The sequence below is a fragment of the Protopterus annectens genome, chromosome 10.part0, assembly GCF_019279795.1.
Source record: "Protopterus annectens isolate FY-2018-M chromosome 10.part0, PAN1.0, whole genome shotgun sequence".
Taxonomy (NCBI): domain Eukaryota; kingdom Metazoa; phylum Chordata; order Ceratodontiformes; family Protopteridae; genus Protopterus; species Protopterus annectens.
In genome coordinates, this window is record NC_056744.1 from 1734769809 (window position 1) to 1734841897 (window position 72089).

Sequence of the window (72089 nt, forward strand, 5' to 3'; positions counted from 1 at the left end):
CCTGTTTTCAAAGCTTTACCAAAAATTCACAAGGACCCCAAGACAGCACTGTTGAGACCTACAGTGTCTGGTAGGAGGTGGGTAACAGAGAACATCTCCATTTGGGTAGAATATATTTTGAGATCTACTTTGCAGAAATTCCCCAGGATTTTAAAAGACATGGCTGGGTACCTGCATTCCTTGGGTGCTTATATGCAAGTACATAATGGGTTCACATATATGTTTGTTACCCTAGACGTAAAAAATCTTTTTACTGTTATTGATAACCAATATGGGATCATGGCTGTACGTGAACTTATGAGTGGTAAAATTGGGTATAATATAGATGAGAACATCCGACTTTGTACTTTATTAAGACTTGTCCTTGAGAATAATGTTTTTTTGAGCCATGGGCAATATTACCAACAGAAACAAGGCATAGCAATGGGAACACCCTGTGCGAACTCATACGCCAACTTTGTTTTGATGTATTGGGAAGATACTGTAATATTTGATGGTGTTCATGAATGGAAAGACAAGCTGGGATTTTACAGCAGATTTGCTGATGATGTGCTTTTTTTCTGTGGAAACATACCCCATCTGAGTTGACATCCTTTGTTGTTTCGTACTTGGAATCCACCACAGAATTTTTTACATTTTCCATCAGTTATTCCTTTACTGAGATTGAATATCTTGATGTATATATAAAACAGAAAGGGGAAGGTGGTATAGAAGCATCTTTGTATAGAAAGCCTTGCTGGGCTAATAATATGCTAAGGTTTGCCAGTATGCACCCTAAACATGTTTTTAATAATATAGTAAAGGGACAAATCTGCAGGATTTCCAGATTTTGCACTAATGTGTATTCTTTCCTTCATGAGTTACATTTTCTTGAAAACAATCTACGTAAAAGGGGTTACACTAAAAAAGTGTTGGATAAAGAAATGAGACAAAACAGATATTATAGAAGAAATAGTGAAAAACCTTGGTTCCTTAGAGGGAGGGAACACGCGGATGTGAGAAGGGGAATTAATAACAGGAGTATTACAGGTGTGCAGTTGAACCTCACTTATAGTAGTGATATGGGTGGGATATTTCAGATCATTAGAAATAATTGGAGAATTCTGATGATTGATGAGAAGATAGCCAGCATTGTAGGGACACGATCTAGGTTCACTTTTAAAAGGAATACAAATCTGAAAGACATTTTATGTCTTGAACCTTTTTTAACTACTAATAAGAAATTTAGTAGTGTAAAAAAGGGTACATAAGCCTGTCATCATTGTAAAGATTGCACACACATTATGAAGGAAAATCGATTTGGCCATCCAAGAACTAATAAGTCATATTCTTTGAATATGCAGACTGTAATACACTAAATGTTGTTTATATTTCTGTCAACAATGTAAAGCGTATTATGTTGGAAAAACTAACTATAGATTAAAGGACAGGATTTTGAAACACCTGTCTGGTATAAGGTTGAACAATGAACGTAATGCTTAGTATAAACACACAATTTTGCATGAGGGGCATGTATTTTTGTTCATGGTGATACAGATAGTTACTAAGAGTAGCAGGATAGGAGACTTAAAAAATGAGACTGAGTACATGGAAATGCAATGGATTCTTAGACTGGGAGCTGACAAAGCCCCGGGATTGAATAGAAGTGGTCTCTTTAAAACCGGCTTTAATGAAAAGGAGGGCTCAGTACTGGATCTGATTGGTTACATTTTATATAAAAAATGTGTGTGTGCTTGACTGATATATCATCTGATGTAGGGTTACACCTGAAAGCGTTTATGATGCAGTTTTATATTTTTCTTTTGTTTTAATAAAGCTGAACTAGTTTTTATATTCAGCCTGGTGGTTACTGCCCTATAACTGTCTGTTTTCTACATTACATATAAGGACCACTTGAGTCACTTTTCAGCTATAGCCTCAAAACAAGATTTGTACCATGAGAATGGAGGACTGCAATGGTTATTTGGTCAACTCTTAGGGTTGTCTTATCAATGGAGTAATTAGTTTATCCCATTCCACAAGGGTGGACCATTAACTAACCACTGCAAACTACAGAGCTATTAGTCTAACTAGAAGTATTCAGCAAAGACATGGGTGACCTTCAGACACTGGTCCCCAACCAGCTTGGCTTTGTCAAGGGAAGACCATGCCTACCAAACCTGGTAGACTTCTTTGAGAAGGTTACCAAGGCAATGGATGAGGGGAAAATGGTGCATACCACCCACCTGATCCTCACTAAGGCATTCAATGTAATACCCCACTTGGATATAGTTGACCAACTCATGAAACTAGGCATAAATCCCTGCATAACTAAATTCATTGCAAGCTGATCACAGACAGGACCCAGGAAGTAAGGACTGGTGATACTACCTCCATCAAGAGACCAGTCACCAGAGGGGTGTCTCAGTGACCTATGCAGGGGCTGCTCCTACTAGGCATAGACTCATAGGTTCATAGGTATGTACTAAGCTAATGGCCCTGGAGCCTTTACAAGCCTAGCCCATAGGATTACCCTAGCATCGTGCCACCCGACATTAGTTCCCAGTGCCTTTGTCGAGTACAATCACTGGAGTGATCCCCAGGGTGAATTTTCTATTTCTCATTCACTCATCAAGATTTCTCTTGAAGAAGGCCAGTGAGGTGCTCTGTTTGACATGTATGCAAAGTCCATTCCATAGCATGGGCAGTCTCTGGGTTATGAACCTCTCCTTTCAGCATGTTCTGTTGATGGTTGTAACGAGGTTGAGGTCTCTGGAGAGTGTGGCATGGAGGAATTGGGATTTATTTAGATGTAGCATTTCTAACAGAGGTGGGTCAGACATGGCTTTGTAAGTAATGTGGAGATCGCCTCTAAGTAGGTGATATGAGACAGAGAATAGTTGGAGTTTTTTGAGTCTGTCCCTATACAACAAGTGTTTAAGGCCAAGGATCCTCATTGTGAGGTACTTTTGTGGCCTCTCCAGTTGTTGCAGGTGTCCAGTGAGGTACATACCAAATGGGGCATTGTACTTGATGATTAGCCTAATTAGGGAAGAGTAGAGGGAGACAATGACCTCTTTCTTCCTGGATGCAAAACCCTTAGTAATGAGATGTGCCACATAGGAGGACTTTCTGACAACAGTGGCAATATGGTGGTCAAAAGAGAGGTTGCTGTCAACCTGTGTTCCCAGATTGCTTATAATGCCTTATGTGTTCAGTGGACTACCATCGATGTGGTAATTCATACGAACAGGGTTTTTCCCAAAGGGGATGACAGCACATTATTTGTCATTGAGCTTAAGTCCATGTTTCTGACACCAGTTGTTGGTCTCATTAAGGCCTTTCTGTAGGATGTCAACATCACTTGGGAAGTTAATAATAGCTCCCAACTTGCAATCATCTGTAAACTTTGTCAGCCAGAGTCCCTTCATGTTGGCCTGGACTTCAGAGAAGTAGATACCAAACAGGAGAAAACCCAGGACCGATCCCTGTGGGACTCTACTCATGACTGGTTGGCAGTCTGACTTGGAGTCAGTTACTTTCACACTGTATGTTCTATATGTGAGCCAGTTTGCAATCCACCTAGTGATACAGGTGTTGATGCCTAGCTTAGTGAGTTTTTCTATGATCCCTGAGTGGGGAATTGTATCAAAGGCCTTGTTAAGATCAAGGTAGGCTGTATGAACCACCTTGCCTTCATCCACAGCTCTGGTGTCTGACTCAAAGAAGTCGACCAAGTTGAGTAGGCATGATCTATCCTTCCCAAAACCAAACTGTGTGGGATCCAGAGTTTGGAGATTCCCTATATCCTTGTTTATTAGGTCCATGATGATGCATTCCATAGCTTTGTATATCAGACCCATCAGGCTAATGGGGTGATAGTTCCCAGGGTCTGTAGTCACTCCTCCTTTGTGGAGAGGGATGACTGCAGCAGTGTGCAATTTGGTAGGTACAAAGCCTGAGGTGAGGCTGTGATTAAATAGGGCACACAGATGAGGTGCCAGTTCACTCTGTAGTTCATGTAGAACACAGCCATGGATATTGTCAAGTACCATTGTGCAGTAGCTCAGAGCAAATCTGGGTATTGCCATGGAGATTCTTTACATAAGGGTAGAAAATTGTGTGGCTGTCTTTACTATGTGCTGCAATTCTGTTTTCATAGCTAGCTTCAGAGGATTTGATGAGGGATCTCAACGTTTTGTTGAGGCTGATAAGGGAGTTTTTCCAGTCTTGGGATTTCACCTTATTCCGCATCAGTTTCCTCTTTCTGTTGTATAGTTTGTTTATGGCAGGAGACCACCAGAACCAGACTGGCTTCCTTTTTTTGGAGGAGAGCATCTTGGTCCTATTGGGTATGGCAAGATCCATGCATTTGTGTACATGTTTGTACAGTGCATTGGTGTATGATTCAGTGGTCATGCAACTATTCTCCATATTTATGGGTGGAGTGAAGTTTGCCACCTCTGTTTTTAGGAGCCCAAAGTTAGCTTTGAAGAAGGTTTTCATTGTGGTTACCTTTACGGGGGGGGGGGGGGGTCTGGATTTCCTAGATGATTAGCTTGTGGTCAGACCTAACCAGGGAGGAGTTGGCTATTGGTGTAGAGCAACGGTCTTCCATGTTAGTAATGACCAGATCAAGGATCTTTCTACCTCTAGTGGGGGTAAGAACAAGCTGATCCAGGGCATTAGAATTAATGAATTCCATGAAACACTGGGCAAGTGTATTGGTACATGAGTAGTTTTCCCATTAATGGAAAGGTAGTTGAAGTTGCCCAGTATGAGAGTGTAAGGTTGGACCCTAATATTCTCCAGGGTGCTTAGGAATATGCAGATGGAGTCTTGGGACATGGTTGGGGACCTATAGCAGGCTATGACCTGAATCGCTGTCTTACCCAATGTTAGCTGCACCTGAAGTATCTCTGATGTGTTATATTGGGCTACCAGTCTAGAGGTGGGCAAATTCTTTATGGATATGGACACACCACTGCCTTTGGAGCTTTGGTCCAAGTTCTGGGACTGAAAGGTGTGGAATGAGTTATAGCCTGGTAGTGCAGGGGTGCTTTCTGCTGCCTTGAACCAGGTCTCTGTTACAGCACAAATGTCGATGTTCTCCATTTTAAGGAGTGCTTTGAGCAAGTGCATTTTGAGAGTTAGACTTCTAGCACTGAGCAGCATAACCCTCAGATTGCATTTGTTTGTAGCTGTTATGGTGGTAATTTGGTGTTTGGAACACTGCCTAAAATAAGGCATTATAGAGGTGGCAAGAGCCTTGGCCAGTATCCAGAAGCCCAGGGTATGACAGATGCAGGCCATCTCTGGCAAAACATTGAGTTCTGTCAGTCATGACATCCCAGGCCGACAGATACTGGATCCCCTTAGAATGACACCAGAAACGTAGCCACTTGTTGAAATCAATCATTTTCTGTTTGTACTGTGGTATCATTCTGGGGATTGTAGAATGCTACTCACGGCAAGGGTCATACCTGGCTGGGTTATATAATCAGAGATCTCCTCCATGTCTCTTTTCATGTAGACCAGGGAGGCACATCTCAGGTCATTCACACCCACATGTACAATGACAGAGTCATATTTGTACTTGTTGTTGATGGACCTGAGTAAGTGCGTTATGTGATGGATACTGGCACCTGACAGGCAGCTGACTGCTACTTTCTCCTTATTCAACCTAGTGAGTTGGACATCAGTGTGCCTCACTATTGAGTCACCTATGATTAGTGTGTTGGGAATGCCTGTTTTGCCTTAGGGGCTTTGGTTGAGTGGCACACTTTTTAGGAGAGTTAGGCGTCTCATGATTAGTGTTAGGTTGTGGTGGTTGAGTCAGTTTCTGCCTTGGAGGTCTCTGCTGTTTGGGTAGATTTTTATTGAGAGCCTCAAAGAAGGTGGATGTGTGTTTTGTGTTTTTATGTGAAGGCAGTGCTGGTGTGTGTACTGGAGGGCTATGTGTTCCATGTGGTGTGGTGCAAGTGTTGACCTTCTCCTCTTGACCAGATATTCCAGTCTTGGTTGAAGAGTGCTTGGCTTCCAATTTGGATATATAAGTGCATCTCTCACAAGTCTGAGTGTTGGGAGGTTAGAGGTGTGGATTGACAGTGTACATGAGGCAGTTGCTACATTGCCTCAGGATGCCCAAGTTCACCAGGTTAATAAGAGAAAATACAAGGAACTGACCTTTAGACATGCCTAGAGGGTGGGCATTAATAATAAGTACTTCTTAGAGGTAAAAGGTAATGTCAATGACCTTTTGAGGAACAAGTTCACAGATGACTGCAAACTGGGAGCTATCAAAGATTCCCCCCAATAATGCAAGGATCTTACAAGATGGTCCAACACAGACAAATGATTAGTGCCAAAGCCACCGACTAAACCTCAATTACAAAAAAATGCATTATAGTGCCTTTTGGGGAAAAACACCCAGGCTAATTAAGACATCCCTAAGAGCTGACTCAATAGTTCATAGTTTCATAGGAGGTTAATAGGCTAGTTGCCCTACAGCCTTTACAAGCCTAGCCATGTTAAACCAAAGTATCCCCATTTGTTGTTTTTGAGTAGATTGCAGGACAAATTTATGAACAGAGTGGGTCTGTGATCAACACTGGCAACCCCTGTTCATGAGTAAAGTTATTTAGATGCCCTTGGGTCAAAACTAAGTCATGGTAACTCTATGGGTATCCCCAAAGGGTTCTTGTGGAATATCAATGACTAAATTGCCAGGCCTTTTTCCTGCACACATACTGATGCTGAGCAGTTGTGCCACAACCAGGTTTCAAACTTAGTTCTACTAGCTGGTAATCCTGCACCTTAACCTCTGTGCTGTCAGTCTGAGTGAGGGATCTGGGAACATATGTAGACAGTAATCTGGGCTTTGACCAACATGTGTCCAAGGTAGTAAGAAAATACTTCTACGTGCTAAACTTATTAGTGAAGGCACGGCATCCAGGTCCAAGGAAGTCATAGTGCAACTTTATTTGTCCCTTGTCTGGCCCGTCAGTGAGTATAATGCCTCCTTCTGCATGTAGCTGACCAGACATATGCAACAGCTGGAACACTCACAAAGGTTCCTTACCAGGAAAATACAAAGTATGAACACATTTTCCAATATGGATCAGCTTAAAACCCTGTCTCTGTATTCTGTCTCCTACAGGTTACTGAGAGACAGTTTATGCCTCGCATACTAGGTATCCTCGGATTCAGCTCTGATGGACGTTTTGAACATCTACAAAACAGACAGCATCAGGACTAATAAATCTAAGGATTTAAATGTTACTTGTGAGATAAAGAAGACATGTTGGTGACACAAATATCTGTCTCAGAGTATATCCATGTTCTGGAATGGCTTCCTCATCCACGTAAATCAGAGTCCATCCTTAACACTATTTAAGTCTAACCTTGACCAAAGGATGGGAAATTTATTCAGAGTCTTTTCCCCCATGTATGTGATAGACAGAGGAAAACAGTGATGCCCAAACTAACATACCCCCCACAATACTGCTAGAAACTTCCCAACTAACTTACCCCTTCATAATAAATGCCTATGATACATAGGGACACAACTGAGTTGGATTGCACATCTAGGCTTCTAAATGACCTGGTAGATGTTAGCCTTGTATAAAACTATGAAAATAAGACTGATTCAGTGTTTGCTGCACTTTTCCGTGCTTTAGAAAATATACAGCATGTGTGTGTGTGTGTGTGTGTGTGTGTGTGTGTGTGTGTGTGTGTGTGTGTGTGTGTGTGTGTGTGTGTGTGTGTGTGTGTGTGTGTGTATTTGTGCATCTTTTTTTTTTTTGTGAAATTGGATATATTTACTAGAGTCATGTGCTAAGAATGAATGTGATAAACTGTGGCACAGAAGTGGTTTGAATCTATTCAGTGCCAACCAAATTTATGAGAAAAAGGTGACACACACTGTATGATAACAAGATTCTACCTGACCCCAGAAGGATGTTTACATGAGTCATACTATTGGAATCCAACAGATTAATATAAAAGAAAGAAAGTGCATACAAGTCTAACTCCATAATCATGCGACCTAGTCCCAAGAGTAAAAAAAGACAATGTTCACTTCTGTCCTGTGTATGAACTTTCAACAACCACTCACTGATTAGGCTGCACACAGGGCAACTTAAGTGCTAAGTCTTAGACCTAGCACCCTAGGACCCCTTCTTTCCTAACATGGAATGCTAAACCCTTTGTAACTATTGCAGAGAGTAGAACCAGAATAAAGTACATGCATTAGCAAAGTATGGATTACAGATGTTCACAATAGTTGGTACTTTACCACTCAAGATGTTATTTTGTGTTACTGGACTCACATAGATTTCTCCTTGAGAGTTCAGAAATCAAAAGTGAAATTTCTTTTTATCCAAGATTAATTTTTTGCTTAAGCTGTACTTCTTTTTATTGATCTATATGTGCAGTTTAATCTTTTTTATCGACCAGATATTTCTAGCTTTTAAATGTTTGCCACTTATGTGTTTTAGCTTTTATAAGCTTTTACAGTGTTGTATTATATAAAGACAGTTCTATACACCCCTTTGTTTCCCATTGCATACTTGGTTTTAGCCTTTGCTACATATGAAGGGCAGTTTTCTGAAAAGTCAGCCATGCTTCATTTCAGCAATGCCGAGCAAAGCTCAGTCCATTTAATATCTATGTTCAGTTTAACTATTTTAATTCCAAAATGTTGTAGTTCTGTAGTACATTTTTTGGGGTGTGTGGTCTTTCCAGATATATGGTGATATCTGTTCCTGCATGATCTGAGTTTCTTTGTAGTTCTTTGCAAGATATGCCAGAAAATTGTGCAGTAGCAATGAACAAACACAGACAAAGGGTACTCTGATTTGGTAGGAAAAGAGCGTGGTTGTATGAAGTTTTTCTCTGTCATTCAGTCTGTGGTTTCTATTTCTAAATATGCTAAGAGCACATTTTATTATAACACTGTATCTGCACGTAACATAAATCACCCACCACAACTATTGGATTGTATTTTTTAATGTGTGTTGATTACCTAGAAAGTATATATACATTTATAAATGTAGTAATTCTGGTACCAGACCGCAAATCTGGAAAGTTTAGGGAAAGCTTAAGTGTTTAAGGACCAAAATTTATATTTCTTGATTTCCACTAATTAAGTGGGCCATAACAGAGCTGAGAAAATATACAAATGTTCCAACTCTAGTTACACCTGATTGAAGACAGTCAAACTTAATACATAGGCAATATGATATCAAAGGAATGTCATGCTTCCATGATGCCAAATATATTACAGTGATTTATATACACAATTGCTTTATTTATATACGTTCTTGTTTAGATTTATTTGTTCATTGTTATAGTAAATCATTATGATAATGTCAGATTTCGCATGTTTGGACTCTTTGTAACATTTAGGAATGTGACCTCCAAAAATAGTTTGTTTGCCTACCTAGTTTGTCAGAGAGGGTATCAACTCTTTCATAACTATGAAGTCTGTCAAGGGAGGAAAAATTATTCTCAGGCTGTTTTTTCTTCTACTGATGTAACGTCTTAATCCTAATGTCTGAGCAGAAACATTGAAGACAGTAATTGAAACATCTTCCCTTTGAAAAATGATCAGTCTCAAGAGGGGAATAATTTTACATCTCACATCTTCCCAAATTTCCATGTACTTTTGTGATATAGATCATGAACACCAGCATGGATAATGATGGATTTATATATTCTATGTGATATAAGGATTATAACCCATGTGGGTGCGATATCTTCAAACTTTAACCATCCAGCACAGAAAAAGGCTATTTTTTCTCCATTGATAGCAGTCATGGGCCTTGTACTATGTTTTATAAAAGAAATGGACAGCACTAGTATACACAGTTACAGAGCAAGGCATTTGCTATCATTCCAGTGTCTAATCTTTTTTAATTGGTTGAATGATGGCTATCTTACAAACATACATCTCAAACTCTCAGGGCAAGAAATCTGCACAAAGCCAAAAATAATGAGGACACAAAAGCTCCAAAATAGGGACAGAATTTAAAAATTGCTCCAATAAGCGTAGATAGTTGCTAGATTATCAGGCTTTGAATTGTTATGTATTTTATGATGAATATGGAGTCTGAAACTCAAATATCTGTCATTATTTAGTATGTTCTAGTGAGTTCAAACCTCAATATTTTGCCAGAAAACTACAAATTTTATGAGAAACAGACCAACAATATAAATTAAAAAACTGGACATTCTGCAAAAATCTGGACAGTTGAGAGGTATGCAAAGCTGCATGCTTTAACTTTGTATGTCTGCTCTGATTTAACACAGTATTCTCCTACTCATCTGTTTATATATATCTAGATCTTTTTTATACTCTCTCCTTATTTGAAATCTCACTGTGATACATTGTAGCTCTGTTTCACTGTGATACATTGTAGCTCTGTTACAAGTGTATGTATGTATATAGTATCTTTAGAGTAACATCTCTAACTACCCGGTCCCTATTTTTGACCTGTAAATGTGAGATAATGGTATAGAAGGCATGAACATTCACAATAAGTATGGGATAAACCTGTTAATAAGTTGATCTAACATAATGTAGAAACAGTTTGGATGTCAGCAATGTGTATGCGCTATACAAAGTCATTGCCTGTATTACGTCATGTTGTGGTACCATACTATGTTTAAGATCATCTGGGCAATAATTCGTGTAGAAATATCTTTACTTAGTATGGAGGAATGGAGGAAATTTCTTCATAGACTAAACAGTTTTCAATTAGTTTTTTCTAGGCTGGCTTCACAAATGAAGTTGTAAAACAGAACTTTTTAATCAGAATTTTTTTTCTGCAGAAGAGTAGACTCTCTTGATATTGATCAATTTCTTTTCTCAGATTACTTCTTTAGGACTTTTTTAGGACTGTCAATCTTCTGCATAACTGCAATAACAACAAATCATAGATTGTGCATCACAGAGTTTCCCCATATATGTTATGGTAAATGCATCAGAATTTACCTAGTTTTAAGCAAGTATGAGTATTGGTTTAACTATGCCCTTATTTTACAGTTACAACATTGAGTGTCATGCTTCACTTTATTTATCTGAGGACTTGTACAGAAATGTGATTAACAGTGAGAAGATAAGCCAGTCTTACACTTACTGAATACTTTAATTAACCAGGTACTTGGAAGTAAAGAGTATATAAGTAAATATCGCTAAATCTAGGTCTGCCCTTCCCCTTCAAAGCAGTCAGTCACTACAGATGCCTTAGACACTGCTTGGGGAGTAGTTTCACTAGGGGTAAAAGTGTGTGGGATACAAAGGACAGAAACAAGCAAATAAATAAAAAAATCTGATGCATGCACAGATCAAGTCACTTAACACTCTGAATAACCGTTGGTACCCAGGGCCTCTTCAAGTTATTAAACACAATATTAAAGTCATGGGGGACATAAACAAACAAGGAGGGGCCAGGTTTTACCCCCTTTGCAAACTAACCATGTAAGCTTGGGATATAGCTTCACAGCACAGTCTCACTCTGCAGGCATCATTCATTCTGTCAGAGCAAAACTGTTTGACAGACAAGTCCAGCAGTACAAGGGCAGACCATTACAAATGGAAATTAAATCAGGTGATGCTCCAATATTTGATCTATCTGTAGGGAGTTCCTAAAGTATACCCATTTGCCTCCTCTCTGAACAATAAGCTGGCAAGATTCTGCTCCAGGATTCCATTAAAGAAGGTATAGAAGACAGATGTGTTTTTCTTTCCTACAACAGGAATGTTCTTGTATGATTTTCAACCCTCTCCACTGATAAGCAGAGTACTTTTGAAGATTCAGAAGGAATCAAGATCATTTTCATGACTCCCTTATGGCCCACGCAACAGCATTTCTTCCTTCTTTATGAAATGGCCAAGGCAATTACCACAAGCTTCTTCACAGAATAGATCTGCTCATGCAAAATCAGGGGTGTTTGATACACTCTGACCCAAAGCAAATTCAAATAACTACCTGGATTATAGAGTCTTAATTACATTTAGATGCCAGTTGCTGAGGACACGCAGCAAGTACTAACAGAGGCAAGAAAGCCTGCTACTAGAACATCATATATTAGTAAATGGAAAATGTTTTCTAGTTGATGTCAGCAATATAATTAGCATCTATTCAGGACTAGTTTTTCTTTGGTTTTACAATATTTGTGTGAGTTGCTATCCTGTGTCCTTTCTTAGTCATCCATCAAGTTCCATTTCATAGGTTCATAGGTTCAAAGGTTGGTACTAGGCTATCAGCCCTAAGGCCTATGCAAGCCTAGCCATAAATATTCCCTGTAAATTTTTTCCCACAATATTTACTTCTCTGGGCCCCTGTCTAGCAGGGCGACTGACATGATCCCCGGGGTGAATTTCCTATCTCCCATCCAATCATCAAGGTTCCTTTTGAAGAGGGCCAATGAGGCGCTCTGCTTGACATGTATGGGCAGTCTATTCCAGAGTATGGGGAGTCTCTGGGTCAGGAACCTATCCTTCCAGCATGTTTTGTTCATTGTGATGATAAGGTTTAGATCCCTGGAGTGTGTGGCTCTGAGGGATTGGGATTTCTTTAAGTGGAGCATGTTCAACAGCTGAGGATTTGACATGGCCTTGTATGTTAAGCAGAGATCGCCTCTGAGTAGACGATATGCCACAGAGTATAGCTGGAGTTTTTTTAGACGGTCAGCATATGGCATTTGCTTTAGGCCTGTAATTCTTTTAGTGAGGTATTTCTGTGGCCTTTCCAGCTGTTGCAGATGTCTTGTGAGGTACATACCAAATGGGGCAGTATACTCTATAATGAGTCTAATGAGGGATGAGTGCAGTGGGACAATGACCTCCTTTTTTCTGGATGAAAAACCCTTAGTGATGAGGTGTGCAACATAGAAGGATTTCCTGACTGTTGTGGCGATGTGGTTATCGAAAGTGAGACCACTGCTCACTTGTGTCCCTAAGTCTCTCATCACACTTTCGATGTTTAGTGTCTTGCCATCTATGTGGTAGTTCATGGGTACATGTTTTTTTCCAAAGGGGATAACTATACATTTCTTGGCATTAAGCTTGAGCCCATGGCTCTGGAACCAGGCATCTGTTTCTGTAAGGCCCTTTTGTAGAATATCCACATCATTTGGGGATTCAATAATGGCTCCCAGTTTGCAGTCATCTGCAAACTTTGTTAGCCAGAGTCCCTTAGTGTTGGCCTGCACTTCAGAGAAGTAGATGCCAAACAAGAGTGGTCTCAGGACTGAACCCTAAGGTACTCCACTTGTCACTTGTCTGGAGCTGGATTTGGAGTCAGATACTTTTATAGTGTGGGTTCTGTCAGTAAGCCAGTTGGCAACCCATCGAGTGATGTAGGGATTTATGCCCAGCTTAGTAAGTTTATCTATGATTCCAGAGTGGGGGATGGTGTCGAAGGCCTTGGCGAGGTCCAGATAGGCTGTGTAGACTGCATTACCCTCATCCACAGCTCTGGAGACCGATTCGAAGAAGTCTATCAGATTCAGGAGACAAAGTCGGCCCTTCACAAACACAAACTGGGTGGGGTCCAGTGTTTGAAGGTTGCCAATGTCTTTGTTTATAAGTTCCATGATAATGCGTTCCATGCCATTGCAGATCAGGCTTGTCAGACTGATGGGATGATAGTTCCCGGGATCCAAGGTGGATCCTCCCTTGTGGAGTGGGAGAACTGTAGCTGTGTGCCACTCAGTGGGCATGAAGCCTGAGGTGAGGCTATGATTAAACATGACACTTAGGTGGGGTGCCAGTTCATTTTGTAGTTCATGTAGTACACAGCCTGGGATGTCATCTGGTCCCATGGATGCTGTATTCTTAGCTTTGGAGAGTGCTGTTTCTACCTGTGTGGCTGTGATTATCAGAATTTGGCAATCTTTTGGTATTGAGATGGGCCCTTTAGGGGTTGAGAGGGGGGTGAAGTTGGCACTAAATCGATCTGCCATGATATTGGCAATATCCTTGGGATCAGTATATTTAATGCCATTCTGTTGTAGCTCAGAGCAGATCTGAGCATTGCCATTTAGATTCTTGACATAACAATAGAATGGCTTGTGGTTGTCTTTGGAATCTTTGGCAATTTTATTTTCGTAACTAGCTTTTGAGGATTTTATGAGGGATCTCAGCTTCTTACTGAGGCTAGTGAGGGATTTTTTGCATCGTGGGATTTTCCTCTTTTCTGCAACAGTTTCTTCCTTGTGTTGTATAGTTTGTTTATAGCAGGGGACCACCAGATTGGCTTCAATTTTTGGAGAAGTGCATCTTGGTTCTATTTGGGATGGCACGATTCATGCACAAGTGGATGTGCTCGTATTGTCATCCATTTCAGCATGTCTATCCATGCATTCTCTTATTTAAATACATTTTCATGTCAAAATATTTTAAAAGGAATTTTACATAGGAAATCTCCAAGTAAACTAGTGGACCCTCACTGGGTTTTAAATTTTGTGTTAGAGAAGGAAACATTTGCTCCATTTGAACTAGTTAATCTGTCTGAGTTGAGGTTCTTCACATGGAAAACTGTTTTATTGATTGCACCTTTGCAAGAAGAGTAGTTGAGTTTGAAGTTCTTATGGTGATTTAACCTATTTCATTTTCCACAGAGACATGATTTTCTTTCAGGACTAATACTTGTCATGCCTAAAGCAGTATCCAAGTTTACTTTAAGTCAAACTATCCGACTTCACATTTTTGTTCCTGAACTTCATGTATTATCCTGACAGAACTAAATCATTCAAATATTCAGATTAGTTGTTCCTTTATTGTGAAAGAAGAAGGGGTAACCGTTGCCAAAATAGGCTATTTCCTTTTGTTACTTTACAACAGAAAAACTGTTACAGGCAGGGGGAGGCCCACAATGCCAGTGCATTTGACTTATCTATGGCTTTTTGGAAATGTTTGTATTCTAGAAGAACAAACTTAGTCCTCTGTACATACATTTACAAGGCATTACAAGCATGTTTCATTGTCTAAGTCTAGATCATGGTTTGCTAGGACCATTTTCTAAGGGCTTATGGACCCATTTCCTTCCACTCCCCAAATGAAGTAAGCTACTGTAACCTAATCTTATAGCTATGGTTACTGCAGCAGTGATCACTGCGATGAACATAGTACAGCTGTTTTAAGTAAGCTTACCATAATGGTAGATATTCAAATGACCACTGCTGCAGTAGCCACTCCTATCCCTCCATCTCCCTTATTTTTTGTGTTGTTGATGCCATGGTGTGGACACTTTTTCCCCCTTATTTTGTGTGTTGTTTATGCCATGGTGTGGACACTTTTCCCCCCTTATTTTTTGTGTTGTTTATGCCATGGTGTGGACACATTTTCCCCCTTATTTTTTGTGTTGTTTATGCCATGGTGTGGACACTTTTCCCCCTTATTTTTTGTGTTGTTTATGCCATGGTGTGGACACTTTTTCCCTCTTATTTTTTGTGTTGTTTATGCCATGGTGTGGACACTTTTTCCCCCTTATTTTTTGTGTTGTTTATGTCATGGTGTGGACACTTTTTCCCCTTTATTTTTTGTGTTGTTTATGCCATGGTGTGGACACTTTTTCCCTCTTATTTTTTGTGTTGTTTATGCCATGGTGTGGAAACTTTTTCCCCCTTATTTTTTGTGTTGTTTATGCCATGGTGTGGACACTTTTCCCCCCTTATTTTTGTGTTGTTTATGCCATGGTGTGGACACTTTTTCCCCCTTATTTTTTGTGTTGTTTATGCCATGGTGTGGACACTTTTTCCCCCTTATTTTTTGTGTTGTTTATGCCATGGTGTGGACACTTTTTCCCCCTTAATTTTTGTGTTGTTTATGCCATGGTGTGGACACTTTCCTTTTTATTTTTTGTGTTGTTTATGCCATGGTGTGGGCACTATTTCCCCCTTATTTTTTGTGTTGTTTATGCCATAGTGTGAACACTTCCCCCCTTATTTTTTGTGTTGTTTATGCCATGGTGTGGACACTTTCCCCCACTTATTTTTTGTGTTGTTTATGCCATGGTGTGGACACTTCCCCCCCTTATTTTTTCTGTTGTTTATGCCATGGTGTGGACACTTTTCCCTCCTTATTTTTTTGTGTTGTTTATGCCATGGTGTGGGCATTCCCCCCTTATTTTTTGTGTTGTTTATAACATGGTGTGGACACTTTCTCCCCCTTATTTTTTGTGTTGTTTATGCCATGGTGTGGACACTTTCCCCCCTTATTTTTGGTGTTGTTTATGCCATGGTGTGGACACTTTTCCCCGCTTAATTTTTGTGTTGTTTATGCCATAGTGTGGACACTTTTCCCCCTTTATTTTTTGTGTTGTTTATGCTATGGTGTGGACATTTTCCCTGCCTTATTTTTTGTGTTGTTTATGCCATGGTGTGGACAATTCCCCCCCCTTATTTTTTGTGTTGTTTATGCCATGGTGTGGACACTTTCCCCCCCTTATTTTTTCTGTTGTTTATGCCATGGTGTGGACACGTTCCCCCCTTATTTTTTGTGTTGTTTATGCCATGGTGTGGACACTTTCCCCTCCATATTTTTTGTGTTGTTTATGCCATGTTGTGGACACATTTTCCCCTTATTTTTTGTGTTGTTTATGCCATGGTGTGGACACTTTTCCCCCTTATTTTTTGTGTTGTTTATGCCATGGTGTGGACACTTTTTCCCCCTTATTTTTTGTGTTGTTTATGCCATGGTGTGGACACTTTTTCCCCCTTATTTTTGTGTTGTTTATGCCATGGTGTGGACACTTTTCCCCCCTTATTTTTTGTGTTGTTTATGCCATGGTGTGGACACTTTTTCCCCTTATTTTTGTGTTGTTTATGCCATGGTGTGGACACTTTTCCCCCTTATTTTTTGTGTTGTTTATGCCATGGTGTGGACACTTTTCCCCTTATTTTTTGTGTTGTTTATGCCATGGTGTGGACACTTTTCCCCCTTATTTTTTGTGTTGTTTATGCCATGGTGTGGACACTTTTCCCCCTTACTTTTTGTGTTGTTTATGCCATGGTGTGGACACTTTTCCCTTATTTTTGTGTTGTTTATGCCATGGTGTGGACACTTTTCCCCTTATTTTTGTGTTGTTTATGCCATGGTGTGGACACTTTTCCCCTTATTTTTGTGTTGTTTATGCCATGGTGTGGACACTTTTCCCCTTATTTTTGTGTTGTTTATGCCATGGTGTGGACACTTTTCCCCCTTATTTTTGTGTTGTTTATGCCATGGTGTGGACACTTTCCCCTTATTTTTGTGTTGTTTATGCCATGGTGTGGACACTTTCCCCTTATTTTTGTGTTGTTTATGCCATGGTGTGGACACTTTTCCCCTTATTTTTGTGTTGTTTATGCCATGGTGTGGACACTTTTCCCCCTTATTTTGTGTTGTTTATGCCATGGTGTGGACACTTTTCCCCCTTATTTTTGTGTTGTTTATGCCATGGTGTGGACACTTTTCCCCTTATTTTTGTGTTGTTTATGCCATGGTGTGGACACTTTCCCCTTATTTTTGTGTTGTTTATGCCATGGTGTGGACACTTTTTCCCTTATTTTTTGTGTTGTTTATGCCATGGTGTGGACACTTTTCCCTTATTTTTGTGTTGTTTATGCCATGGTGTGGACACTTTTCCCTTATTTTTGTGTTGTTTATGCCATGGTGTGGACACTTTTCCCCTTATTTTTGTGTTGTTTATGCCATGGTGTGGACACTTTTCCCCTTATTTTTGTGTTGTTTATGCCATGGTGTGGACACTTTTCCCCCTTATTTTTTGTGTTGTTTATGCCATGGTGTGGACACTTTTCCCCGCCTTATTTTTTGTGTTGTTTATGCCATGGTGTGGACATTTTTTCCCCTTATTTTTTGTGTTGTTTATACCATGGTGTCGACACTTTTTCCCCCTTATTTTTTGTGTTGTTTATGCCATGGTGTGGACACTTTTCCCTGCCTTAATTTTTGTGTTGTTTATGCCATGGTGTGGACACTTTCCCCCCCTAATATTTTGAGTTGTTTATGCCATGGTGTGGACACTTTTTCCGCATTATTTTTTGTGTTGTTTATGTCATGGTGTGGACACTTTTCCCCCTTATATTTGTGTTGTTTATGCCATGGTGTGGACACTTTTTCCCCCTTATTTTTTGTGTTGTTTATGCCATGGTGTGGACACTTTTTCCCCCTTATTTTTTGTGTTGTTTATGCCATGGTGTGGACACTTTTTCCCCCTTATTTTTTGTGTTGTTTATGCCATGGTGTGGACACTTTTTCCCCCTTATTTTTGTGTTGTTTATGCCATGGTGTGGACACTTTCCCAGCCTTATTTTTTGTGTTGTTTATGCCATGGTGTGGACACTTTCCCCCCCTTATTTTTTGTGTTGTTTATGCCATGGTGTGGACACTTTTTCTCCCTTATTTTTGTGTTGTTTATGCCATGGTGTGGACACTTTCCCCCCTTATTTTTGTGTTGTTTATGCCATGGTGTGGACACTTTTCCCCCTTATTTTTTGTGTTGTTTATGCCATGGTGTGGACACTTTTCCCCGCCTTATTTTTTGTGTTGTTTATGCCATGGTGTGGACACTTTTTCCCCCTTATTTTTTGTGTTTATGCCATGGTGTGGACACTTTTTTTTTGTGTTGTTTATGCCATGGTGTGGACACTTCCCCCCACTTATTTTTTGTGTTGTTTATGCCATGGTGTGGACACTTTCCCCTTATTTTTGTGTTGTTTATGCCATGGTGTGGACACTTTTTGCCATGGTGTGGACCTTATTTTTGTGTTGTTTATGCCATGGTGTGGACACTTTTCCCCCTTATTTTTTGTGTTGTTTATGCCATGGTGTGGACACTTTCCCCTTATTTTTTGTGTTGTTTATGCCTTGGTGTGGATACTTTTTCCCCCATTTTTTTTTGTGTTGTTTATGCCATGGTGTGGACACTTTTTCCCCTTTATTTTTGTGTTGTTTATGCCATGGTGTGGACACTTTTTCCCCTTATTTTTGTGTTGTTTATGCCATGGTGTGGACACTTTTCCCCCTTATTTTTTGTGTTGTTTATGCCATGGTGTGGACACTTTTCCCCCCTTATTTTTGTGTTGTTTATGCCATGGTTTGGACACTTTTTACCCCTTATTTTTTCTGTTGTTTATGCCATGGTGTGGACACTCCCCCCCCCTTATTTTTTGTATTGTTTATACCATGGTGTGGACACTTTTTCCCCCTTATTTTTGTGTTGTTTATGTCATGGTGTGGACACTTTTCCCCCTTATATTTGTGTTGTTTATGCCATGGTGTGGACACTTTTCCCCCTTATTTTTTGTGTTGTTTATGCCATGGTGCCCTTATTTTTTGTGTTGTTTATGCGATGGTGTGGACACTTTTCCCCCCTTATTTTTTGTGTTGTTTATGCCATGGTGTGGACACTTTTTCCCCCTTATTTTTGTGTTGTTTATGCCATGGTGTGGACACTTTTCCCCCTTTTTTTGTGTTGTTTATGCCATGGTGTGGACACTTTTCCCCCTTTTTTTGTGTTGTTTATGCCATGGTTTGGACACTTTTTCCCCCTTAATTTTTGTGTTGTTTATGCCATGGTGTGGACACTTTCCCCCCTTATTTTTGTGTTGTTTATGCCATGGTGTGGACACTTTTTCCCCCTTATTTTTTGTGTTGTTTATGCCATGGTGTGGACACTTTCCCCCATTTATTTTTTGTGCTGTTTATGCCATGGTGTGGACACTTTTCCCCCCTTATTTTTTGTGTTGTTTATGCCATGGTGTGGACACTTTTTCCCCCTTATTTTTGTGTTGTTTATGCCATGGTGTGGACACTTTTCCCCCCTTATTTTTTGTGTTGTTAATGCCACGGTGTGGACACTTTTTCCCCCATTATTTTTTGTGTTGTTTATGCCATGGTGTGGACACTTCCCCCCCTTATTTTTTGTGTTGTTTATGCCATGGTGTGGACACTTTTTCTCCCTTATTTTTGTGTTGTTCATGCTATGGTGTGGACACTTTTCCCCCTTATTTTTTGTGTTGTTTATGCCATGGTGTGGACACTTTTTCCCCCTTATTTTTTGTGTTGTTTATGCCATGGTGTGGACACTTTTTCCCCCTTATTTTTTGTGTTGTTTATGCCATGGTTTGGACACTTTTTTATTTTTGTTCCTAGCATTGCCCTTTCAAGGCTCAGCCTCCCTTCTCCCTCTACATAAAAGATCTGAAGATCTTGGAGCCCAAACCAATCCCTGACTGACAGTTTAGTTGCATGAAAGGCTCCCTGAAGCTCCCCAGTTGTTAAATCTTTGACAGGATATAACCCATATAGTTACCATATAATTAAGGCTACTGCAGCAAATCATTTGAACATCTACATTTACGTTAAGTTTACTTACATAACTGTGCTTTCCTTACACTCGAATGTCTATTCTGATGAAAAAGATCACACAATATATTTTATTACTGAACACTTCAGACAGATGCCGTGATGATGAAAAATAAGAATATTGACATTAAATGTATATCTTTGCTATAATAGTAACGTTTTTGTAGAGATGTCACATTATGTAATAGAAGTAAAGGCCATTAGTGGGCATAGTCACGTGGAAGAATATGTGCCTCCTATTAATTTGCAAACACTTTATTTGTTATCTAGGTGCACAGCAAATTGAAGGTTACAGCTAGCTATAAAGCCTAAATTTACAAAGTCACTGAGTTAAGCAAACAGTTTTAAGCCAGCTTGTCTAATAATAAAACTTGTCAAAGCCAGAATCAGTAAGAGAGCTTTCCAAAGTAGAAATCCTGATGCTAGCCCTTCTTAAGATTTGTACTCACACTTTCTTAAAAAGATAAAACTTATATTCAGTGACATTGCCACTTATGTCCTTTCCCTCCTGTTATACATGTCATGTTGCTGACTCAAAGATGCATTATTATGTCATCACATAAAATACAATGCATTTGACTCACTCACTGGTCACAGACACTCATGCCTGAGTTGCTTTAAACCTACAGCTCTAGAAAGGAGTCCAGCAGAACCACCAATGTTAGCAAATGAGAAAAAATATTGATGATGGAGATTGAAAACAATGTGCATTTTATGAAGTACCCATTCTGTTATACCTTAAATGTTACATTTCATTTAAGATGCTGTTATTCTTCATGGATATTTCAGTGTATTTGGTAAACTACAAAGTAAAACTGTGTTTCTTCTCTCTATACTTCTCACAATAACTCATATTTGTGATTTTGCAAGAAAGAATTTAATTCGGATGGTGCAGTCATGCAGCTGTAGCATTGATACCTCACAGCAAGAGGTTTTCTGGTTTGATTCTCGGCTAGGGTGCCTTCTTTGTGGAGTCTGCATGTCCTCCCTGCATTCGTGTGGGTTTCCTCTGGGTCCTCTGGTTTCCTTCCACATTACAAAGACATGCAACTGGAGCATTTCTCCCCGGGCCTCAGCTGAAATTTGGCTTTGTTCCAAGTCAGACTTTCCTGGTTAACAAATGTTAAATAAATAAAATAATAAATACATTTGTTTAATTGAACATAATCAGAGCTTTTTACACAGGCCTCCTCTGAAAAGTGCCCATTCTTTGCAATGCTATCCAGTTAGAAGCATGCAGCTGAATAAATAATAAAGAAAGTAGAAAGAGAAGTTAGTGAGTATAACTAGCTTCCTTTACTGCATGAAATGCCTGTGCTCATTGAGAACATCTGTTAAACACAGTGACTCTTTAATTGATAAATCTAAAATAACGATCATTATCTAAGGATTAAAAGTAAGCTCAGAAGAGATCAACATATCAGTTCACCTACCTACACAAAAGTCCCTGTGCTTTACGGCCATGGCCTCTTAATTGCACAAAGTAAATTCAGTGAGCTGGGTATTATTTCAGTGTCTGTTCAGTTCAGCTGTGGCAGGCTTTAGATGCCAAATATTTGATTGTTTTGAATTCCACATAAAATTACTTAGAGACATGCTGAGTTACTCAACAGCCTTTGTATATTGTTCACGGGATTTTTCTCATAGAAGTTGATTTAAAATCTGTGTGAGTTCTGTGGTAATTGATTTTAATTATCCTTTTCATAGGATCCTAGGAGGTTACCACTGTTCCCAAGAATATCAAGGTATTAAGTGGAACTAAGTCAACAACTACTGCACCTGTTCAAAGGAACACAGGTGAAACACCCAGGGTGAATTTATGGTTTTCATCCAGTCATCCAAATTATGCTTAAACAGGGTCAGCAAGGGTCTCTGCTTTACCTGAATTGGAAGTTTGTTACGAAGGAGAGGTAACTTATATGAGCCATATCTGCATCTCTATCAAGTCCTGTTGTCACATACTAGGTTAAGTTCCCTAGAGTGAGTGGATCTTATACAACTGATTTACAAACGCTCATCAGGATCTAAGACTGCTTTATATGCAAGGCAGAGGTTGCCCCTGAGTAGTCTGTAAGACACAGAATATGGTGAAATTGATTTCCAGTCTGCCAACATATGACATATGGTGAAGACCCTGAATTTTCTCTGTAAGAGACCTTTGAGGTATTTCCAGTTACTGCAGGTGCCCGGTAAGACACATACGAAAGGTAGCACTGTACTCCTATTGTTGGCCTGATGAGTGAGGAGTCCAGGGAGGCTATAACCTCTTTCGTTCTGGATGCCATGCCCTTACTTATGTGGTGGGTGATATAGAAAGTCTTTCTTAACTCTATGGAGACGTGCTGGTCAAAGGAATGGTTGCTGTCAACCTGTGTGCCCAACTCTCTCACCACTCATTGCCTGCTTAAGGTGTTGTTATTAATGTGGTAATCTCCAGGGATGTCACCCTTGACAAGGGGATAATAATACATTTCTTGCAATGAGTTTTAGCCCATGACTTTGTCAGGAGTCATTTGTCTAAGTCCCTCTTGTAGGATGTTGACATAGTTGGCAAGTCGATGACTGCAGCCAGTTTGCAATCATCAGCAAACTGTAGATTCCAAACAATAGGAGCCCCTGCACAGATCACTGTGAAACACCACTCATTATGGATAGTGTCAAAGGCCTTGACCAGGTCCAGGTAGGCCGTATTCACAGATATGCCTTCATCCAGGGCTTTGGTGAGTGTTTCAAAGAAGTCCACCAAGTTCAAGAGGCAGGATCTCCCTTTAATGAAGCCAAACTGAGTCAGGTCTAGTGTTTGGAGATCTCCTATACCTTTGTTGATGAGGTCCATGATTATTCTTTCCATGGCCTTGCAGATTAGGCTGGTCAGGCTTATGGGTCTGTAGTTCCCAGGGTCTGTAGAGGCCCCACTTTATGTAATGGGATGACGGTTGCTGTTTTCCATTCAGCAGATACAAAACCAGTGCCTAGACTGTTGTTAAAGGAGTACCCAGTGGTGCAGCTAGTTCCTGTTTTAGTCCATTTAGTATCCAGCCTGGGATATTATTGGGTCCCATAGGGGCTGTGTTTTTTTGCTTTGGAGAAAGCATTTATGACCTGCTCCCTGGAGATACCAGGTGGAGGGCAGGTGGTAGGGATGCTTTGGTGGATATGTGGTGGGGACAGGGGGAGAAGCTTTCACTGAACCTATCAGCTAGCAGTTTGGCTAATTCTGTAAGTTCGGTATATGTTGTGCCACTAATAACCGGTTCTGTGCAAATCTGTTTTTTCCTTTAAGGTTTCTGACATAGTTAAAGAAGGCCTTAGGGTCATCCTTGGCAGAGGAGGCTAATTTGAATTCATGGTTAGCTTTAGAATGCCTTACAAGGTGTCCTATTTGCTTGTTTATGCTGAGGAGGGAATGCTTTTAATTTAGAGACCATTCCTTCCTGCTCTTGGACAGCAATTTCTTTGTCTTATAGTGTTACCTGTTAATGACAGATATCCATCAGGCAGGCTTGTACTTTCCTGTGCATCTTGTTTTGATCCTATCAGGTACAGTTGAGTCAGTACATTTGTATAGATGGTTATATAAGGCATTGGCATAAATACCTGTATAGGTGTCCATGCCATCAGTGAGGGCAGGGGCTAAGAAGCTATTAACGCCATCACGTATTAAGTTGTAATTGGCTTTGGAGAAGTTTTTTAGTTTAGTTGCTGTTAACGGGGGTTTCAGATGTTATTTTTACTTATCATGAGACTGATTTATGATCAGACCTCACAAGGGAGGGCCAGACACACATGGGATGGTGCAACAACAATCACCCATGTTAATGAACACCAGATCCAGAATGCTTGGGCCCCTTATAGGGGTATCAATCAACTGGTCCAGGGCACTGAATTTGATGATGTTCAAGAACCTTTGGGCAAGTATGTTAGTTGTTCTTCTTTCAGCTTTTCCCAGTTATGGGTCGCCACAGTGGAACTCCGGTCCGCTAATGATTGGCAGTAGATTTTTACGGTGCCGAGTTGCCAGCCAACGCCCAACCTTCAACGAAGGCACGCCCATTCATGCTTGTCTTTCAAACGCCACTCAACCGCAGGGAGAACATGCAGACTCCACACAGAAGGCACTCTAGCCGAGAATTGAACAGGAGGACCTCTTGCTGTGAGGCGATAATGCTACCGCTGCACCCCCACATTTATCCAGTCTATGGGTGGGTAGTTAAAGTCATCTAAAACTAGGGTATTTGGTTGTATCTTGAGCGATTCATGTAGATCCAAGTATGCAGTTTGGGTATTCTGATTCATGGAGGGGGTGCTATAACTGGCAAATAACTTGGAAAGTCAATTGAACCTGTATTAGTTCTCGTAAATTATTTTGTTTAACCAATCTTTAGATATCTCTCTATATATATATATATATATATATATATATATATATATATATATATATATGTATACACATATATCTATATATATATCTATATATATATATATATATATATATATTTATGGGCAGCGCAGTGGTGAAGCAGTAGCATTGTTGCCTCACAGCAAGAGGTCCTCTTTTTCGATTTTTGGCTGGGCTGCCTTCTGTCCAGAGTTTGCATGTCCTCCCTGCATGTGTGCGGGTTTCCTCCGGGTGCTCCAGATTACTCCCATGTTACAAAAAAAAAGACATGCATTGGAGTGTTTCTCCCTGGGTGTCTGCTGAAAATTGACTTTGTTCCAAGTCAGACTTTCCCTGTAAACAAATGTTAAATAAAATAAAATAAATATATATATATATATATATATATATATATATATATATGTATTTTTTTATGAATATTAATACCCCAATTCCTTTAGTTCTCGCACTTTCATTTTGTGGTATGAATGTGTGGAAGACATTATAACCAGGTATAGCTGAGGTGCTTTCCACAGCCTTAAACCAAGTCTCTGTGACTGCATAGATGCCAGTATTTTCTAAGTTGAGGGCTGCTTCCACAAAGTGCAGTTTTAGGTTCAGACTCCTACCATTTAGCAGCATAAGCTTGAGTTGTTTTTTTAAAGATATTTTTATGTTGGTAATTTTGTTGTTGTAACATTGCCTAGAAAAGGCATTATGGGGAGGCAACAACCTTATCTAGTAACCAAAATCCCAGAGGTGGCAGATGAGGACCATCTCTGGGAAAGTGACATGGTCTATCTACCATGTCATCCCAGACTTACAGGTACTGGATCCCCTTAGAATGACACCATAAACTAAGCCAGTTGTTGAAGTTAATAATTTTTTGTTTATATTGTGGTATCATCTTAGGTGAAGGTAGTGTGCTGCTCAAGGCTAGGGACCTACCTGCCTGAGACACATAGTCAAAGCTTTCAGTCATGTCTCTCTTCATATCGGCTTTTAGAATTCTGTATTCATTTGCAGCTGAAAATTGATTATGCCATTAATAATTTGCTAATGCACAAGTATCTTGTCCAGTGTACTAAATGTTTTGTGTTTTCAAAGGTCACACATCATAGCACTGGTAATCTGTTCCTAATGACAAAATTTGAATGATTTGCTTACCAATATTAGTAGTAACTCTAGACTTACAGATGATGATTGCACTTGTACAGTTGACATATCTTGGAGATCTGCTGTTGCATATATTAATAACTGGGCTGATGAGATAAATGTTAGGCAAAGAGCAAACAGAACACATCCATGTAAGGAAGAGTCTATTGTCGGTAAAGATCACTCAGCCCCTATTAAATAAGATAATACCACTGACAGCTTTGGAATTATGGATACGAGTGTTCATCTATCTGAGTATTCAGAGTGTCTAGTAGTAAATAAAAGAAGAAAAGGAAGAAGCACTCACTGAATAACAGGGAAGAAAAATAAAGTGACTGATGTTTGTAAAGCAAAGAAAATACCATCTAAAAAGGATACTGCTTTGTTACATAACACACAGATTACAGGGAATAATAGTTTCTACAAAAAATCATCAGTCTACAGAAAAATCAACAAGTTTTCAAAAAGCAGAATATACAAAAGAGACAAGGGGACAGGTGAAAATGAAGAAATCAAAATTGAACATGGAAGGATTGAAGAACATTACTGTAAGAAGTAAAGAAGAGAAAGGCAGACAATGACAGCATGGCTGAAGCTATGGATGTACAAATGCAGCTGGATAAGAATTGTTTGCTTGCAAATGTAATACACAGTGAAAGCAGTGGGATTAATGAGAATAATAGTCATTATCATTCTTCAGATCTGGGCAGAGAAATATTCATATAACTGGAAATTCAGTTATTAGAGAAACTGATACTTAAATTTGCAGAGAAGATACTGAACTTTGAATAGTGCTATGCTTGCCAGTAGCAAAAACAGAAGATGTGAGAATGCCCTTAGAATGCCTTAATGTAAGGAAGTGTGGATCTGTTATCATTCATACTGCTACAAATGATTTCTTCCACAAAGACTCTGACAGTAAGTAGGGAACTTACAGTCCTCTTAAATGGAATATCTTGAGCAGGTTTTAGGACATATTTTTTTCAGAAATGCATATAGAAAGGCGAGTCAAGTCATAAATTAAAAGATTTTCAGTTAACAGAAATTTTGTAGCAGATATTTTGCAATATTTGACAAACATAAAGGCTGGATTTTTTCCAGGTTAAAAATGTAACAGTTCACAAGATTTGATGCACTTGTTGTTAATGATAGGAGCATTAATAATAAAGTTTTTTTTTTTATTGGAACATTTTCTATGTTCTCATAAGACTGATGGTGTTATTGTTTGTGAAACATGGTTAAAGAACAATGACTAGAAACCAGTTCTGTCAGAGTGTAGATGTTTTTACTAACAGACATTCTTACAAAAATAAGGTGAGGCTGTTATGATGGGGATTAAAGACCTGTTATTATTACATGTTCACTGCAAACATCAATACTGCAGTTTATATAACTGTGACAATAAATACAACCCTGGAGCATATAACAAATGTTGGATTGTATAGGCCACCAAAGTGAAGTGGAGATGACCTAGAGGAATTCATATATTCCTTGCAAAAAATATAGGAGAGAATAATAAAAGTGGCCTTAAATTTTCTGACTGGAATGATATTGTTTCAGCAATATTATCAAGGAAGCTATTGATGGTGTGTGTTCAGGAACAACAATTACTTCATATTTTAAAAAAGTCTACCAGGGAATGAAACATAATGAACATCGTTTGTGTTCTTAAGGAAATTATTGTTACCGCATGTCAAGTTTTACCAGTGTTGATGTGCATTGATCATGCGGTTATAAGGGTTGATTTGTTGCTAGATAATTTTTCTAAAGTGTAAGAAAAATCAGTGCATAGAAGATGAATAACAGATTGTATGGAAGCAAAACTGTCACTATGTAAAACTAGTTAGAGTGATGCATTCAGTGGAAAAACAGTAGAATACGTTGAAAGTTTTGAAAGAGAAATTATTTGAGTGCAAAAAATAAAAAATATTTCTAGACATACAATGTTAGGAGGGTATATTTCTGTAAGAAATAGATACTTGATTAAGGTGAGACAAAAATATAAGAAATGAAAAAGATGTCAAACTATGACTTTTGAAAACTGAAATAAAGTTGGACAGACAAATTAAACATAGTATGAGACAAGTTCAAGAACATTTTAAAGATAATTTATATAAAGATATTGAGCATATTAGGAAAATATTTTATACATGCACAAGATATGGTAGGAGAAATTACATGCCAGTAAACGGTGTGCAGATTCTAAAATTTATTCTCAGATACAACAGATCATATATTTACAGAAACTTATGCAAATCAGTTTGGTTTCACTAAAGGGGTAATACATTGTCCTAGTGGCAACCAGCTAACATCACATGCTTAAATTAAATTAGGTTATATTGAAAAAGAACTACACAAAATGGAACTAAACAAAGCACAGAGCAGAGACAGAATTAGTAAGAATGACCTTAGAACACTTTGTTAGAGACTTACAGTACCATTGTTTACTAGGTCATTTAAATATGTAGAGAATGCTAATGATTGGAGACCTGCACGTGTTAAACCTGTCTTTAAGGGAAAGGAAAGTTGGGCAGACCTAAAGTCATACAGACCCAGAAGTTTACTTTCATGTAGTAGAAAAATAATGGAAAAGGTTATATACTGCATAAATTATTGTCAGAACTGGAAAGGTCGGGACTTAAAAAATGATATATTACTACCTGTAACAGGATGTTCTATAACACTGTAATAACAGCTAAGAATGAAAAATATGCTGTAATTTGCATAGATTTAATATCAGAATTTGATTAGAATCACATACAAAACACTGATTAATAAATTAGAACAACTAGATATTGATACACGCTTGATAAGATGGATAGTTGTATGGCTTACAAAGAGACATGACAAGTATCATACAGCAAACAGACAGTTAACATCTGAGGTTACAGTCAAGGTTTTCCCTATCCTAGGCCGATACTTGTTTATATGATGTCTTTCAGATCTATGTTTTTCACCTGAAGTATTCTATAGTTTGTATACAGATGAGTTGAAAATGGATGAACTGATTATGTGTTACAGATAGAGAATGTCTGAAAGAAAAAAAAACCTTGACTAAACTGACCATTTTGGTATAGGAATATATTATGCTGATCAACCATAAAAAATGCATATGAGATTTGAGGAACAAATTGAAATGTTCATTTAATGGCTTGAGTGTATAAGTAGATCCATCTTAGAGTTTTTCTAATCATATCATCCAATAGGTTAATGATAGTTATAGAACTATAGGTTGTATAAAAAATATAAAGTCTAGGAAATCGGAAATGATGATGTCATCATTTGTTAGATGTAGTAGACCCAAACGCGAATATAGAATAATAATACTGAGACCTTATTTAGGTATAAAAGGCATTTAAAGACAACTACATCTGGGAATGTTTGAGTTTGTCAAAAGTAGTAGAGAATCATTACACAACCTAGCTAAAATATTCTATCGGACTGAGATGTTTACTAATTGGTTCTCTGAGAGAGCAGCTGATTGACAGAACAATCTACCAAATTGCTTTAAAACAAGCAGTGTTTCAGATATTTTTAAGAACAGCCTGGGTACTTATCATGGGTAAAAGCAGTTTTGGTATATTGGCAGGCTAGAAGGGCATTATTGCCCATGCTTGAAACACATTTGTATGTATGTGTTCAATGAGATAATAAAGCACATCTGGAACTTTCTAGAACCTCTTTACTATTCATTTTTTCCTTCATCTTTTTGTCTCATGACCCCTCGCCAAATACAAAACATAGTGACTTAGTGAAGACAGCATTACCAACTTACTACATGACATAATACATTTGCCAACATCGAAAACCATCAAAATAATAACAGCTAATAAGCTTTGTCACAAAATAATCCTCTGAGATTGAAAAGCTCTTAACCAGGCATTGTAAAAGACAGCACACACGAGTCAGCCTGTACAGCCTCTACGTCAGCCACTCAACATTATAGACTGCTACCTCATGACTGAATACTGATAGGCCCAGGAAAGAAAGTGGGAGGGATGAAAGTAGAGATAGGTAGTGCAGTGATTGGCCTGAATAGCCACAAGAGAAAGTAAGGAAGGTAGGGGAAATTTAACAGCTGGTTATCTGGTTAATGCAGCACACAACCCCTGACCATGGAATAAATACGAGGCAGAGCACCAGGATGGATCATATGAAAACTACCAATACAGTAGCCTTGCCGGCAAATATATCCATGAGGTGAATAACATTTATCTCCATAGCTGACTCCAGTAGCCGGTAAACAATGCTTCCTTTTTCTCATCCATTCCTCTTTTCTACTGATCTGTAAAAGTTTGTGGAATGGTTATGGAAAGGTTGTAACTTAATCCTATCAGTGCAGAATTATAAAGCATTTGTCAGTATCACAAGTATAAATGCCAGTGAGTAAGAGCATTACGTTTTCTCTAATGAGGGTTCTTCCTTTCTCCTAGAAGTGCAGCAAACCTGGAGTTGATTATATTAAGGATGGAATGCAGGCAGAAAAGCCCCCTGATATGGGGGTACATTATCTTCACAAACTGGATTCTATTATGAATATGAAGGAAATTCAAACTCACATTATTTGCAGCCATGTCCTAAAATCATTCACCTCTCAGCTGGTGTTACCTTTGTTCATACTCTTTGTCCTTATGTTAATGTCTAGGTTCAGCATTTGCTGATTTCTGATGATTAATGGCATCCACTAAATGTCCCATACCTCCAGAATCTACTCCAACCCTATCACACCACCAGACCACTAAGATCCAGCAACAAAAATCACTTGCAGATCACTAAAGCCAATAACTCTGCTGGTGAAGCACAATTCTCTTGCACCATAGCCAAATTATGGAACTCACTCCCACCCACAATTACCTCCATACCATCATGCACCCACTTCAAAACGTTACTAAAGGCACACCTAAAAACATGCTGGCAATGCCCTTGCAACTCCCACTCTAATATCACCCACCCCATCCAACCACTACCTTTCTTTCCACTCCACTAACTACCTTGATTATAGCAAACTCGGATGCTCATAAGCCTAGTACTTATTTTACAGCAGGAACTTCTCATTGTAACATTTGCTAATGTCTGTTATGTACTTCACAGATAAAGATTCTAGATGTACTATGTTCTTCATCTGTAAATATGTTGTAAGTAATTGCTATGTTATATTGTTAATTGCTATGTAATCCAATGTAACTACTGTCTGTTTATTTTAACTGTGGAGCTTTTCTCCCCGGGCCTCCACTGAAAATGGACCTACGTCCAGTCGGACACTCCCGCTCAACAAATGTAAATAAATAAATAATAATAAATAAATAAATAAATAAATAAATAAAAATGCTTTAATTAAATTATAAAAGCTCATATTTGGTAGATGCTGTTTTTTCTAAAGTGGATTTGCTAAAATTCTGTAAATTAATTTTTAATGATTTTAGGGCCATGTGTTAATTTACAGATTGCTAAATGGTTAGGGTATGTTTCAAACCCTTCTGCATACTGGTACTGTAAACTTCATCTATGACCTAGAATCTCTAATCAAAAAGAATTCAGTACCATTTTGCTTTGAACAAAACACAGTTTGAGGTGGAAGTCAAACATATTTATCGATGGGCCAACACTCCCACTTCTTTTTGATTGACACTGTGAGCCCTGAATCCCACCTAATTACTGTAATAAACTTTTAGTTATCATACCTCAAGGAATAGGAGATGTCCCTTACAATAAGTGCAGTGCCACTCATATGCCCACTGGGTAGATTTTCATTTCTCTCTTTCAAGAAGAAACTTCTGGTAAAGTAACATCAATCATATGCCTATGGAGAAGTAGAAACCTGACTCATCTCTTTTACAATTTTGTTTTTCAGCTCCTATAAACATAGAAAAAAATACAGGTTATCTACTGCGATATACAATAAACACATTCTGTACCAGTGTCAGTTTTATACATTTTCTTCCAGAAAAAATCTTCCCCAAAACTGTCTTTGTACATATATAGTATACCATGCTATCAAACTCTGAGGTGTCGCATTTAGTCTCATTTTAATTTGTGTTTCTAAGCGATATAATACATTTACTTTTCAGCCATACGTTGCTCTTTTCATCTTCCAATGTCACCACCAGAATTAGGCCTTGTAACATCCCTTTCTATACCCTATCACCTTGTTTAGATTTTTTTCATCATCTTTGGATTATGGCAAATACATCACCTACTGAAGCACCATGTACAGCAGTAAACAATGAAAATAATTTTAAGTAGTATAGCAATGCCAAAGCCCATTTGATTTCACATTAGTCTAATTAGACAGATATTAAATAACTTGTATTTCAACCTGTGTCTCAAAATCAGCTTTTTACAACATCACTCCCATTTATAATGAAATTATGCCACTCAGATATTAAAATCTGTCTGCTGTCCGTGTTTATTTCTTTTGCACCTCCTTCCTTGTATATGATTTGTAGCATCCCCTTTATATTTCAAGTTAAAGCTGATAAGTAAGACCTATGTAAAGCAATAGAAGGTTTTGATTGTCTTCAGTCTGAGTGACCAAATGGTGGAGATCTTTCACTAGTTCCTATGAGCAGTGTGGTGAAACGCAAGGACACAGAGAAAAGTGAACACTATGTTTAAAAGCAGCTAAGCAGCATACCATCAGTATTGGCATGCATACGTCTGATGCAAAATAATTAAAGGAATGGAAGGGGAACACAATATTATAAAGGACAGTAATGTGCAACACAAAATAAATTAGCTTGTTTGCAATCGTATAACACCCAGAAGGGCTGCAGTATGCTTACATTACAATGGTGGCATTATATTGAGTACTTGTTAAAAATCAAATGAAGCAAATGCACTTTAGTTTGAAGATATTATCAACACTAAACCATTTCTAGGACTAAAAGTCAATATCCATATGCAGGCACATAAAATTGTAATTGCAAGTCACATAATTATAAGAAATCAATACTGCAAAACATGTTATCCTGACCTTTCATTGCTTCATATTTCAATAGTTTTATATTTGATGAGACAATAAAGAAAATGCAAAGCAGCTCACATCTGAACCAGTTTTCTACATAGTTTTTATTTACTGTTAATTTAGATTTCGGCTACTTAGAAATTGCTTTCAGTTAAAGTGACGTCAGCTTTGTATTCAATACTTTTTAAGATCCTCATCAAAAATGTTTATTTTTGCAGCACAGATTTGTCATTTCATGGCATCTTCTGATACAGCTACTACTGCAGGGCTTTTCTATATAAATGTATTTCTAATCAAGACTCAGCTCTTTGATTCACAACGGTGCTGTTTGCAAAGTCAGCTTAAAATAAACTAGACACTTGTTGGAAGCATGGCTTTAATTAAGACAATAAGAGAATATTTCCTTTGAAATGATGGAATAGTAAGGGAGTAGGCCAAAGTGCAGTGCTGGTTCACTCTGACTCTACAAAACATCCCAGTTTTGGCAGTAAGCAGATTAATGTGTTATAGGAAACCATGCAGCCGCTGGGAGTTTCAATTAGATTCAGTTAAATCACTCATTTTTATTTCTTTAAAATTTGCAGCAAGGCAAATCCCAGTTCTCCTATACAGAAAAATTTAGATAAATGTGTCATATGTCAGAATTATGCTTGTGTCAGTCTATACAGTTTAATGAATAAAATGAACTCTTCATATTTTATTTACTTTATTCTTACTTCTTCAGTTACTTTGCTGATTCACTGTATGATTCTATGATTCAATGATTTTTTTGAAAAATATGATACAAAATATAGCTATGAAATATAGAAATTAATTTACAAATGAGTGCAATAAAAATGCAGGTCACTACAAAGCTCGGATATATTTCAGGCTACATTAATACATGCTAGTTGGAAAGTGCTTGCACTTTTTTGGTATTAATTTTAGCATGGTGAACAAAGTAACATGTCCAGAGCATTACAAAATATATGGCAGTTGCCAGATCTGTTATATAAACTGGGGATTAAGCTTGCTATGTGTGCAGAGGTTAGGCTGGAGTGAAAAATGTGTATGAGTTAGAGGATGAATAAAAAGTTGTGGTTCCATGTTATTTGGACTGTACCCACATAAATGAAAGAATGAAAGAAAGAACAAGAACTGAAGAGTGGTTGAGAAGATGGTGAAGAAGACTGCAACTCAATTTACAAGCATGTAAGAGATTCACGGGGTAGAGTAAAGAAGTAAAATATGAAACTGTTCAGTATGTCCTGAAATTTGTAGCTGTTAAACATGGACACTGTAAACAGATACTTTCAGCCTAAAAATGACTATTTGGCAAATACTGAATGATGAAATAAGTGAGGTTTGGGAACAAACCAATTTTTCCAGGGACATCTTTATGAGGGTTAGATTGAGTTAAATGGGGGTGGGGTGGGAGAATTGATGTGTGAAAGGGTTAAGAATAGGGATAAGAGATTGGTTAGTTATGCTTTGGGAAGGGATGAGTTCATTTGTGAATGGACTTTAGAGGAAGTGAGGTAGATGTAGGGTGGGGCTTAGGCATTATACTACTGTAAATGGGAAGAGGATTCACCTTTGGCATGAGTTTGTTTCCTATCCTCCCTCCCTTTTTTTATTTTGGTTAATTTATTTGGTATGATTTTCAGGTGGATATTGGGTGGAGAAGAGGGCAGGCTTGTTGCTCTTCTGTTCCCCCTCTTGGTGGTGGTGTTGATGTTATGAGTTTTTGGGGATGAAAGTGAGCTGTATGATGCTGCTTGATAAGAATAAATGAGTGGAGGATGGACCCTACTTATTCTGACAGGGTGAGTGGGTACGCTGCTCTGATGGATGCTATGAGGATTTTCCTTTTGTAGTCAGTTATTCCTGTTACATTTCATTTTAATGAAATAATATGCTGATGTGTGAATTTAATAAAGTTCATTAAATGTCTTTTGGTGTCACTGTGTATTATTGAAGGGGGCCAGGAGAAATAATAATTAGAAATTTGAATAGACTGTTTTTCAAGAAAGAGAAAGTAAAGCAGAGCCCAGAATTAGAGCCCTAATGTACCCACATAGTAGAACAGACATGATTAAGAGAATACATCTTAGGTTCATAGGTTCATAGGTTTATACTAGGCTATCTGCCCTAAGGCATTTATAAGCCTAGCCCAAATTTTTGTGGCTTACGCCACCCCTTATATGAAAAAATACTGTGCCCATTAGTTTGTTGTGCCTCTGTCCAGCAGTGACACAGATATGATTCCCGGGGTAAACCTACGATCTCCCATCCACAGGTCTAGATTTCTCTTGAACAGAGTCAGCGAGGTGCTCTGCCTCACATGGACCGGGATTTTATTCCACAGCATAGGGAGTCTCTGAGTGATAAATCTATCCCTCCAGCACGTCCTATTTATATCCGTGCTAAGGTTTAAGTCGCTTGCTCTAGTGGTTTTGGTGGATTTGGATTTTTGAGGTGGAGCATGTCCATTAATTCCGGGTTGGACATGGCCTTGTATGTCAGGCACATGTCACCTCTGAGCAGACGGTATGCGACTGAATAGAGATGGAGTTTCTTCAATCTGGCAGCATATGACAGATTTTGGAGTCCCTTTATCCTTTTGGTGAGGAACTTTTGGGGTCTCTCCAATTGCTGCAGATGTCGGGTGAGATACATCCCGAATGGGGCATTGTACTCGATCATTGGTCTGATAAGTGAAGAGTACAGGGGAACAATGACCTCACTAGATCTGGATGTGAATCCCTTCATGATCAGGTGGGCAATGTAGAAAGTCTTTCTAACCACTTTAGCAATGTGAGTGTCAAAAGAAAGGCCACTGTCAACCTGGGTCCCCAGGTCCCTGATAACCTCTTCTGTGCTTAGTGGATTGCCACCTATATGGTAGCTTGGGGTTACCTTGTTTTTCCCGAAGGGTATGACTATACATTTTTGGCGTTTAACTTCAGGCCATGGCTCTGGCACCAGCTATCTGTTTCCGTGAGTCCCTTCTGAAGGATATCCGTGTCTGATGCACTTTCCACTATGGCGCCCAGTTTGCAGTCGTCTGCAAACTTTGTCAGCCAAAGTCCTCCCATGTTGGCCTGTACTTCTGAGAAGTAGATGCCAAACAATAGGGGGCCAAGGACCGAGCCCTGTGGGACACCACTTGTGACCGGCTTGGAGTCTGACACAGCGCTAGCAACTCTAACCCTGTGGGTTCTGTCCTTAAGCCAGTTTGCAACCCATCTTGTGACATATGGGTTTACATTTAAGCTGGTAAGTTTTTCTACAATACCCGAGTGGGGTATTGTGTCGAAGCCTTTGCAAGGTCAAGGTAGGCTGTATGGACTGCCTTTCCTCATCAATGGCCTTGGTGACTGTTTCAAGAAGTTGACCAAGTTCAAAAGGCATGATCTTCCCTTGACAAAGCCAAACTGGGTCGGGTCCAATGTCTGCAAGTCCCCTATATCTTTGTTTATGAGCTCCATTATGATCCTCTCCATAGCTTTGCAGACTAGACTTGTTAAGCTTATGGGGCGGTAATTACCAGGGTCCGTGAGGCCGCCTTTGTGGAGTGGGACCACAGTTGCCGGACGCCACTCGTTAGGAACGTATCCTGTGGTAAGGCTGAGATCAGACAACTGCCTTATGTGGGTTTAATTCCTCATTTAGCTCATGTAGCACACAGCCGGGACACCATCCGGTCCCATTGATGCTGTGTTTTTAGCTTTAGAGAGAGCTTTAGCCTGCGCATTTGAGATGTCCGGGAGGCTACACTCGGCTGGGATAGTTATCTCTCCTTTAGGGGAGAGGGGTGAAGTTTGCACTGAACCTGTCTGCCAGTATGTTGGCAATGTCTGTGGGTTCAGTGATTTTTGTATCATTTTGGACTAATTCTGAGCATATCTGGGAGTTTCCACCCAGGTTCCTAACATAGCTGAAAAAGGCCTTATGATTGTCCTTTGAATCCATGGCAATTTTTCTCTCAAAATTGGCCTTAGTTGATTTTATGAGTGCTCATATTTTTTTACTAATAATGATCAGGGGTGACTTCCCTTTTATGGATTTTGTTCTATCATGTAATAGCTTTCTCCTCTTATTGTAAAGTTTGTTAATGGCTGGGGTCCACCAGACTGGATGTTTGCCCTTTGTGGAAAGAGTCTTGGTTTTATTTGGGATTGCCTGATCCATGCAGTCCTGGAGGTGTTCATAGAAGGCATTTGTAAGGGCTTCTGCAGCTTGGGTTGTGGTTTCCTCTGGCTCAGGGGCCTTGAAGGATACCACACCAGTCTTGAGTAGTGTGAAGTTTGCTTTAGAGAAGTTCTTCACTATGACAATTACTCTGAAAATGTGACTTGATGGAAACAAAATTAATAAATAGGAGGCAGAAAGTAAGATGTCAGTGTTTAGAGATGTCCTAAGCAAACAGTGGTTAGGTAACAGAATCAAAAGATTATGTCAGAATGACAGTTGTGGTGCTATTAAGTTTACCATGGCACATCCAGCAGGCAATGGAGTTTGGGAGCTTCAGAAATACATTGTTTGTTACGTGTGCTGAAAGCAGAAGTTCAACTGCTTATTATGTAATTTATCATATTTATTTAGATCTGTAAAATTCCCCAAAGCAGGCAGAAGACAGCTCGATATGCAGCTAAATCCAAAAACTTGATGAACCAGCAAGTAATCGTACCAAAAAACTTTATTGCAGAGAAAGAAAGTTAGCGCTTTCACGGTAATACCATACCACTTCTTCAGACAAACATGAATGGGGGCAGAATAGCTTATATGCAAAGGACATCATCTTAAACAGCTTAACAGCCAATAGAACAAACATTCATGCAGCCACATTCTCAGCTTAAAGGCATATAAAGTAGATAATATTTACTAGCATAAAATCTGATAAAAAAAATAAAAAATAATAATAAAAACATTAACACAAATACATAAAACATGAAAGATATTCAGAAATATGTAAACAAACAACAATAAACACCCTACAGCCATTTATTCCTTAATACAGGCTTAATGGGGACATGATCATTCAACCCCATAACTAGGTGTGCCCCCCAACCTCAAGATGCACTCTAACTCGACCACCTCAGTACGAGTCACTATATCACCACCTTGCAGACCTGGGCTGATCACACATAATACCTGGAAGACAAAGTTATGTTCAGGGCCAGTAGACAAAACATGTTTCGCTAAGGCACTAAAATCATATTGCTTCTTCACGCAATACACATGGTCCCTAATTCTTTCATTTAAGCTCCTGTTTGTCTTACCAATATAGAATTTACAATTTAAGGCAACAGTTATGTTTTCCTAGACATGTTATGTCTGGATCCCAAGTTTTGATGGGTACAGCTAAATGTCATAAATGCATTTTTTGTCAGTTTATAGATGAGTCTAGGTTCTTTAGGCACCCTGTCACGGTCTACTTGTGGAAGTTGAGGGCATCTGATGATTGCTCCACCAGGAATGTGGTTTATTTAGCACATTGTCAGTGCTGTTATAAATTCTATGTTGGTAATATAGTGACTCGTACTGAGGTGGTTGAGTTAGATTGGATCTTGAGGTTGGGGGCACACCTAGTTATGGGTTGAATGATCATGTCCCCATTAATCCTGTATTAAGGAGTAAACGTCTGTAGGGTGTTTATTATTGTTTGTTTACATATTTATGAATATCTTTCATGTTTTATTTATTTGTGTAATGTTTTTATTATTTTTTATTTTTTATCAGATTTTATGCTAGTAAATATTATCTACTTTATATGCCTTTAAGCTGAGAATGTGGCTGCATGAATGTTTGTTCTATTGGCTGTTAAGCTGTTTGAGATTATGTCATTTGCATATAAGTTATTCTGCCCCCATTCATGTTTGTCTGAAGAAGCAGTATGGTATTACCATGAAAGCACTAACTTTCTTTCTCTGCAATAAAGTTTTTTGGTACGATTACTTGCTGGTTCATCAAGCTTTTGGATTTAGCTGCATATCGAGCTGTCTTCTGCCTCCTTTGGGGAATTTTACAGTTTTACAGTTTCGTTTGGTTGCTGCAGTTGGGTTTGCTTATGTTTATTTAGATTTAGATGATTTTGGAACTGAAAGAATTAAATCCAGTTTTTTTAAAGAAAGAAGCCAAAGAGTTAGGAGTCAGCAGAAAACAACTCTGGCCCATCTTGACACATAATTGAAAATATCATCAGGGAGGAAAGGTTAATAAAATTGGTGATAACTGGAGTAATAACAATTTTATAACAAATTTTAAGGAGAACTACATCCATTTACATATCACTGCCATATCTTAGAATATTCTTGAGGTATTTATCTAGAAGAAAAGTGACTGACTTACCAGGTATAGTACATACTGCAGAGTTCTATATTTTTCTACAACCTTAAACCAATAGGAGAGAGGAAAAAAGAATACTGTTACTGCCTGTTTATATGGGTATTGTGTATTATTTGTTTAATGTTCAAATATTTTTTTAATAGGAAAATACGAGGTTTAATAGTATATGTAACTATCTTAAGAGCAATTCAGCATATCTGCTTATGAATCACAGTTTATAAGACAACTATAATTTCCTCAAACACAAAAGATTTAGGAAACATAAAAATAAGTCATTGGCAGTGTTCATAGGATTGCTATTATAGTTTATATTGGAAAGAATATGCAAATGTCACCAGAAATTGCTAGCATTCAAAAGTGTGAAGTTTTGTTGGTTCTCAAATAAAATGTTTATGGTCTCAGTAGAGCCAGCAAATTGGATCTCAGCATATTTTTACTTATGTTGGACACACAAGTATTTTCATTGTATAGGAAGAAGTAAATTAAGCATGTGCTGTAGTGCATAGCTCTTGCCCTAGTGGTGTACTATGCACTACCACTTTGTTCAGAAAGTTCTAGATGAAAAGGAAGCCCATGAGTCTGCTTACTTGATCTTAGCTTGATATAGTGGCCTGATGGTTGGAAAAGTCTAACATCTTGGGGAAGCTTAATTTAAGCTAAAATTCAATCTAACATTTTTCTACAAACAGCAAGTAAATTGGTCTGCATGAAACACTGAATTAATTTTCAGAAATTATCAGCAGGCACAGGAAATATGCAGTAGTACATTACATTACAGAATGTTATCACATTTGCCTCAGAAAATGTAGAACAGTACTAAACATATATCTTCTGTTAACAAAATGAAGTTCACTGGTCTTGCTTCCTTTGATATTGTTAAGTCTATTTCTCTGACCTACCATGAAGCAAAGATGGGTCTTTGGATTATATAGCACAGACCAGTGGAATATGTCTTTATTTATTTACTTATTTAAACATGCTTGATAATTAGGTGGGCAGTAATCTGGTCTGAGAAACCATAACCAGTACGATCCGGGCCAAAAGCAAAAACATATATAATAAAAATGTCTTTTGGCTTTTCCCGGTTAGGGGTCACCACAGCAGAACTCTGGTCCACTAATGATAGGCAGTGGAGTTTTACTATGGCGAGTTGCCAGCCCAACGCCCAACCTTCAAAGAATGCACACACCCAATAAATTATATACATTGATTGGCAATTAACAGGCACAATTCCACAAGGTATCTATACGAGAATAAATGTATGTTTGTTACTAAAATGTATTATAATGTTTAGAATACAATGTGTTTTTATATATAGTCAGGCTAGAATGTATTTATGGTATAAAAAAATATTTATATTATGTACAATATGGCAAAAATGAAGACATCTGTAGGACCGAGGCCGACAGCTTTAAATTGCATTTATGGATAGAATGTAACAGCAACTTCTATATAGCTGCTTTCTGAATTGCTGTTGTAAAGAAATTTTTATGCATACAAATGCATTTGATTTCATTGAAATAATTACAAAGCTTGTTTAAGGTCACAGTCATTCCCACAGACCATAATGAATTCCACTGAAAACAGTGATTTAATTTGCAAAAGCCTTTCCAAGTTACCCCCTTTTTGATGCAAAGGATCAACTGCTTTTCCTTGTCTATATTGTGCAATGTGCAAATGAGTTTCTGATAATCACTTACTTTCTTCTGGAAAAATGATTATACTTGAGATTGCTGTACCTAACAACAGCTTAACACCTAATAATAATAATAATAATAATAAGTAATAGACTAAGCAGAAAACTGAATAGTAAGTTGGCTTTTTGATTAGTGACAATGACTACTTTTTCTAAAAAGTCATGAGTAAGCTGACAGAACAAGGTTTTAATCAAGTAGTACCTAAAGTTGTTTTGTCCTCTTCCACGCAGACTCAAGTCTTTGTATTATGCAGTAAAACAGCAACAACAAAGATGATGTTATTCTAAAATAGTAATAAACCAGCTGAAATCATTACAGGAGTCAACCAATGTAATGCTAAGGCCAAGAACAGCTGATAATTCAACAGTGCAGTTCTCTTTTAGCAGCCACATATCATTAATGTAAGTATTAATCAAACTGGCTAATGTTTTAAGAACTAGATTCCGAATAATTGTTGATCATCTTCTAAGAAATTTAGTTAATGCCTATCTAAAAATGGCTGAGAATTTGTAAAACAGATGAAAAAATAACACGTAAAGCATACCCTCACAACAGCAACAAATAGCAGCAGCCTGTACTTTATTTTTATTAAATATCAATTTAGGGAAATAAGTTTCACATGTTATTGTAGATATAAAATAGCCAATTCAGAGAGTTATACCCTTGCATTCTCCTTCAGAAAACTAGGAGGAAGCTTTGGGAGCATAGTTTATTTCTTGCAGCCTCACTGTTTGAAGATTAATAATTTTAATTTCAGCAGCTCTGGTTCTCTTGATCATCAGCTGATCTGCAGAGCCCTGCTGCAAGTGAGACAAAACATCTTGTGCTCTAAAACTGTCTTTACTTCAGTTCGCAACAAATATTTAAGGTGAGACATGTGGCTTTATTGAAACTGGAGGTTTGTGTGACCTTACACTCCTTTGCTGACTCTCTAAACTGAACATGTTGCCTGCTAATATCCATGGACTAATCATTATCCAGGATATACACGTTTTCCTTTTCTTGTGTGCCAGATTGCAGAAAGAAATTGCTCTTTGAGGCTTCAAACGTACCTTTAATGTATGTGTCATTTTAATTTAATGTTTGTCTATGAGTGAAACAAGCAATGAACCTTCTGATGCCTAGCTGGTTATTCTGTGGAGTTTAGAGGACCTTCCTAAGAGCTACCAAGTAAATTGGGAGCAGTCGATATATTCCATTTCCTCTACAATTCAAACTCGTTTTCATCTGCACTTATTGTCACTAGTGGTCATCGCCACCCTTCTGTCATCCTTACAGCAGTTCACTACTACTAGACTAGTCCGTCATGCTTTCAGTGAAGTACATTTTTATTTTATATTTGATTACATGATCCACTGCAGCCATGCAGTCATCCATTTTGGTTTTAAACTTTTTTCTTCCTATTTATTTTTCTGTATCATGCAATATCATTTTCAGCTTTGATTTAAAGTGCCCTTTAGGCAGAAGTTCATAAAGTCCATAAAATCAGCACTTTTACAGGGTCCAGTAAATAAGGGAGAGCTACCGCTCATTTTGCTTTATCCTACTTCACTATCTGCTCTTTAGTTGCCCAATACATCTGCAATAGTTGTTGAACTATCTACTTAACAAAAAGCCTATGTCAAATACACCAGATACAAGATGGCCAGTGACCCAGAGCCATGCTGGATGTCATAGCTACACTATAGAACTCAACAATGGTGTCCTAATTTTATGGAAAAATACACGTTTAATAAAGACTGTGGTATGAATAACAAAAAATAAATGTGGAATCACGGTATAATTTGCATAACTTATTATTCCTCAGGGCCGCATGACTGGATGTAGATTGATCTTGTTTTGCCTTTTAAGGTAATTTCATATTGTAAATACACAACAGTCAAGGCAAAAAGGATAAATGATTCACTCAAAAAAAGAAGTAAATTCAAAAACACAAGAGTGAACCAAAACAAAGTGGCAGTCAAAAACCAAGCTTCATGTGAAGTTAAAATCTGCAAATTTAATAATATGTAAGCAGTTTCGCAGGAAGTCAAAAATACTGCTTCTTCAGACATTAAAACCAAACCAAACATTGCTCAGCTTTAAATAGAGAAACCAATAATGTTATAGCCAATCACATAAAAGAACATATCAATATCCTAGCAACAAAGTAAACTTTAAAAGAGCTATAAGAAAACTAGCCTATTGATTTAAATGCACAGCATAACAAAATCGCATAAAAACACAGCATAATAAAATATCATGAGAAAAAACAGTAAGAAAAAACATGCATAATAGTGCTAAATAAATAAATTCAAACAGATGCTTTATACCTCTAACCTAAGTGCTCTTTTTTGTGCTCATCACTGAGTGTCTCTCACTATACATGAATGTTACTCTGGAAGAAAACAAGCCCTGCACTTCTTTTCTAAGCTGTCAGTAAAGTCTATTTGAATCTTACTGTCTTAAATATCTCATCTGGATACTATTTTAAGTCTTAATAAAAGAGACATTTCCTTTTACAAAACATGAATACATCTCACATTTGGAAAGAATTAATAACCATGAACACTCCACAGACTAAAGGATGAAATGTAAAACTTACCATCTCAATGGTGTGATGCTTGTAATGAGACCCTCTGAGTTTATGTTCAAATTTTATTTTCCTTTGTTTATCTAGGAAACCTTAAGTAAATGATATCTGAATGACTGCTCTGTGACTGTTTTTTGGTTTTCTTCAATGTGCTAGTTTGTTAGGAATACAAAACAGAAAATACTGTTGAACATCTGATTAAGGCTTTCTCCTCTTTGTAACATATAAGGCAATGTCTACAACTTAGCAATAGACTATAACATTTTAAGTTCAGGTTTGAAAATAAGTTCTGAAGTCATTTCTAACTCATGACTTTCCATGTGAGGTTTGGAGATGTTTATTAAGGCTATTTCATAGCAACTAAGTTTGCAATATGTCTTTCCAACGTTTCTATTCTTCCTCTTCAGTTCAGTTCTGTACCTTTTATTCTAATGCCTTGCAGGAGCTGGATGAGAAGATGTATGTGTGTTAGGTAAGCAATGCTCCTTCTTACTTTATACAAATAGTGTTTTTATTTTGGGTTTACTTGAAATTAAAAAACTAAGTTTTAAAGACTCTCCAGAAATATTTTCACCTCAAAATCCCTCTAGTATATTTCTGCAGATCACAATAATGGTCACTTCTGGGGCAAGTGAGTTTGTGATTAGGCACAGCATTTGTGCAGGAAGAGATTGGTGCTACTTGCATTTATCCATAGCTGAATGCCCTACTATTATTTATTTAAATGTTATTCATTCAAGTTTACCCATCCTGGTTACTATTCATAATTAAAATCTCAGTATGTGGATTATTGACTCATGAGACGTAAAGGAGATCCAAATGGATAAAAAGAGAAATCTATTTTTTCATTTATAGGTTCAAAGGTTCATAGGATGGTACTAGGCTATCGGCCCTAGGGTCTATACAAGCCTAGCCATAACAATTCCCTGGCTATTTCTTCCCACAATATTTACTTCCCTGGACCCCTGTCTAGCAGGGGGACTGATGTGATCACTGGGGTGAATTTCCTATCTCCCATCCAATTGTCAAGGTTCCTTTTGAAGAGGGCCGAAGAGGCACTCTGCTTGACCTGTATGGGCAGTCTATTCCAGAGTCTGGGGCATCTCTGGGTCAGGAACTTATCCCTCCAGCATGTTTTGTTTATTGTCATGACAAGGATTAGATCCCTAGAGCATGTGGCTTTGAGGGATTTGGATTTCTTTAAGTGTAGTATGTCCAACAGCTCTGGGTTTGACATGGCCTTGTATGTTAAGCAGAGATCGCCTCTGAGTAGACGATATGCGACAGAGCATAGCTTGAGTTTTTTTAGATGGTTAGCATAGGGCATCTGCTTTAGGCCTGTGATTCATTTAGTGAGGTATTTCTGCGGCCTTTCCAGTTGTTGCAGATGTCTTGAGAGGTACATACCAAACAGGGCATTGTATTCTATAATGCATCTAATGAGGGATGAGTACAGTGGGACAATAACCTCCTTTTTTCTGGATGAAAAGCCCTTAGTGATGAGGTGTGCCACATAGAAGGATTTCCTGACTGTTGTGGTGATGTGCTTAACGAAGGTGAGACCACTGTCCACTTGTGTCCCTAAGTCTCTTATCACACTTTCGGTGTTTAGTGTACTGCCACCTATGAGGTAATTTATGGGTAAATTTTTTGATAACTACATTTCTTGGCACTGAGCTTGAGCCCATGGCTCTGGCACCAAACATCTGTTTCTGTAAGGCCCTTTTGTAGAATATCCACATCATTTTGGGATTCAATAATGGCTCCCAGTTTGCAGTTATCTGCAAACTTTGTTAGCCAGAGTCCCTTAGTGTTGGCCTGTACTTCAGAGAAGTAGATGCCAAACATGAGCTGTCCCAGGACTGAACCCTGAGGTACTCCACTTGTCACTTGTCTGGAGATGGATTTGGAGTTGGCTACTTTTACAGTGTGGGTTCTGTCAGTAAGCCAGTTGGCAACCCATCGAGTGACATAGGGATTTTATGCCCCGCTTATTAAGTTTATCTATGATTCCAGAGTGAGGGATGGTGTTGAAGGCCTTGGTGAGGTCCAAATAGGCTGTTTGGACCACCTTAACCTCATCCACAGTTCTGTAGACTGATTTAAAGAAGTCAATCAGGTTCAGGAGACAAGATCAGCCCTTCACGAACCCAAACTAGGTGGGGTCCAGTGTTTGAAGGTTGCCAATGTCATTGTTTATAAGTTCCATGATAATACATTCCATGCCCTTGCAGATCAGGCTCGTCAGACTGATGGGGCGGTAGTTCCCAGGATCCAAGGTGGATCCCCCCTTGTGGAGTGGGATAACTGTAGCTGTGCACCACTCAGTGGGCACAAAGCCGGAGGTGAGGCTATGATTAAACATGACACTTGGTGAGGTGCCAGTTCATTTTGTAGTTCATGTAGTGCACAGCCTGGGATGTCGTCTGGTCCCATGGATGCTGTATTCTTAGCTTTGGAGAGTGTGTTTTTTACCTGTGTGGCCATTATTACCAGAATTTGGCAATCTTCCGGTACTGAGATGGGCCATTTAAGGGGCTGAAGTTGGCATTGAATCGATCTGCCAGGATAATGGCAATATCCTTGGTATCAGTATATTTAATGCCGTTCTGTTGTAGCTCAGAGCAGATCTGAGCATTGCCATTTAGATTTTTGACATAGCTATAGAATCCCTTGTGGTTGTCTTTGGAATCTTTGGCAATTTTATTTTTGTAACTAGCTTTGGAGAATTTTATGAGGGCTCTCAGCTTCTTACTCAGGCTGGTAAGGGAGTTTTTTGCATCCTGGGATTTTCCTCTTTTCTGCAACAGTTTCTTCCTTTTTTTGTAAAGTTTGTTCATGGCAGGGGACCGCCAGATTGACTTCCTTTTTTTGGAGTAGAGTGTCTCGGTTCTATTTGGGATGGCATGATTCATGCACGAGTGGATGGACTCATACAGTGCCTTAGTGTAAGATTCAGCAGTCGAACTTTCAGTTCCCGCCTGCATGGGTGTCATGAAGTTTGTCATTTCTGACTTGAGTAGCATGGAGTTGGCTTTGGAGAAGTTTTTTTATGGAGGTTTCCTTACTGGGTGGTGGGGGAGAGATGTGGATATCAAGGGTGATTAACTTATTGTCAGACCTGACTAATGAAGGGGTGACTATAGGTGTGGAGCATCGATTTCCCATGTTGGTAATGACCAGGTCTAGGATATTGGAGCCCCTGATGGGACTATGGATTAGTTGATCCAGGGCTTTAGAATTTATGAATTCCAAGAAACGTTGGGCAAAGGTGTTTAATTTTCAAATCTATAGCAAAAATAATTCTAGTACAGGAAACACACATGCTACTTGAACAGTGGAAACATGATATGGGGAATAGTAGATAAAAACAATTATTGCAGCTGGCAAGAAATCCAGTAGTGTGGGTGTTGCAATTATTATATATAAAAAAAAAAAAAACTTCCAAGAAAATATCCTTCATTAGGGTGAAGATTCAGAAGGAAGATGGTGTTACCTAACAGTCATATGTTCTTACCTTGATAAACCAGTTATATTTCTAAATATATATGTCCCCTGCTCTAACAACAAGATTTTTTATGTCCATCTATCAGACCTTAACTCATTTCCCTAACCATTATTATATTATAGGAGATGATTGGAATGCCATACAGGATTCCATATCAGATAAGACAAATATAAAAAGTTCTTACAATTCATATGCTGCCATCACCATTACAGAAGAAAAAAAATATTTTAATTTATTTGATCCATACAACTTCCAAAATAATAACCCATCTAATAACAAATTCACCTGCTACTCTCCTTGCCATAAAAGCTGGTCTAGACTAGATTTTTTTCTTAATATCAGATATCTTTTTGAATACAGGCATCAACTTCCATACTGAGCCTAGATTCTTCTCTGACTTTAGACTTTGAACACAAATCTACTACTAAAAGAAGATATTGTACAAGAAGTGGATAACCTTTTAGAAGAGCTACTGATCATACCTGATGTGTCCCAACCCCCATTCGACATACACTGGGCCTGCATAAAAGCACAAATAAGAGGTACCCTCATTAACAAAGCAGCTTATCATAAGAGGTTACAAAACTCTAAAGAACTGCAATTAAAAAAAGAATTAATAAATTAGTGACAGAACTCCAACTATGCTATAACCAGGATTCTGAAAAACAGCTTGATTACCTTCAAAAAGAAATATACCTACTAAATGCTAATCACTTATCTTTCCATGAAATAAGAACCCTGGCCTACTACTTGGAGTGGTCCTAAATGCCATCTAAATTCTTAATGAGACTCATGAACTAAAGAAAAACATTCCCTAACATAACAAACATTAATCATCAGGGTAAAACATACTTTTCGAGTCAGGAAACAATCCAGGTATTTGAAACCTGATATTCCCAAGTTTACGGCCCTCAACCACCCCAATACAGGATCAGGAACTAAACCAATTTCTAAATCAATTACACTTCCCGAAGCTCATTCAACCCCAAGATTCTGTCTCAGCCCCCATTACCCAACAAGAAATAATAACAGTAATAAATAATCTTAAACCTAACAAAACCCTGGGACCTGATGGGTTCACTCAGTACTGAATTTTACAACACTTTCAGCCAGAAAATCTCAAAAATCTTACTTCATCTGTTTTACTATATAAAATCAATGGTATCTCAAACTTGCATCTTAACATCTCCAAAACAATCTTTTATTCTTAAAGAAAACACAGACCCCAAAATTCCATGGAATTATAGACGTATTTCTTTAATCAACCTGGGCCTAAAAGTTTTTGCTACAATAATGCCTAATAGACTAAAACAGATTATCCTTAGTATTATATCACCTAATCAATCTGCATTCATCTGATTTCGACAGACTTGTGATAATGCAATTACATTAGACGGTATGATAACTTTGTCTAGTTAAAAACACACTCCACTATTTGCCCTGGCAATTGATACATCTAAGCTTTTGACAGACTTAACTTAGAGTTCCTTTTCTTGGTCTTGCCCTGCTTTGACATGCCTCCTGAATTTGTCCATTCTGTCAAGACTTTATACTCTAACGCTTGTACAATGTTACAGATTAATAAAGTCCTTTACTTTTGGATCAATATTAAAAACAGAACAAGACAGGGATGCCCACTTCCCCCTACCGATTTAACTTGTACATAAAACCACTATTACTACTTATCACACAGAAAATTTCCCATCGTATTCCCATTTTCTACAAGACTAGGATCCCACTATCTGATTTCACAGTTGGTTCAAACTTATACCTTACACTACCCAATTCTGATACACACAAAAAATTATGAACTCCATAGATACCTTTCTGAAATTCTCTAACTACAAACTAAACTTAGAGAAATCCTCCATTTTCCTAATTAACCCATCATACCAACTGTCTATCCACTGACTCCTGAAATCAAAATAAAACACTCCCTGAAATACTTAGGATTATATTTTCAACAAGACTACGGTTCTACCAAAGCAATTTTTTCAAAGTTATGGCTAACATTTCAACAGGACTTACTTAAATAGAATAAACTTAAACTTCCATTCCTATCAAAAGTGGCCATAATAAAGATGAACATACTACCAAGATTCCTTTACATTTTAATGCCTCTAACATAATTGTTCACAGTATTTTTTTTTAAATGTTACACTCCTCTCTATCCAAATTCCAATGGGCCATGAAATCAGTCAGAATTAGCTATAAAAAACTGATCTACCCCAAGGATAAGAGGGGAAGAATTAGTCTCCCTGGCTTTAAAATTTACTACGGGATAATCAATAATAAAGGAATAGTTGTAATCTCTAATTTTAACCCTAATGAGAAGACATTGGCTCTGGTCTGTATAGAGCTATTCTACACCTATGTCAAAACTGTTAATTGTAATCCCAAAGCTCTTCCTTTTCTTAACTAGGAGAACTTGAAAAACATGAAGCTTCACCCATGCTTAAAGAAAAAAATAACCACCCTACAACAACTCCTTTTATCATTAAAATTATCCAATGTCTTCAGTACTTTATAACCTTTACATCTTAACCTGAATTTTAGACTTAATAACAAAATGATTGTCCTAAACAATTACCCGGTCCTAAAACAGATATGCCTACTAGACATCTAACTCTTTAGAAATCAATCCATCACTGAGGTGAGATTGGTGCTGAATCTCCCCAAACATTATGCCATTATTCTGAGACAGCTCAAAGAGATGAGTGCCAAAATTCTCGAAGACCCAAAGATAGCCGTTGAGGATGTAAATACTTCTAATACTCTCTGGAACCTACTTTTAATGAAAAAGAAAATGATCTCCAATACACACAAACTTATAGTCTCACCCAGATACCAACATGAAATGTTTTTCTCCAAGTATTGGTCTAACCTTAATCCAACAATCTCAACTGACCAACAAATCTGATCTATTCAAATAACTTCAAAATGTATCCCCTTTAAAAAAACTTTAATACACACAAATAATGATACTAAATAATGTCTAATACATTCCAGCCCTACTAAATAAATTCAAACCTACAAATCCCCCCCACCACTGATTCTGTCCTTATTATAACAATCAGAAGGCAGATCTCCATCATATTTTTTGAGCTGTAAATGCTCCCACACACTCTGGTTCTCCCTAAGATTCAAACTGCAAAAATGGGTTACAACAAAGCTACCCTTTCCTAGGAATTCATTATGCTACATATTCCCCTGGATTAATAAAACTACAGCTATGCATACTAGTCACAGTATTTACCCTAATTACATTCTATATCACCCTGAACTGGAAAGATAGACCTGGCCTCTCTTGGAATTTTTTTTTTAGATAAATAGCAATTAAACACTTAATATCTCACAGATTCTTAATGTTTAGGCAAAAAGTACAGCCACATTTTACAGGGTATCGGACTACCTTATTTGATCCCATTGTACAATAATATCAGCTGCCTTCCCAATTTTTCTTAAAGATGTGTATCAGATACCCTTCCAATGTTTATACTACCCTCTCCTTCTCCTCCCAATCCTTTCATATTGGGGCATTAAACTCTCTAACCTATCTACTTGACTATTCATTTCATATAAGCTATCTGATTTGACTACTTAATTTGGCATTTAGCACTTCTGTATATAATGTTTTAGTGAATAAATATTTGCTTGTATATTATTGGCAATGCTGCTTATTGCTGACACTATCATATTTGACAATTGTCTTTACTATGCTGTTCATATTGTATATAAAAATGTAATTAAGCATTTTTGAAAAAAAAAAGATTAATTGAACAATTTTAGGACTATGTGCACAATAACGTAGCAGGTTGGTAGAAAGATGGAACATAACCTCTTCAAAAATATTTTTAAATAAAAGAGTTCCAGAAGCATTAATGTAATAAAAAAATTAAAAAAAAACTCTTATTGTGCTGAATGTTCTGAATGTAAAGTTGCAAATAAATCTGTGACTTAACATTCATTAATAATTGTTGCATGCATTACACTGCTAGCATTTGATCCTTACTACTGTGTGCTCATTAAAGTTAGCTGGTAGGAATACTTTGTGGCCCCTTGTGGTCTGAACAGCATAATCATTACCTGAGTTTGTTACAGTCAAAGACACTTGGATTACCCATAAAAATAGATTACATTTCATGCTTTTTCTTTTCATTCCGAATCCATGTCTGAAACATAAACTAGGTCTGGTAACTTCCATCAGACTTGTGAGAGAAAAAAGATGTATATATGTACGTAGGTAGGTAGGTTAAGTAGGTATGCCTACCTAGTCTAATTGTGTATAAAGGTATGTTAACAGAGCTTTTGCACTAATGTAATCCCTCTTGGAAAATAATTAATACAGATCTTTGGGGAGAGTGCCTCACATAGCTTGTTAAATTCTCACTTATTTTTACTCTTTGCAGTCTCTTACCACCTTGCTAGACTTTCAGGTGCAATTTGGTAGTTTTGCTTTGTGGTTTATCAAGACCAGCTGTGAGCAGCTGTCTTGTACTGGGAAATGCAACACTTGGCAGGTAGGATGCTATAGGATAAACTTGACTATTTACTGGCTGCAGTTATTATCACCAAGCTGCTCAACAAAGTCCCGCAATCATTTTTGTGTCATTCAGCTGTCTACACTTTTCAAATTTCAAATAATTCTAAAATATCTGTTGCAACTTCCATGATAAAATAATAATTTGAAATGTTTATGACATACTATAACATGACAAAGAACTATATACTGATGCACAAACATGTATTTTAATTTTAGAGGGCATCGTGTGAGCTTATCGATCATTTCTGGTGGAATTTGCTTAAATTACAGAAGTATAGAAAATAATGTAGAATACAAGCTAGCTAATCATATGCTCATTATACTTTGTTTGATTGGCCCAGTGTTGTGAATATTGTATCAAACAACACCTTACAGCCTGCCCACTGCATTCAGTTTTATATCTGTGAAACAACAGCATACTCTAAGCTAAAAGAAAACTTAATTTGCTAAACTAGCAGCCTTTTTACCACTCCAAGAAATAACTTGGTACATGAATTTAATAATGCTTTCTTCTTTAAGTATTGTGATTATCAGATTCCTGGAATAGGCCAGTGATTTATTTCTCCTATAAAACATGGTTATGGTAGTCTGACACTTTTCAGATAACACATCATCCTTTATTAAAGAAATGTGATTAAGAACCAGGCATAAACATAACATACCCGACTCCCTTTTTCTGTTTTATGTGGCAGTCAATAAGTAAGTGAGTAACATTTCAAGATCTGACATTTTGATGCCTGCCTGCGCATTCATGGCTCAGCTTTATGACTGGGTATATTTGTGTTACTCACTAAAACCACTAACTTTTGTACTGATGTACGTGTTATTTTTTTAAACAATTCCAGAAACATGAAATTAAGGATCATATGCACTCATTCAGGAGCACCCACAGATATGAGTGTGCGTGCTCACACACAAACACACTTTTACCTAAATTAATTCTATCTTCTGTCATTTATGTTTTTGTCTAGGTAATTTTGCTTCTACGTGTACCAGTTCTGAAGTCATCCCCACATCTGACTCAAACCATTGATCCCTACATATATGGGCCACGAGCGATATCATACACTGGAAAGTTCCACCCAGGGGAGGAGTCATACAGATAGCCATGAATGATGTTTGCTCCCATGCCATTATTCCATCGACTAATGTCCATGTTATGGCTTTTACTGCACCCCTAGTGGTGGTGCAGATACATGCATTACCACAGGGAACAATTACGTCCCTCTGCTGCATGCATACATGCCCCTTTACATGAACTAGCAAGGGCTACCATCACTAGCTTTCACAACTGCAGGCCATAACTTCCCTGAGGTGGTTTAGTATTATGTTCAAAATCTCTGCTTTGAAATGGAGCATTAGAGAGCCAGCAGGAAACCACATCCATCCTCTGCCAACTCTATCAAGTGCTGGTGTATCTATGTGAACTCATGTCATCTGATATCCATTTATACCACAGAAGTGGCTTACCTTTTATGCTTCATTACTTTAAAGTCATTACACTGACTGTATCCTATTTTATGATGATATTTTGTTATGCATTAACCCCAAAGTGCAAAAGGTCTATGTTACAAATAGACGCATTGTATTTCAAAAGTAACCTTTTTGAAAAAAGCAACTCTACCTCAAATAAATAGCAAACTTGTATTATTTTTTTATTGTCAGCCATAATAAAAAGGCCTACACAGGTGTACAGAAGAAGGCATACATGCAGACATATGTGTAGAATCAAAATTTTCTGAAAGATATTATTGATTTGTGTATGTAATTAGTTTCTATTCCAGCATTATGCTTCAGTGTTCTAGCACTTTCTAATGTTGCTACTAATCATATTTTGATGTCATTAAATTTTGTTTAAACAGTCTTTTTGAAATGATAGAAGGCTCTAAACATAAATAAATAACACAGAGGATTATGACTGGGTTGACGAATGTAACCTGCTTATTATGTGTTCAAGACATGGAAGCCAACAAATCCAGCTCAACAATGAAGCTTGAGGGGTAAATCTTGACATCCTTGTTGAGAATACAAAATTAAAGGCTACGATTGGAGACCCGATCATAATTCTTTGTAGTGCATGGAGCGTTATCTGTTCTAGGTACTACTAGTTATAATAACAAAATTTAAAAATAAATAAAAAGAAAAACAAATAAGAATATAAAAGCACTTTGAAAGCCCTGAAGCACTTAGTGAGCACTGTCAGAAGGACTGTATAACACAATCTCTTATGTCTGACACTCTTCTTTCCATGTATTTGCAGAATGTCGGGATGTTTGCCTCATATGTTTGGTCTGTTCCTCATAAAATCTTGTTTTCAGACAAATACTCAGGATTAAAGTCACTAAATAATGACATACATTTGAGGTTCAGACTTAATATCCTAAAGAGAATGTAGGCGAATACACATCCATTTCATTCTGGGTACTTTCAAAGTTTATAAGAAGTCAGGAAGGAACATTTTACTGCTAAGGACAGCAAGCAGAAACAAATCTATTTTTTATTCTGCCACTATCTTTGCTTGTCAGCTGTGGCAGATTTGACTGCCTAGATCAGGACCAAGCCTTGACAAGTGAGGCAGGGGGTGCTTTACATCTGTTAAGATCAGGTCTTGTTCTATAGCAGCACTTTAATGATGTGTCTTTTTCAAGCTATCAAAGCATAATCACCACTTTCCTGCACTACAGTACTATTACTGCCAACAGCCACGTGTCAGTCAGATTCTATTAAAATTATATGCAAGATTCTATATTTGTACTGGTAAGACATTACTTTAATATAATCAGATAATGCAGACATGAAACCACTATGGCATGATATGACATAACATAACAGCATGCCCTGCTCTTATTACAAACCTACGATACTACGTATAGCTTTTCATAAGGATTTCACTGTGCTGCCCTGATAACTTGTATATTAGGGAAACAGACCCTTACTTACTCTTTAAACTGTTAGTGATGTGAACTGGAATGTAAGCTTTAATCAAACTACAAAACATTGTTTTTATTTATAGCATCATTTTCTTATGACACCCAAAAGCAATACTGCATCAGTTGGATAGTGTATGGTTAAAAGATAAATTGCAAATACTTAAGAGTAAATCACATTTTTCATTTCCTCTCTTTTTCTCAGAATTCAAAATCTTATTTATTATTGCTTGTAACCTCAACCTCTCATGTCAAATAACTAATGCATTGTTATCATTTGTTATATTTGTACAGTCAAGGCTGGGCATGAAACATGTAATTGATGATTAGGGCTTTAGTCCGATAAAGAAGATCAAATAAATAAATAAACCTTGACTTAAATCTTTCTACATCTTAGAGAACCCATTGCTTTTAAATAATATTCACCATTCTCATCTGCATAACGAAGTGTTCATCCAAACAAAAGTTTCCACTATGAATTTCATGCATGAAATAGTGATTTTTGAGAACCCTTTCCACACTTTTTTACCACATTATGCACTGTAAATGCAAGTGCAGTTTGACTCAAATGCAGTCTCTTCCTCTTTTGTGCAGTCCTGCTGCCAACAAAACATGTCATATTGTGCTCATGAGCTCTTTTTTTTTTTTTGGCAGCAGGTAATTAAAATTTACATAACACGATTATATTTGCAAAGGTAATGAAACTATAGATAGAATTATATTTGAAAAAAAGCAGACCTTAGAGTCTATTTTTTTTTTTTGTTACAGATATCCATTTTTCTAACATATACAAGAGAATGTATGACAAAGGTTATAATTTTGGCAGTAGTTACAGGAAATGTAGCTATGAATGGAAACAAACAATGACATTATATAGCCTTGAAAAGAAAGAATGCCTGAGACTTGTATTATTTCTGTTTATAGTTAAGTCAGTACAAGGATTGAACAGTATCATGCGAGTTAAATAATGGGGTAAATGCGTCTTTCCACTATTACTGGCTACAAATAATACTAGACAAGCAAGATCTTACCATGTATAATCAGACCTGTTTCATTTCCATAGAAATAAGAAAGAACTTGAAAATAATTGTTTTGTTAAACGTTAAAAGGGTAGAGGACTTATAAATAAAATGCCCATTCTGTAAGTTACACAATCGAGAATCTTTTCTGTTATCTGTCGATCATTACATGGAAATCTATTACTGTTCATTAATGTGCAGAATCCACACTGTACATTTTCACTTTCTGCACTCTGAAACCCACTATGATTGAAAATAAACACAAAAATACATAAAACTAAACTGATGAGAAAAAGAGGGCAAATGCCCTCTTTCTGTGTTTGCTCAAAAAAATAAATATGTATAAATAAAATAAAAGAGAAGGTTGATAAAATAAAGTGTAGGTACGGTTGAGATTAGTTCACATGAACAATGACGGATAGATGAACTTTGCAAGCATAGCTCACACACCTGAGAAATTTTTGACAGTTGACATTCTAATCTCCTGCACTTAGCATGCATTTGACTGAGTATATTGAAGCCCCCCCCCCCCCACACACACACACACATATCCTAAAAGACTGATACACAGCTGACTTGATTCAAGACATAACCTTGGAAGATGCAGATCCAAAATCAAGGTCAGTGTGTCTGTCCATCTGGCAGTTCTACCCATACACCTCCTAACCCCCACTGTCAGTGCTGCAGAGTACCAGAGTTACTGCCTAGCTTCTTGGTAGACAAGCTCAACCCCAATAGCACACACTCCATAGCAACAGTGCAAGCAGTGCTACAGTGCATGCTCTGGCAGCGTCAGTCTCTGAGGGTGCAATGCCTGGAGATCCCACTAGGGGCTTCCCAATTTAGGGATTAAAACTGACTTCTGCCTCACGGGAAAGGCAAACCAGCAATGCTCACTCTCACCCTCCTCCTCACTCCACTGACCAAACTTCAAACTCTGGTCATCTCTGTCACAGTACAGACTTCATTCCTAAGTGCCATGGAGCGTGGGTATTATTTCTTACCAAATCTTTCTGTACAGTATTTATGCAAAAGTAGACTAAATAAACAACAATTTGTGCATGAAGATAATCATCTTCTTTTAATATTACTATTATAATTATTATTATTATATTACCATTATTGTAACTGATGTAATATACAGAAGAGGCAACAACAAACATGATGGGAAAAGGCATGCATGCACAAAGTTTTGTATCAAGTATTTGAGCTGTTCTTTTTAGGACTGAGTATAGGCAGTCCAATCTGCCGCTGTAAAATATATCCTCCAGTGAGAGCACAGATGTCAAACTGTGAGTTACACTTTAAAACATCTGAAAGCCTGAAGCATAGCTCTGCAATACATCTTAGCAATTAACAGTGAATGACTTTCTGCTGAAGCTCCCATTGCTGCTTTCCAAATCTCTTTTTATCTTTCTTATTTTATGAAGCAGTGAAGAAAGATGTCAGTCAGTAAAAAAAGGTGGATAGCCAACGTACTGATAGTGTGAACATGATAGAATGAAATACATTAGAGTATCTTCAGCCCCGGAGGAAGTCATACTGTATGGTAAAATGTTTTATATATATATATATATATATATATATATATATATATATATATATATATATATATATATATATATACACACACACACACACACACACACACGTGTGTGTGTGTGTGTGTGTGTGTGTGTATAAAATCTTTGCAAAATGCACAAATATATAAACAAACACACATGCACATGTTTTTTCCAACTAACAGCATATTTCAGTGGTTTGAATGGTTTGAATACTTAAAGCTTGTCAGCCTGTCATTTTGCATTAAGATGAATAGCACTATCATGCTGCATATGGTACCCATAATTCTTTGTATTCTGTAAAAGAAGTAGATGTATTGGCAGTTTAACAAGATGTGTAGAAACTAATTTTCCTTATATTGTTACATTGGTTTTAAGGATAAAAATAAGTCTTAACAGTAATAATTCTCAAACTGCTAATGCTATCAGAGGTTGCATTTTTTGCACGTTTTGCCAAAAGAAATGCTGAGGAAATGGTGACCAAAGTTATTTTAGTAAAAAGAGAAGAGCTATTTTGCAGAGCAAGTACCTAGCATGGAATATAGAAATTATCTGAAAAATAATCTAGTCCATTCAATGCAGATTCTTAAAAGTTTTGTTAGAAAATGAAAGAGGAACTCACTATAAATCACTTACACAAATCTACTTGGCTCTGTCCTTCCATGAAGAAAGGGATACAGTGATAGCATATGTATCCAGACATGGAAGCAGGCTAATGTCCAGTGTGACAGGCTATATGGTTATATTTAAAGGAATTTATTTTATTGTTGTTAAGACTATTCTATGGAGTTTCATATTCTACCAATGATAAATGCCGTAATGTAACTAAAGTTTGACACTCAGAAATTGTCATTAGAATTTGCACTTCTAAAGGGTAAAACATAATGGGGTCAAGAGGTATCTCTGTATTCACTGCTATGACTTTATAGAAGCTAACAATTTCTTTGGTAATGTGGTATTACTCTTTGCTAAGGCAAATGAAAATGGAATCCCTTGACATGGTCCCCCCACTGTTACAGTAAATAGTATCTAAGGTACAGAAATTAGAGGTTTACTGTACTTTGGGATATAATGGCAATTATCTGACTATTCTGGTATTCTGGTGTAGTAAAGAGACAATCTCTTGTGAGACTCTGTTTGCCCGGCACTGTTTCGACTCTGCCATATTTTTATTTCTGTTTTAATGAAAGGAATAATATGCATCTTAATATAAAGGTAGCAAAACACAAGTCTCTTAACTTCCCTTAAGGACTCCTCTCAAACCTCTTGTTAGAACAGATCCAAAAACAGAGTCCAAACTGGCCGTAATCTTTTATTAATAATAAAATAATAAAAGCTTACAGCCAGTTTGGACTCTGTTTCATTTGTTTTTGGATCTGTCTTAATATAAAGGAAGATCAACATGAAGAAGATAAAATACTGAATTACTTTGTACTGTTTCATGCCTTAGAAGGCCAGTCTTTGCAAGAGAAAAGCACGTGATTATTGAGCACGCTAATGCAAAAATTGTTCTGGTTAGTAAAATAGGTTTCATTCACAGCCTTCTGTTGATGTAGGACAATTGGTTAAAGTTGCTAAAATCTCCCTCAAAAAAGTGTTCAATCCTGGTAGGCACACTGGTGCCAGGAATGGAAAAGATGGCAGTGTAGAATCCCCAAAATAAAGAAATATCCATACAATGGATCCAGGGTAGGCCCAGGGAAAGATGCCCCACCTGTTGTAGAAGTAAGCAGTAGTTCACAAAAATCACAAAAACTGACAGGCCAAAAAAGAGCCATAAAAACAATAAAAAGGACAGTTGAGGATAAGAAAGAAAGTATGTATTGTTACTATTATGCAAAAAGCCCAGAATTTCCATACACAAAATATACAAAATGATTAACAGAGAAATTAGAGGCAAGGAAAATACTTCCACAAGAAAAACTGTCATAAGCTTCAGATAAAAATTTGTATTCATTAATACAACAGATCTGTGAAAAACAGTATATAGATCAAGTAACTTTGATCTGTTTGCAAAAAAGAAGCATCTGAGGAAGTGTGAAAATATAACCAACAAAACCTAGAGATTTTTGAAAATTATTGAAAAGACATATGGACATGTGAAGAAATATGGTGCAATGTTTATACAAAGGAGAAAGCCAAATTAATCAATATAAAGAAGGCAGCCCTAAAGATATTCAAAGAGAAATACAAGCAAAAGCATCCAGATATGGAAAATTTCACAATAAAAAAATAATATCACAAAGAGGAAATGTAAAAACGAAGTTTAATAAAGTAGAAGTTAAAAAAAATAGAAGTTGAAGTTATGGAGTGCCTGCGAAGTGAAGGATTTGGTGTAGAAGGTCTAACACAGGTTATATCACAGCATGATGGAATGAGTCCCCTAAGTAAGGAGAAGCAGGAAGATCAGGGGACATCTGAAGAAGAAATATGGACATGAGAAAGGAAAAGAGATTTAATATGGTGTAATATTTATCTTTAGGAGATAGCAAAACTAGCCAGTACAAAAAAAGCAGCACCAAAGATATTTCAAGAGAAATACAGGCAAAATCCAGACTTGGAAAACTTTACAATACAAAAAAATAAAATAAAATAAGACAAAGAAGGAAAAGTAGAAAAGGAGATTAGTAATGGAGAAGTTAAAGAAATATTAACTGAGGTTATGGAGTACCTGTGAAGTGAAGGATGCAGTATAGAAAATTTAATTCAAAAAGAACCACAACAGGATGGAGCAATGGATATCCAGATTAAAGGAAACCACTTGAACAGGCAGCAATTGGTCAGGTGCCATATGAAGATATTTTGGAGTCTTCCTCCAGAAATCAGTACAAATGTTCACATGAAGCTGGACAGCAAGGGAAGGAACAGGAAACTGTGGAAACTCTGATGCAGTCAATGTTGAGGAGTGATAGGCCAGTGAGTTCCCATATGACAGAGCAACGGATAGTACAGGATGAAATTGAAGAGAATGTGTCAAAGGAAGATGCTATAGAACCTTCTTTAGAATGCCCACAGGAAATGGAAAGCAAAAAATGTGCCCTCAGCTTAGAAGAAAATGAGCTTAGAGAAGAGTTGCTTGATTTAACAGACATATTACAAATGCGTGGTTCTGGAGCATTTCTCCCCAGTTATCCGCTGAAAATTGGCTTTGTTCCAAGTCAGACTTTCTTGGTAAACAAATGTTAAATAGAAATAAAATAAAAATAAATAAATAAAAAACATAATATAGGCATATCACTGAAAGAAATAGACTAAAGAACGCCAATAAAACCCAAACAGTCAGAAGTTTGATAAAATAAATGAAAACAGTAATTAGGACTGTCCACATAGATTCATGTGATATAATAGAAGTAAACAGGATATATTACTGTACAGCTAAATTAATAACTGATAAAGTTCTACCACAAGAACACAGAGTAGTGAGGAAAAGGAAGGGGAGAAATTGAATACCATCATGGAAGTATCAAATATAGAAAACTATAAAGCAATTAAAACAAGAAGTGCCACTGTTAGAAGAATATAGAAGAGGGAACAGATCAACAAAAATACTCAGAAAGATAGACATCATAAAAGCAATGCACAGTGTAAGAACATACCAGGATTTGTGATCCACTATCGCAAATAACAAACTAAAAGTCTCAGCACAGATGGAAAAATGTAGAAGATATGCAGATAAATGTAAAGAAAAAGTACAAGCTAAACAATTTATTGATGAACCAAAAACTTTTATATAGAATTAGGAAACAGCGTAAAAGGAATTGAAAGACTGGCAAAAAAAGAAGAAATCGATACATATTGGAGAAGTATTTATGTAGATCCTGCGAAACATAAAGATACTAAATGGATAGAAAAAGTAAAAGAAAGAATAAGAAGTTTAAAGATACAGGATATGAAATGGGGTGAAATAACATCCAGAGAGAATGAAACAGAGTTAAGAAAAGCCTCCAACTGGAAAACCCCAGACCGAGATGCAGTATCTAACTTCTTCTTAAAAGTATTAACATCTTTGCGCAAAGATTTAGCTATGTTTAACTATTTATATGCACACCCTGAACAGACACCAACCTGGCTAATAACAGGAAAAACAATGCTTTCATACTTGAGTGAACCTGCAAGCTACCCTAAAAAATGGGTTCCTATCATATATACTTCTTGGTCGAACTTCAAATGTTGAAAACACAAAATGATGAAGTGGCATATAAGCAAATTCTTTCCCTGGGAAAGAAGTCACTTGGCCGCTTCCATCACTTTGCCGTTTTTGGCACTGTAGTGTGATCTCGAAGTTGGTATATTTAAGTAGGGGAGTGTGAGGGCACAGCCCCCTAGTTCAGGGGTGTGGGGGGGTTGAAGCCACCCACTTTATATGTTTGAATGTGTTTTTTTTTGGGGGGAACATTTTTTTTCCTGGGGAAAAAAATCGCTGTTCTGGTAGCTCGATATGTTGTGAATTCAAACTTTTGAGTTTGATATAACAATGTTCGATCATTTGATCGTTCATTGTTATAATATAGACCCTAAAAAATATAGACCAATAACTTGCCTTCTGATGACGTATAAACTATACACTGGAATTGATGCAGACAGAGTTTATAGACATTTAGAAGAAATCTCAATTATGGCAGGAGAAGGGCAGTAAAAGAAAGTCATATGGAACAAAGGATCATTTGTTGTTAAATAAATTCATAGTGGAGAGCTGTAAACAGGAGAAGAATCTAAGTATGGCATGGATTGACTATAAAAAAGCATTTGATACTATTCTGCATTCATGGATAAAAGAGTGCTTAAAAATGTATAAAAAGATATACCCTACACTGATCGACTATATTACAGTGACCTTGAAATGGAGGCAGACCAATTTTCAATTAAGCCATGATAAAGGACAAATTATTTTCCCAGGATAAAAATTCAAAGGGAGATATTCCAAGGTGACTCTGTCACCGCTGCTATTCTGCCTTGCCCTTAATCCATTAAGCTATCTACTTAACAGCTTAGGCCATGGCTATAATTTGGCTGCTAGAAAACAACAAAGTATAAAGACTTCTCATCTTCTCTTTGTCGATGATTTAAAAATGTATAGCTCATCAGATGAGGAACTTAAAGTGCAACCACAAGTTGTCAAAACTTGTTCAGATGATATTAGAATGTCATTTGGTCTTGATAAATGTGCAAAAGCAACCTTTAAAGCAGGAAAATGCAGCACCAGGAAAACATCAGGCAAGAATGTGATATAAAAGAACATGAGCAAGACGGAGTGTATAAATATTTGGGAATTGATGAAGGATCAACAATAAAACATGATCAAATGCAAATAAAACTTAGTAAGGAATATTTAGAAGACTGAAATTAATCCTGAAAACAGCGTTGCCTTCTAGGAACAAAATCCAAGCTTTAAACCAATTTGCTCTTCCTGTACTTTGAAATGACTGACTGGCTCTAAAATGTGTTGGATAGATTAGACAGGAAAACAAGAAGGATGCTTCATGCTCACTAAATGATTTATAAAAATCAGTGCATAGCAAAATTATATATATTCCCCGTTCCAAAGGAGGGATGGGTCTTCTTGAAATTGATTACATGTATATATCTGCTATCATGGGACTGCACACATATCTGCTGCCCTCACAAGTCCCAAACGTAGTGAAAGTTTTGAAACATGAGGAGCATAAATCTAAGATGACTTCTCTGCGTAATGTAACAGAAGCATATCGGTGTCAAGCAGGTATGGAAATCAAACCAGAAGTAGATAAAAATCAAGCAGCAACTGAATGTGCCAAAAACAAAAGAAAGAATTTAAGGTGAAGGACCAGATGACATGGCAAGAAATGTGGAAAATGCATAAATATATTTCCAAGTACAGCAAACTTCTGGAAGGACCTCATGTTGATCAGGAACAAATGCTAGAATGGTTAACGAGAGGCAAATTAAAACCAAGAGATGGAAGGTTAATATTGGTGGCCCAAGATAGTGGGCTAAGTACACACTGGTTTGCAAAGTCCATTGAACATGTTGGAGAAACAGACAAATGTAGGTTTTGTAAAACAGAATTGTAAACAGCTGCACACCTCATTGCTGGTTGTGACATACTAATGGCAGAAGGACTGTACACTGAAAGGCATAATAATGTGGCAAAAGTGTTACACTAGAATTGTGCAAATATGGTATTGAAGTGGCAGAAAAACACTGGAAACATGAGCCACAAAGCTTCATAGAAAATGAAGAAGTCTACATCACTTGGGATCATCCATTACCAACAGTTCAAAAGATAGATGTGAGAAAACCAGATATAGTGGTCCAGGAAAAGAAGACAAGAGTAGCATTGATCATTGAAATCACCACACCCAGTGACTACAGTGTCTTGCATACAGAGCGACACAAAGTCATAAAATATCAAGATTTGCTGGCATAAACGAGGGCAATGTGGATGAAAGATACCCAGACAGTTCCAATAGTAGTAGGAGTAATGGGTCTTATAAAAAAGAATCTACGGTCTTATTTAGATATGTTACCAGTCCATGTAACTCCGTATGAATTGCAGAAAGAGTTATTACTGTGCACATTGCGGTGCTGTGAAGAGCACTTCTGGCTGACATCAAAGACTGAAACATTACTAATTTCATGAACTTTATTCATACTTTGACTTAGGAATGGGGTCCATTCCCATCATGGTATTAGAAACCCAAAAGATTTGGAGAAATTAAAAAAGATAAAAGTGGTAAAGTAGAGGAGACATTTTCTTTTATTACCATTATTACATTTACATTCCTTTATAGTTCCAGATTTAGGTTTGCTGAACTCCATTAGAGAAGAAAATATACGTAAGAAGAGCCTACTGGTGATCAGATACGTGTTCCACTACCGAGTTATGTGTAGCCACAACTAGTTTAGAATATCACATATCATCTTTTTCATTAATGTAGATAAAAGTAATGACCTTAATAAGCATTGGTTGCTTTATAATAGAGGAAGAGAAGATCTTAAAGTCCTTGACTTGCTGTCATATAGAGTCACAAAAAAAATGAAACAAACTGTGTTACTTAAAAGTGAGTAAATAAGGAATTTAATAAATTCCGCCACAAAATTCTTCACTCTGCCAAGTAGGCAGTTAATGAGAAGGAATGTGTAGTCCACTCTTGATTTACAGATGCTGCAGATAGGTTGGTAGTCATACATGGATTCATGTAGATCGATTGACAACACTTTTTAGGGGACTGATCAAAAAAAAAAGTCTGAAACAACTTTTGGTTAAACTTGGAGGTAGTTTTTTTTTTTAAAGGGGGAATGTCCCTCTTCATTCTGCATCCACATGAGGGAGGGGGATTTCCCATACCACCTGAACTTAAATATACCTAGCCCACATTTGCACCTCAGTGGAGAAAAAAAGAAATCTCCATTATCGGTGAAAGTCATTTCATTCAAATTTCTTTGATGACTCACCGCTCACTGAAGGGTCTGTGGATTAAAAGGCACATTCTCATTACACAAAATGTCTGCCCACCTCATGCAAAGATCTAATGCAGAAATTTATAGCTGTACACCTCTTTCACAATCTTACCTCATTTGCCCCTTTGAATTACAGAGAAATTTGGAGAACTGGACAGTATTAAATGCAGAATGTTCTGGGATTCTAGCACACTCTTCATTATAAATGAAAGGTCTTTTTTAAACACCAAACCCACAATAATATGACACTTGCTGTAAATTGACTTTATATTTGTATGCAGCAAACTGTCCAAGACCAATGGCCTTCATAGCTCTCTTATTACACTGGGCTCAAGCACAAGCTCCTTTGGCAGCCATTATCTGTTTTGCTTTGGGTTTTGTCAGTGGGTAGCTTAGTGATGCCATAACAAAGACTGGCATTCCACGCACTCTGGGTAATCTTCAAGTGAAATAGTGCAGTTTCCCCTGACCTATAACTCTTCAGGATTATCAGTTGTCTCCATAGATAAAAAATAGGGTACAGGTAGCTAGTCAACACAAAGTTCTTATTGCAGGTCAGGGGCATATATTTTCTTTAAAGATCATCATCACTAAGAAACTCTACCAAAGCATCAATACTATCGGACAAAAAAAACGTCTTCCAACTTCAACAAACAAACCATCAAAGTCCACAGAAATTCTGGTCAGGCATCAATAGACTCCTGCATCCAGGCAACTCGAAAACACCAAGCCCATCTGGAATTACCCATGACACTCCTAATAAAATTGCTGACTCCTTCAATAACTTCTTTACTGAAGCTATCCAGTCACTTGCTAACTCTCTACCTCATACATCCGCTAATCTGCCCTCTTCCTTATACATCTCACCACCCATTTTCAAACTCCACCCTGTCCCCACATCCCTCATCTGTACCCGCCTTCAAAAACTCAAACCCTCTACCCCCTCAGCTGACCTCTTACCTTTGAAATATCTTCAAATAGCTGCTAAAGTTATTGCTTACCCTATCTCTATCTTAATAAAAAGAACCATTAATGAAGGTACGATCCCAGCCATCTGGAAAGTCTCACATATCATCCCACTACATAAAAGAGGCAACTCCACAGAAATTTCCAACTTTCGTCCAATTGCCCTACTCTCTCCCATTGCTAAAATTATGGAAAAATACATCCACCGTCAACTATTAGACCACCTTCTCCAAAATAGCCGATTAGCCAGCTCTCCGCATGGCTTCCTACCTTTCCATAGCACCACCGGTGCCCTCTTTTCCTTCTCTGACCACATTAACAAAAATCGCAACAATAACACCCTGGCCTCTGCTATCTTTATTGATCTTTCAAAAGCATTCAACATGGTTAACCATCAAATACTGTTGAATATTCTTAAGTCCCTCTCTTTTGATACTCAAGAACTACAGTGGTTCAAGTCCTACCTAGACAACAGGCAGTGCTTTGGGAAAACACTCTATCCTCCCACCTACCTGTTACCCTTGGTGTACCTCAAGGATCAATTTTGGGCCCCCTTCTATTCTCTATCTTTATAAACAATCTATCTATTAGTATCCCCCAAACTGTAACAATACAATATGCTGATGACTCCACATTAATATCCTCAGCCACAGGGCCTTCTGAACTGCAGTCCCTCACCCCAAATACCTTTGAGCTTGTAGAAGAATGATTTCTACAGTGGTGTCTCCTCCTTAACCTCAGAAAGACTAAACTATTGCTCTTTACACCTACAAAAAAGTCCACCCACTTCACTTATCTATCAAATCTAAAAATGGTACAGTCATATCTCCTGACACTACCACCATACTCTTAGGAGTAACTATTGACCATAGCCTTAATTATGATACTCATATCAACACCACAATGAAATCAGTAAACCGAAAACTAGGCTGCCTCTATAAAATTAAGCCCTTCCTTACTCCAATAACTAGAACTACTATTGCCCACACCCACCTTATCTCAACTCTCTTTTATGCCTCTCCTATATATACAAATCTATCCAAAAGCATCTTCCTCAAGCTGGCAATTTCCTACAATAATATTGCCAGATTTGCACCAGCTCCCCTTTTAGAACCACTACTGCCAAAATCTGAATCAACTGGGTTGGCTTGAATTGCATAATCAAATTTTATTTCATCAACTGATTATTGCCCATAAAACCCTTTATCACCCAGATAAAACACCAATTCTCACAAGTCTAATCAGCCCATATAAAAATCTTTCAAACCTACACTCAGCTAATAAACCTCTTGTATCTGGACATAAACTCAACAATAAAGCAGGAGATTCCCCTTTTCTCTAACACTGTGGGGAAAAGTTGGAACCTACTTCTTAGTGAACTTACATCTCTGTCTTCTACTACACTTTTCAAAAAGAAACTCAAATCCTACTTTACAAGCCACTGGCTATGTCCCTGTACTAACCCTGACTAAGACTTTCTCTGTCTATTTTCATCATTATCAATTTTTCCTACACTATTACTCACTTTATTGCCACCTTAAGGCTTCTACCTCCTAGTTGTACTTACTGTACCCAAGAAAGACAGAATTGACATCTCTCTGTCTCTTTCATGAGTTTCTTCCCCTCCACTAACTCTCCCAGTCCTGTTTTTATCTAGTTTGTTCTCATGTTCCTTACTCTTTACCTTGAGCTGGGAATCTCCCATATCCTTCTGAATACTTTATTCATGCAGTGTTTACCTAAAAAAAAAAAAAAAATCAAACAAAAACAAAAAAACCTTGTAACACCTGTTTTTGTCTGACAAGCTATCTGTAACTTTAATGTTCTGCAACTGAAGTTTTAATGTTCTGTGTCTTGATCTGTTTTATGTGGAGCTTTTCTTCCGGGGCCTCTACTGAAAATGGACATATATCCAGTTAGACTGGCCTGGTCAACAAATTTAAAATAAATAAATAAATCATCTGTGTAACTAATCATCACTTGAAAACTTTGCTGTGCCTTAAAGCTTTGCTTGCTATAATAGTAACTTTGAAGTTGCTGGAATTCTGGGATAAGGAAGTATCTTATCCATGAGTTTAAATAATTGACCTCAGAATCTGGATATTTAAAGTTGTGTGATTTTCTAATATTTGACCATTGGTGTGTTCACGTGAACCTTGGCACTGACATCCATATCAGCATTTGGCACCTATACTTTCTAAACAGCAATAACAGCATTGGGATTTAATGTGTAATCAGTTAGTAAAAGTTAATCCAATACTGTTTGTTAATGAGTAGAATATTTATGCTATGAAGAATATTCAACAGATTTCTGTCAAATAAAACATTATTCCAGAAAGAAAGAAATTAAGTTCAATGGCTTCAGTTAAAATTATTTTGAATTACACCTTATTACCCATTGAAAACATTCCCTTCTGTCCTAGCAACCCACATGTGAACATAACGGAACACTCACAAAACACATAACAATATTCCATTGTCAGACCAACCACTCTAGTACAGTAGTGCTCAAACTGCTTCTTCAAAACATGTGCTGGTGACATTGAATAAAAAACAAAAACACCACATCTAAAAAGTTTAGGCTAAGACTAAAAGTGGAAAATACACTTAAATCTTAAAAACTATAAGGACAAAATGAGAAGGATGGAATAGAAAAGAGCTAGCAGGTTTACTAGAAAAATGGTAAGAGTTCAAGCAGTGTTGACTCTCAAACACAGATAAATTATTTAAAAAGGCAGCAAATAAAATTATAGAGCATAGCAGTAACACACAGACAGCAAGGTTGGTGACTACTGATACCTTGCTGAAAAAGCATTTGTCAGTTAGTCGACAGTGAGATAGTTAATCCCTTCTACTAGTAAAAAGCAGTAGATAATAAAATGATTTATTTTAGCAGCATTTCAGCAAACAACAAGATTGACAGTTATATCTAGTGATGTCAGCAACAGTTCTGAATTTATTTATTTGACATTTGTTTACCAGGAGTGTCTGAATGGACAGCTGGTGTCGGTTTTCAACGGAGTCCCGGGGAGAAAAGCTGCACAAGTACAGTAGTTAGAGAACTTAGAGATAATAGTAACAAGTTACAGAGATTATGAATGTTGAATAAGTTAACATCATACCACAAAGGTCTAACAATTTTGAAAGGAGTTATTAGAACTCAGAAGATACATGATATGTAGATGACATAGTGTTTAGTGTAGGGCAGCAATAGAAGACAGTAAGTGTAATATTTACATATTTACAATGAGCATTTAGTAGCATTCACAAGAAGCTAGGGAGACACAGCAATGTTGAGCTCGTCACTAAGAAGAGGAGGCATAAGGAATCAGAACTGCTGCTGTGTAGTAAGGGTTTTAAAGTGGACCATTGCAGTTGCATAGTCAGTTGTTGAGAAGGTGTGCTTTCAGTAGTCTTTTGAAAGTGGTGTTCTATTTTGTAGTCTAATGCCGGGAGGAAGACTATTCCATGTGTTAGCATTTTAAAAATAGAAAGTATAAATAAAATATAAAGATATAAAATATATAAATAAAAAAATAGAATTTTAAAAAGTAAATGATGAAAATGAAAATAAATTGCAGACAAAATTCAGAATATCTTCATATCACTCAAGAAAAAAAACTTTATGAGTTAAGTACACTGGGTTTTAATTAGTGACAGTTCAGCCCTGCAGTGTTAGATTTTAAGGTAAAAGGGGTACCACTATGCTACTCAGATTCATAGGTTCATAAGTATAAACCAGGCTACTGACCACAAGGACCCTTAAAAGCTTAGCCATGTAACCCATATGTGACACACATGTCAGATTTATAGGGGGTTATTTACTGACTGCATCTGTCCATCAGAGACATATGAGCTAGACCAGGGGAGAATTTCCAGTTACCAAAATGTATGCCCAAGTTGTGCTTAAATAGGGATAGGGAGGAACTCTGATTCACATGGATGGTCAAAACACTTGGTTTATCAAGGATCAAACTCAAGACCTCTCACACCTGAAGTAAGGATCACACCCATAGACCAACTGGCCTCTGACAGTCTAACAAACCAGCAATCCATTGCAACAAAGGGAAATTTGGCTACTTGGTAATAACAGACTTCAGAAGAATTCAAATCGGTTGGTGGATACATCTGATGAATGGCTGCTAAAATGATTTCAGGAGTGACTTGGCACAAATTGGAAATGAGCACTGAGCAGCCCAACGATAACAAAATCAGATAAACAAAAGAGCAGCACTACAGTCCCTTAATTAATAGTCATTTGTTCAGCAGGTAGGCCTACTAGACACAGCGTCCCTTTTCAAGGGCAACACAGGAGTTACGTCTGGCTAGGTGAATTGCTTGAAGTCACATAGTAGGCACGTGAGAACTGAGGGAATCAATTCTTGTGCCACCGGAACAATAGCTTACAGCCTTAACCTGCTGCACCAAATAAATATGACATAACTTTCTTAAAGGAAAAAAAAATAAACAAAATAAGGAAAACAATAGCTCATAAACATCTTGTTGAAGTGTAGGGGAAACATGTTGATGGCCAACTACTGCCATCTAACCTGATAAGGATATATACAAATCTCAGGAGAGAGTAATTTGCCACATCAAAGGATTTTATACTGCAGTCCTGCTACATAAAAGCTGCAGCACAGTGCACATTTTATTAGAATTAAACATTATTTATAAAAAGTTGACAGCTGTCATTCAGCATTTCCCCACACAATAGTTCTTTAACAAACAAGTTCTGGAAGTACAGAAAACAGCAATTGAATATGCATATAGTTTAAAGACTTTTTTGAAAATGTCTATCTCCTTTAGATGCAGACAACTTTTCAAGACAGATAAGATGTGTCATTAAGTCAATTCTTGACATATTAGAAACAAATGTGTATTAAAAACTGTCATTCTTCAGTCAGTACTTTTTCATGATGTGTTAGAATATATAATGTCCTTCTTAAATAAGAATGATGGTTTAACAGAGAAGTATTTTAGAAATATCAAAAGTATCTGCATTCTGTTTCATCTAGTTGCATGTGAAATGAGGCATTCAGTGATATAATTGTCTTTGTTAGAATCATGGCATATGTTTCTTGTACTCAAGTTTCTATAAAATGTCCAAAAAGATTTGGAGAAAGCAGAACAGAAGTTAAGAAGTACTGTTGAGGGATTTTCCTGAAAAGGCTGAAGCACTATTAACATCTGAATAATGTTAGGAAATAAGAAGCATTTTGATAGCATGCATGTTCATTAGGTTGACGCATCAGCCATAAATATGACAAGAAAGGTTACCGCACTGGTTCAAGTGATTGGACTATTAACTGTTTGATATACTTGACCCTGTCTTTCTGTAAAAAAAAAAAAAGAAAACACAGAAACAAAAAGAAAAGAAATAAAGTAGTCCATGAAAAATGTGATCTGTTTTCAACCCTATGATTTAAAAAAAAAATTTGGTTCAAATTGCAATAATCTTCTCACAAATGCAAACTAATTTAACAGCAAAAAGGGAATTCATAAAGTTTACTACAAGGTGGGCACCTTGAGTAATGTCTCTGAATGCATAGGCAGAAAAAGCTGTGATAGGGCCTTCTGTGACTTCACAAAGGTTGCATTGTGGTGAAGAGATTATGTGCGCCTTGTGATAACTTTTATAAATTCTTCTCTCAGTGGTTATGACCCACCAGATCAGAGGGATGATTGGTGCTTTCAGTTATACACTTGCTGACTTTATACTGTCAGTCCTTGCATCTGGTCGATATTGCATCAGAAAGTAAATGCTATCTTGTTGAACAGCATGAAATACTCTCACCATACATCACAGGTCATAAAGAAGCAATGTAATCATCTTAATAGATAGCATAGTTGAGGATTTTTATTGCTTGGAATTACAGCTATTGTAGAAAAAACGACAATCACAGACAGGTATGAGATGCTATTAAATTTAATATGTTTTCTAGATTCTTTACTTCAGCAAGACATTGGCAGAGGTATGGGAATGCTGACTCACAATCTTGGTGATCCATGTTGATATTCCTCTCTTTTCAAAAGATTACGAGTGATCCATTATTTATTTATTTATTTTGTAAAGAAGTGTCCTATACCTTGCTTCCTTTTCCCTTTGATAGGTGCATGTGTCTGTGTTACTGTGCCGATATCTCAGGGATACAGATGGTCAGCAGATCAAAATGTCATTACTGCAAGCTATTTGCTGGTACAGTGTATTTTGTATAATGATATGCTTGGTCCACAGCGATATTGTTGTGCATGTAGTAGGGAGATCGGAAAAGGGGAAAAGGTTCCATATAAGACTGACAATGCTGTATAATCTTTAGGAAAAGCTGCACCAACTATGCATTGTTTACTAATTCTGAAACATAGCAGTGCTTTAAGAAGTTCAAGAGGATAGGTGTGATAGAAGGGATACTTGGGATTGGATTTACAGCTGGTTGTTGCACCTCCTAAAAAGATTTTTTTTTAAAAAGTAGCCAGTTCATTTCTTCATTGGATAAGAAACTTTTCATTGAAATGAAATGTGAGGGCATGTGACAGGAAACAGCTGGTGAACAGCAAAAACTATTGTATTATATTGTTATAACCATAGCATAACCACAGTAATAGTGAAATAGTTCATTGTTTTTAGTTATTCTGAACATCATGGTTTAACAGGTTATTTAATAGTCATGG